At 45.7% G+C, this 72,089-nt stretch overlaps 1 protein-coding gene across 1 annotated transcript; it reads left to right on the top strand.

Moving 5' to 3' along the window:
- The first annotated feature begins 38,337 nt into the window (after positions 1–38,337).
- On the top strand, positions 38,338–46,997 carry LOC112881429. The gene is made up of 12 exons (XM_025946108.1): positions 38,338–38,915; positions 39,942–40,071; positions 40,172–40,274; positions 40,612–40,735; positions 41,821–41,886; positions 42,089–42,127; positions 42,618–42,698; positions 42,868–42,915; positions 44,195–44,245; positions 44,337–44,405; positions 45,389–45,637; positions 46,216–46,997. Exons 1-12 carry the CDS (start codon positions 38,724–38,726, stop codon positions 46,468–46,470), a joined length of 1,407 nt encoding a protein of 468 aa, XP_025801893.1. The 5' UTR covers positions 38,338–38,723; the 3' UTR covers positions 46,471–46,997.
- Positions 46,998–72,089: the final 25,092 nt, after the last annotated feature.

The following is a 72,089-nucleotide window of genomic DNA, read 5'->3' as shown; positions in this document are numbered from 1 at the left end:
TTCTGCATTGGCGACCATATAAGTCTTCAAAAGGAGCCATTTTGATACTTGATCGGTAACTGTTATTGTAAGAAAATTCTGCCAGAGCTAAGCATTTGTCCCAATGCTTGTCATACTGGATTACACAAGCTCGAAGCATATCTTCTAAAATTTGGTTGATCCTTTCTGTCTGCCCATCTGTTTGTGGATGATATGCGGAGCTTCGAATTAACTTGGTTCCAAGAGTTTGTTGAAACTGCTCCCAGAAACGAGTAACAAACTGTGCTCCACGATCAGAGATGATCGTTTTAGGTATCCCGTGGAGACAAACGATCTGGTCTAGATATATTTCCGCATACTTCCTAGCAGTATAAGTGGTATGCACTGGAATAAAATGAGCGGTCTTGGTTAACCTATCCACAATCACCCAAATAGAGTCATGCCTTTGGGAAGTATTGGGTAAACCTACGATAAAGTCCATACTGATATCTTCCCATTTCCAAGAAGGAATAGACAAAGGTTGTATCGTACCAGAAGTCTTTAAATGATTGGCCTTAACTCTCTGGCAAACATCACACTCAGAAACGTATTTTGCTATTTCTCTTCTCATACGAGTCCACCAAAAATTCCGTTTCAAATCTTGGTACATTTTCGTACTGCCAGGGTGCATAGCAAATTTAGATAGATGTGCTTCATCCATTATTTGCTTGCGAAGCTGATGGTTCTTGGGTACAACTATACGTTTCTTAAACCATAGAACTCCTTTAGAATCCTCTTGGAAACATTTATATTTCTCTTCTCCTTGGGCTAATTGTTGTTTGATCATTTTGACTCCCTTATCGTGTTGTTGTGCCGTCACAATACTATCCTGGAGTATAGGCTCAACTGCTATATGACTCAGACTGCCTTGAGGGACAATCTCTAGCCTAAGTTTTATCATCTCCCAACAAAGAGTGTCATTGAAGATTTTTACTGGTAAACAATGACAATATGATTTGCGGCTAAGAGCATCCGCAACCACGTTGGCTTTACCTGAATGATAGTGTACTTCAAGATCATAGTCCTTTATAAGCTCCAACCAACGTCTTTGCCTCATATTCAAGTCTGCTTGCGTAAAGATGTACTTTAAGCTCTTATGATCCGTATAAATGTTGCACTTGGTACCCATAAGATGGTGTCTCGAAAGTTTAAGTGCATGTATAACAGCTGCAAGCTCAAGATCATGAGTAGGATAATTCTGCTCATGTGTTTGAAGTGCTCTAGAGGCATATGGAATCACGCAATTATCTTGCATGAGTACACATCCCACTCTGGTGCCTGATGCATCACAATAAACATCAAAAGATCTGGATGGGTCTGGTTGAGCCAAAACTGGAGCAGTGGTAAGATGTGCTCTTAAGGTGTGGAAAGCTTTGTCACAATTCTCATTCCAGGAGAATTTAACTCCCTTTTTCAATAGTTCTGTCATGGGCTTGGCTATTCGGGAGAAATCTGGAATGAAACGACGGTAGTAGGCAGCAAGACCGAGAAAACTGCGAATCTGATGGACTGAAGTAGGGGGTTTCCAATCCATTACTTCCTGAACTTTGCTCGGGTCAACAGATATACCGTCCTTAGAGATGGTATGACCCAAAAATTTGACGGTATCTAGCCAGAATTCGCAATTAGAGAATTTGGCATACAGACAGTGATCTCGTAGACGTTGAAGAACAACATGAAGATGTTTAACATGATCTTCAAGAGTTTTGGAATAGATCAGAATATCGTCGATAAAAACCACGACGAATTTATCAAGTTCCGGCATGAAGACAGAGTTCATGAGATACATGAAATATGCCGGTGCATTGGTAAGACCAAAAGACATAACCAGATATTCATAGAGTCCATATCTGGTGGAAAAAGCTGTTTTTGGAATATCACTTGGCCTAATCTTTATCTGATGATAACCAGAGCGAAGGTCAATTTTGGAGAATATCTTGGCTCCGGCTAACTGGTCAAATAGGATATCAATGCGGGGAAGAGGATACTTATTCTTAATAGTAACCGCATTGAGGGGACGATAATCAACACATAGCCTGAGACTGTTATCCTTTTTCTTAACAAACAGGGTAGGGCATCCCCAAGGTGAAGCACTTGGGCGAATATAACCCTTATCCAGGAGTTCTTGAAGTTGAAGTTTTAATTCGGCCAGTTCATTGGGTGGCATACGATAAGGTCTCTTAGAGATGGGGGCCGTGCCAGGTTGTAGCTCTATAACAAACTCAACATCTCTATCTGGGGGCATTCCAGGTAACTCATCTGGAAAAACATCCAGGTATTCACATACAACAGGAATATCCTCTAGCTTGATTCTTGCTGTAGCATATACACAAGAACTGATATATTCTTGTGATGGAAGATGAAGGATGGTATGTCCATATTCTGGAGAATTTATTTCCACCTCTCGAGAAAAGATATCTAAAGATACTCGATGTCTGGTCATCCAATCCATGCCTAGGAGAATATCCATCCCTTCTAGATTTAATGCAATTAAGGCTATTCTTATTAAAGCGCTACCCATCTGGATCGGTACATCTCTACAGATTTGATTTGATGCAATTCTAACTCCTGGGGTTGTTATCATATAGGTTCCATTTGTGGGGTAGAAATCCAAAACCTATTTTGGTCCCAAACCTTGTACTGATAAAACTATGGGTTGCACCAGAATCAAAAAGTATAATAGCAGGGTGATGGTGTAGAGTGAATGTACCCGTCAATACTGGTGCACCTTCCAGGAGTTCCGATAGATTGGTGAAATTCACCCTTCCTTGACGGACCTGCATTACTTGCTTCCTGCCTTTATTCTTAGGGTTGGAGTTGAAGTTGGAGGCCTATCCAGGGAATGTCCTCTTGGGTTGGGGGCAGTCTTTAAGAAAATGTGCCGGTCTACCGCAGTTGAAACATCGGTTGATGTTATTCCCTTGATTAAACTGTGGAGGATTCGGCCTTGGACTGACTGGTCGCTGCTGCTGCTGAGGTTGAGGCACTGGTGGCCTGTTGAATCGGGGCTGTTGAGGAGGCCTAGCTACCCACCTGCCTGTTGGGATATTTCTGGGTGGAGCTCGGGAAGCTGGGTTCTGAATTACTCGATACCTTGAAGATTGTGTATTCGAGGGTCCAGTCAATACTTTCTGCCTTTTCTCAGCTCGATGAGCTGAGATACAGTCCTTTTGGGTAATGGCCATGTTGACCAATTCGTTGAAATTGTCGACCCTGACCAGATTTAAGCGCTCTTTCAGCTTGGTGTTTAGTCCGCGATGGAATCAATCTCTTTTCTTGGTGTCCGTATCAGCATGATAGCCCGCATACTGGCACAAGTGATTGAAAGCTTGCGCGTATTGCAGTACAGTGCGGTTCCCTTGAGTTAGTGCCAAAAATTCATTGAGCTTCCGCTCAATGAGTCCTTCTAGGATATGGCGTGCCCTAAAGGCGGCCTTAAATTCTTCCCAATTGACGACATGTCCATCCGGTTGCATGGCATGGTAGTTGTCCCACCAAAGGCGAGCATTTCCACGGAGCTGTTGGGCTGCGAAGAGAGTTTTGTTTGCTTCGGAGCATGGGACGGAAAGTAATGCAAATTTGGACTCGATGGTACGGAGCCATGCATCTGCATCCAGGGGTTCTGCAGTCTTATGAAAGAGCGGGGGTGAAGCGTCCCCCCATCAGGGAAGACTTAAAAGTGATGCTTTTATCAGTCCCAGGAGGCTGATAACACTTTTATTACATCAGATGGTACATCACCGTACAACTCTACGCGGTAATGGGCAGTGAAGCGCCACTATCGCGAGGATTACAACTAAAACCCATACTACTACACTGGCTACGAAAAGAGGGTCATCAGAGTCTTGCGCCATGCGGAACTCCAGCGGTGGCCCTAGCCACAGGCAAGACTGGGTGCAGGACGAAACCCTACTCGACGTCTTCTGGGATGTAGTCTGGATCTTCTGCTGTAAGAAGTAAGAATGGGGTGAGTACAAACGTACTCAGCAAGTCCAATCACACCCGCGGGGAGGTTATAACAGAAATCCATGCACAGGACAGTCCAAGGGTAAGGTTAGGGTTCATTTACGGAAAACTCAGTTATGTGCAAGGGTTCGTTTAAAAACAATTTTCAAAACAAGCTTTTAAGTACCAAAGAGCATTTGGTATTGATCCACACAGGATCCAAGTCTTAAGCCGCTACCGGACTCCCCGTCCGCCGTAGCACACGGCACAACCGCCGGACACTTTCCAAACAACCCACACTAGCTCAACCATTCCCAGAGGGAAACACTAGTTATGTGACCACACCATAACTTGCCCAATACCGTGGGCACGGCTATTCGAATAGATTTTAACTCTGCAGAGGTGTGCAACTTTACCCACAGGTGGGGTACCACAGCACGATCACCTTAGTATCGGTGCAGATCCCAACATAGCCATTACCCACCTTAGCTAGACCTGACTAGCCACCACGGGATCCATCAAGGGGTCATTCGACCTACCTCCGAAGTTTAACCGGAGCATAAGTCACACAGAGCTTATCCCTTCTTCTTGATCACCTGTTGCTCTCAGCTCTCCCGATGGCTATCAGACTAACTAGTGGGGTTAGGCTAAGCCGTTGCCCACACAACGGTCAAGTGGTTTGCACGACAGGAAGCTAGGTGAGATGACACATCAACTCGGTCCTTAGGGGTGATAAGATGGATATCTCCCTTCCTCGCTCTACCACACAGGTACGTGCACACCCACGGCAATTCACACAGAAATGCCATCCATCCCATCTGAATCGTCTTTTCAAACCACATTTTATCCCGTCCCATACACACACATTTTATTTATAAAATCAAGTGGTCAAGGTATGGTTATCACCAATGAGGGTGGCTATCCTACCAGGTTTTTGACAAGCAAAACCATGCAATTTAATAAAACAGGCCACTGGGTTGTGTTTATAAAAACTAGGACAGAAACATGCATCAAAGGGCGGGATTGAACTTGCCATCATCAAATCCTTGCGGGAGGTCTTGACCGAAGCACTGTCCCTCGGGCTCGGGGTCGCAGAACTGGTCCTCATTCGCTTGATCACAGTTGGAACCTTCCTCGTTCACTCCGTGTCCTACGACGCAAACAAACAGGCACACAATCAAGCGAAAGAACTAAAAGCTTTTATCATTGGGCTTGAATCGGAAATAATTTAGTTATAGAGATAGGGGTCATATTTTTGGGCAATTTCTTAATGGCATGGTTAGAACTATACTAGAAAGGGCGTGGTAAAGTTTCGAGTCGATCGAAGACCGTTTGGCGCATAAAATGACGAGTTAAAGAGGGTTCGGGGGTTAAACAGGGGTCCAGGGGCTCATTTGTAAATGGTTATGAAGCAGAAAAGGGCTTGGTTATAAATTTCAAGAACATTTGGGGCATGTTAGAAAGGTGTAGGGACCTAATTAAGATTAAATATATGAGACGGGGGTCTTAGTTTCCTGAATAGCTAAAAGCAAAAGGGCCTATAAGCAAAAGTGGCACAAGGGGGTTCTTTTTAGGGAAAAAGGGAGAAAGCCAGGGGGTTTTGTGGAAAGCTGCCTCTTTCTTCCTCCTCTCCCCATGGAAACAGAGGAGGGGAGGTGCAGGGCGCCGGCGGCGGTCGATCCAACCGGTCCGGGCCCGGCATCGGCCGTGGAGGGGGGGGAAAGGAGGAGGGAGGCGAGGGGGACTGATTCCCGGCCTCACCTCGGGCCGGGGCGGCGTGAGGAAGCGGGGCGACGGCGGTTGCAGGGGCACCGCGGGGCGGCGCCGGAGCTTGGGGAGGCGAGGGGCTAGGTGGCGTTGTAGGTTGTGGGGGTGCCGGGGGTGCTCCTCGGCCCCTTTTATAGGCGCTTGAGGCGGTGAAGGCCGGGGTGCGGCGGTGGCGGTGCCCGGCGGGCATCGTGGGGCGCCATAAATGGCGCTTCGGCCGCTTGGGGTCGTCGCAGAGCGGCGCACGGGTGGCGAGGCGGACGCCAGGGGGACGGGACGTCTCGGGCGAGCGGCGAGCGGCGCGGCAGCTTGGTGTGGCCGGACGGCGGAGGATGCGACCTGCAGTGCCGCGCGTGGGCGCGCACAGAGGCGGTCGGCGGTGAAAGCGGGGCGCGTACGCGGGTCGGCGCGCTGGCGGACGCAGGCTCAGGCGCCGAGGTCGGCGGGCGGCACAGCGGGGCGGGGCGCATAGGTGGCCGGAGTCGTGTAGCAAGCGACGGGCGGCGCGGCCACGCGCGGGGGAACGCGCGCGCGTGCGCGCGCGGCACGGCGAAGCGCAGGCCAGGGGCGTGGTGCGAGCGACGGGCGGCACGGCACGGCCACGCGCTGCGCGTGCGCGTGCGTCGCGGCACGGCCGGGGCAGAGCAGGCGCACGGCCCGGGCGGCGCTCAGGCGCGCGGCAAGGGAAAGGAAGGAAAGAGAGAAGGGAGGAGGGGGAAAAGAGAAGGAAGAAAGAAAGGAAAAAGGAAAAAAGGGAAGAAAAGAAAAGGGAGAAAAGGAAATGAAAGGGGGAAAAGAAAATAGGAGGAAAATGGGAAAGAGGAGAAAAAGAAAAGAAGGAATGGTGAAAAAAAAGGAAGGGGAGAAGGAAAGGTGACGCGCGTCGGCGATTTTCGCGGCGGCGACCGCGGCTGGTCGGCCACGCGCGCGCGGCATTCGCGCGCTGCGCAAGGAGAGGGGGGGGATTGCGTCGGCGCCGATCGCGGCGGTTGGTCACGCGTGGGCGACAGGCCACCGAGCGGTGCGAAATGGGACGGCGTGCATGTTCGTGTCGGTTGTCAGGGTGGCAGGGGAAAACGGAGAGGGTTAGGGCTAGGGTTTGGATGGGCTTTGACGACGATTAGGTTTTTGATCGAAAGACTTTAGCGCGTTGTTTGGTTTGATAAATTTTCAGGGCGTCACAAACCTACCCCACTTAAATGAATCTCGTCCTCGAGATTTGGCTGGCTTTTAAACAGATGGGGAAATTCCTTCTTTAGGGCCTCTTCACGTTCCCATGTCGCTTCTTCTATTCCGTGTCTGCTCCACTGAACCCTGCATATTCGTACTTCGGAGTTTCTTGTCCTCCTAGTGACAGTGTCCAGAATTTTGACCGGTACTTCCTGGTATCGCAGATCCGGCTGCAGATCTATTGTTTCCACCGGCACATGTTCTCCCTCGGGTACTCTCAAACACCTTCTTAATTGCGAAACATGAAACACTGGGTGTATATCCGACATTTCTTCTGGTAACTCCAGTCGGTATTGTGACACCCTAGGTGTCAAATTGTACCATAATATGTAATGTATGTGTTGATTTGTATAAAGGTTGAATGTATTTGTAGAAATAAGACCCTATGTGTAATTTTATAAAAATATGAGTCCTTTTGTGCAAAATGCACGAGTTACAAAAGTAATTTTCAAAAGTTACTAGGGGCCAAATTATAAGAATGCAAGTCATCATGACTCACCTGGAAACTTGCATTTAGGCCCAAGTTGTGTGTAAAATATGTAACAAGGACAAATCTTTAAAAAAATTTAAAGTTAGTTCAAAGTTTCAAAATAAAGTTGCATGCTTTGAGTTTTTGAATTCAAACCCTAAAGTAAAGTTATAGAGCTTGAAAAGTTGTACAACTTTCATTTTGGTCATTTCTCCATTAGAGCCCTGTATTAGTGGGTAATTTTAGTTTTACTTTCAGACCCTTGAAGTTTTTGCAAATCACAAGCAGGTCCTTGGCGCTCTACTATTCTTCTTCCTCCTCTGGATAACCCTCTCTGCTCCCCTGCTTCACTGTTCCGGCGCCGCAATTCTTGAAATTCAAGCCGGCAGTGCAGCCCCCCCCTTTCCCCCTCTCTCCTAGGCGCCGCCCTAGGCCTGCCCCTTCGCCCTAGCCCGCCCCCGTGGCACATCCTCGCGTTCCCAGCACGCCCAGCGCCGCTGCCAGTACTGCTCCTCCACGCCGCCGTCGTTCCCCGGCCGTGCGCCCCTCTCTCCCCTTCCTTTTCCTATAAATAGCACCCCCGGGACCTATAGAAGCCGTTTCCCCACTCCGTTGTACCCCTCCCACGCTGCAATCCAGTTCCCCGCGCCACCGTGCCGTTGCTCCTTCTGCCTCCCGCCGGCGGCCCCTGTTCCGACCGCCTCAAGCCCGGCTAAGGCCGCAATCGGGTGTGTCTCGGTGCCCTCTCGCTTCCCACCCCCTTTCCCTTGCGGATTCACTACTGCATCGCCGGAATCGGGTTGGAACAGAGCTTGCCCCGGCCGGCAATGGCAGGAGGACCTGCCTGCGAAAATTCGATTCTTTATAAGGGTCTGAATGAAAGATTTCAGTTTCTTTCCCTTTTCTAATGTGCTGAACTTGGAAAACTCCTAGAAAATCGTAGAAAATTCAAAAAAATATGAAACCAGTTGTATTTGAATATTTATTTCAAATTCTATCACTTTTGTTTTATGACCATGCTGTGAAAATAGATAGTATGTATTGTATTTAGAATAGAAGTGAATGGGTGTTCGTTATTTCATGTGAGTGCTATTTTTGACTTGTAAATTCAATAGAGAATTGTAGAAAATTCCAAAAATTACAAAACCAGTTTTGTTTGAAATTAGGTTTTGAACTCTATAACTTCCATTAAATGAGTTTGACTTGAAACCAAATAGTTTTGAATCTATATTGAATCTAAGACATAAAAATGTAATGTCTTATCCGTAATTCCAATCTTTACCCTATAAGGTTAACTTTGTGATCATAATTTTTGATATACAAATTTCTATAGGACATATAAAGTGATATAAAATCTTCAAATCTAAACTCATAATATAATATAATTTCTTTTAAGATAACCATCTTGAATTATCTTAAGCAAAAATTTGCTAAGCATACCTTTTAAACTTTAATCAATTAAATCTCTTAATCATGAATTATAAAGTAATCTATTTATTTTAAATATTCAAAATCTTATAACATTCTTTACTCAAAAAGTTTAAATTCAAATCTAAATTTGAATTTAATTCTAATTGATGTTTTAATATTTATCTTGGATTAATTCAATTTATTTATAACACAATCAACTAAATCTTTTCAGTAAAGCTTATCTAATTAAATCTTTTGGTCAAAATCTTTAAATATGTAATTGATCTATATTTAAGTTTTCAAAACTTTATAACCCTAATTATCTAGAGTTCACATTCAATCTGAATTAAATTTAAACTTGAATGCTTAATTTTTATCTTCAATTAAACTAATGTTTTAATCATGAGTCAATGCTTATGATGCAAAACTTAGGTTTCTTATACCATAAGTGCTTGAGTGTTAGCTTTTGGATTGCAACTTTACCATGAATTAAGATGAAAGTGTGTGTATCCATTGAACTTCATCTTGCATATCATGTAGACTCATCTCTCCCGCCGACGGAAATTATCAGCTAATCCCGGAACCAGAAGGAGGTTATTCTGAAGACCCTAAGAACTTCGTCAAGGAATTCTCTGAAGGCCCGAACCAAAGTTCGGACGTTATTAACTTGACTAACCCCAGCCTCACCAGTAAAGGCAAGCCCCGGACATAACCCACTATTTTAAATTATACTGCAATCTATATCTATTTATGTATTCTATGCATTAAGTTCTTAGGAATTGCTTGAAACACTAGTTGCATTTCCCTAGAAACCAATGTGATGAATACTAGCATTTGAGTCCGACTAGCTGCTATGCTAATAGGGCCGGTAGAAGTCGGGTGATTTCCTGTCACTCGCGCGATATAGGAGTTGTAATGATTACATTCCCATTACCACTATAAGGATGCCGGACGGGAGTTTTGTGCGGTATCATGGTTGAGATGATACCCCGTCTGTGTTGATGAATCTGATAAGGTCGCAGCGTGTGGAAGTGCGGGTTAAGTGTTTGAAAGTACTAGCCACATACCGTGAGTTATGGGTAAGCGGTAAGCCTAGTAGCCAATCGGCCCGAGGAGTGGACATACCTCCCACCACATGTATTTGGTTCTTTTGGTTACTTAGTTCAACTGGGGAAATACGTGTTGCAAGGGCAACCAGGAATACGGGTTTTGTAGTCGCGCTACAGACGTATGTCCTGCACACATTGGGTGTGCGTATGTTCCTGCAGTCGCTTGTGGTGGATCTGATCCACGAGTCGGAATGAAAGGCAAACGGTTGCTTCGGAACTGTCGTTGGATGTTCCAAGCGTGTGAGTTAGGTTTACCTTGCAAGGTTAAATTCGATTCGAATCGTCCGCTTCTCACGAAGATTGAGACTGCTTGATCCCTTTTCCACATAGAGTAACAAGAGCAATATTATGGTTATCAAAGATGATGTTTGACCAAAGATTATACCATGCTTGCTTAGTTATAGGTGCTTACCTAGAATGGATAATTAACTAGAATCTGAAAGCTAAAACTTGAAGTTAAGGATCTACTCTTTGTTGCTTTTCAGCTGAAACTAAACCCAGAACCATTATAAGCTTTCATGAGTCTAGTTATGGGCTAAGTATACCCAATCCCGGGTAAGCCTTGCTGAGTATTAGTATACTCAGCCTTGCTAGTTATATGTTTTGCAGATGATGTCTTGAAGACCCTACTCTTCCCTTGCCTTGGCCCTGTGCTCTCCCAGAAGGTTGGTCCGTGGAATGGGACCCGTCCCCGGCCAGCACTGGTGATATCGAGCGATGTCGTGCTCGGGCTTAGCATGACATTCGTCTTAACGTCGTATGGTAATCATCGCGTATGTTTTCCGCTGCTAACAACCATAGTTTTTAACAATTTGTAATCTTTTCTTTGAATTTAAATTATCGTACCTCTTTTGGAAACCCTTGTAATGTAATTCCCTGTGATGTAAAATGTGATGGTGAATGTATCTCTGGACTCACCTTCGTGTGAGGTAGCCTTATTTGATCCTGTGTATCGGTGGTTTATCGGGACGTTACCCGACAGGCCAAAGGATTATACCGTTTGAAGCACGTTGGAGCCCTCAGGATTGGACTCGCGTACTTGAGCCAGTATAATTCAGGTTGGTTCTGCCACAGCTGGTATCAGAGCTATAAGGTTACCCTGGAGATATATTTTACCTTAAAAATGATTTCAGTATAAAAATTTGACCACCAAAGGTTTGGCAAACTACGTTGGATTCGTTAAGGATCGTGCTTAGTACGTAAAGCCCTAGGGTAATGTTTATAAGGGAAATAGAGGTGGCTATATATGTATATAACCCTAACTACCAGCATTACTTTTCTGTCAAAACTTAAATTCATGCACAACCCAACCTTACTTTCTGTAACGACATCTTCGATCGTGAGGTAAGAAGGTAAGGATCCTCAGCCAACTGAGGGAGTTTGGCCTTCCCGTCGGTGATGCGAACCGAACGCTGTTTCTCAAGCAGTGGCCTACTTGAGATGCTGCCAATGTACCAACCTCGGTTGACTACATTGGGAGTATATGGTTCGGCGCAGGATATGGCGATCGCTGTTCATATCCCCGCATTTTGCGGTACCCCCGTGAATACGTTGTTTCGATGACGTATGCTAACGTTGTCTGTACGGCGGTAATAGTACAGATGCTGTTTTTATAGTAAACAGTAATGATTGGGGACGCTTTCATGACATGCTGGCATGAAAGGTTCATTGGATATATATTGTGGTTTTCTGCAGGTACACTAACCACGAATACGAAACTAGGACGGATAGGGTTTATCGACTAGTTAATAGTGAGAGACGTATGTATTATGCCACCGAAACTAACCACGTAAGTCCGAAGATATTCGGCAGTTGTTTTTGGTTTGTGAGGACGAGTAGAACGTGCATGCATAATTCATCATCATACAATATGTGTTTTGATTCTTTTAAGGATGTGTGGTAGAATGTTGATCTTTGGTACGGTTAGTGGGATTCTTGTAGCAGTATTGATTAAGCCTCTTAGGTATCTTCCTGCTTTCCAATCCTTGCTATATCAAAAATCAATTGTCTCATCCTATTTACCTTGTAAGCCTTCAGCAGGGTAAATAAATTTTATCATCTAAATTCTTGTTTCAGATGGTTGGGGCCACACGTGGAACCCCGGAAGGTTTCCGGGCAGATCAATCCAGCAATTCCCAACCACCATCCCCATCACTTTCACATCTAGCCGAGGCTATGGCTCGGCAAACTGAACTTCTCAATCTGTTGGTTCAAGCACAGCAGAAGCAACAAAACCAGCAGTCACAAAGTCGTGACGAACCTCTGGCAGCAACCTATCAAGATTTCCTCAGTACTCAGCCCCCGCTGTTCAGCAAAGCGGAGGAGCCCTTGGATGCCGATGTTTGGCTCCGCACCATTGAATCTAAGTTTGCTCTTCTTACGATTCCATGTGCGGATTCCAACAAGGCTCGGTTTGCTGCCCAACAATTGCACGGAGCTGCCCGTATCTGGTGGGATAATTATTGTGCTATGCAAACTGACGGCCATGTTATCTCCTGGGAAGAGTTCCGTAATGCCTTCAGGGCACATCATATACCTGAAGGGCTGGTGGAGCGGAAACTGAATGAGTTCTTGGCACTTACTCAAGGCACCCGCACCGTACTGCAGTATGCACAGGCTTTTAATCACCTGTGCCAGTATGTGGGCTATCATGCTGATAGTGAGGCCAAGAAGCAAGATCGTTTTCGTCGAGGTTTGAATACAAAGCTCAAAGAACATCTGAATCTTGTCAAGGCGAAGACTTTCAGTGAGTTGGTCAACATGGCACTAACTCAGGAGGATTGCATTACGGCACACCGTGCTGAAAAGAAGCGTAAGGTATCCGCTGGATCCACGAGCATTCAACCCTCGTGGTATCAGTTTAATCAGAACGTATTGCCTGAAGCACCACCACGAAAAGTTCCGATTGGCAGACTGGTTCTTAGGCCGCCTCAACAACAAGAAGAGTGTCAACCTCCTGTACTTCAACAACCACAACAATTTGGCCCGCGGCTGAATATTCAACAAGCTCGACAAAAAAGCAACCCTCATTGTTGTTTAAAGTGCGGAAGTGCGGATCACCTCCTTAGAAATTGTCCGCAACTCAAGAAACCTAATCAAGGGCAGAGTTCCAGTCAGAATGATCAGAATAAGGGTAAGAGGCCGATGATGCAAGTTCGGCAAGGACAAATCAATTTCACTACCCTTGCAGAACTTCCGGATGGAGCTCCTATTATGTCGGGTACATTCTTTATACATCATAAACCAGTTGTCACATTATTCGATTCTGGAGCAACTCATAGTTTCATCAGTAACAACTGCGGTACCCGAATAGGACTTGATCTTTGCTCTATTAAGGGGTCATATATGATTTCTACCCCTGGAGGAAAGATTACTTCTAACCAAATGGTTAAAAGTGTGCCAATTCAGTTCGGCAGTAAACTAATCAAGACTGATTTAGTACTGCTAAAACTAGAGGGTATTGATGTGATACTCGGGACAAATTGGATGACAGAACATGGAGTGCTGTTAGACATCTCATCCCGAGTTATTGAGATTAACTCACCACATCAAGAAGCTATTATCCTCTATCTGCCTCAGCAAGAGTATTTGCACTCTTGCACTTATGCCATCACAGACGTCAAAGTAAAAGATATCCCAATAGTCTGTGAGTATCCCGATGTCTTTCCAGACGACTTGCCTGGAATGCCACCTGACAGAGATATTGAGTTTATTATTGAACTCCAACCAGGCACAGCTCCTATCTCGAAGAGGCCGTATCGCATGCCTCCAAATGAATTGGCTGAATTAAAAATCCAACTCCAAGATCTCCTTGATAAAGGTTTCATACGCCCAAGTGCGTCACCTTGGGGTTGTCCTGCTCTCTTTGTAAAGAAGAAAGACAATAGCCTAAGGCTATGTGTCGATTATCGTCCACTCAATGCGGTCACCATCAAAAATAAGTACCCTCTTCCCCGCATTGACATATTATTTGATCAGTTAGCTGGAGCTAAGGTCTTCTCAAAAATTGACTTACGCTCTGGTTATCATCAGATCAAGATTAGGCCTTGCGACATTCCAAAAACGGCCTTCTCAACCAGATATGGACTTTATGAATATCTGGTTATGTCATTTGGGCTTACCAATGCACCGGCATATTTCATGTATCTTATGAATTCAGTCTTTATGCCGGAACTTGACAAATTCGTCATGGTCTTCATCGACGATATTCTGATATATTCCAAGACTAAAGAAGACCATGTTAATCATCTACGTGTCGTGCTTCAACGACTACGTGATCATCGCCTTTATGCCAAATTTTCGAAATGTGAATTTTGGCTAGATAGTGTGAAATTTTTGGGACACACTATCTCTAGTGAAGGCATATCGGTTGATCCTACTAAAGTCCAGGAAGTTATGGATTGGAAGCCCCCAACTTCAGTCCATCAGATTCGGAGTTTCCTTGGATTGGCAGGATATTATCGCCGATTCATTCCAGATTTCTCCAAGATAGCTAAACCAATGACTGAGCTACTGAAGAAAGAAGTTAAGTTCTGCTGGGATACTAAGTGTGATGAAGCATTCCACACTTTGAGAAGACTTTTGACAACTGCTCCAGTATTAGCTCAGCCGGATAATACTCAGCCTTTTGATGTCTATTGCGATGCCTCTGGAACTGGCCTTGGTTGTGTTCTTATGCAAAACAACCGAGTCATCGCTTACGCATCTAGAGCACTTCGAAATCATGAGCAAAATTATCCAACTCATGATCTTGAATTAGCAGCGGTTATTCATGCTCTCAAGATCTGGAGACATCATCTTATGGGTGCTAAGTGTAACATCTACACTGACCATAAGAGCCTCAAGTATATTTTCACTCAAGCTGATCTGAATATGAGGCAAAGGCGTTGGTTAGAATTGATTAAAGACTACGATCTTGAGGTACATTATCATCCTGGCAAGGCCAACGTGGTTGCAGATGCCCTTAGCCGCAAGGCACGTTGTCACTGTTTGTCCATAACAACCATCAGTGACACTCTCTGCAATCAGATGAGAAAACTCAATTTAGAAATCATTCCTCAAGGTAGTCTGAATCATTTATCCATCGAGAATACTCTTCGAGATAAAATTATCAAGTCTCAACTACATAATGAGGGTATCAATAATATTAAACTAAAGCTATCACAGGGAGAAGCTAAATATAAGTGTTTTCACACTGATCATCAAGGAACTTTATGGTTCAACAATCGAATTGTTGTACCTAAAGATCATCAGCTTCGCAAGCAAATCCTTGATGAAGCACATCTGTCCAGGTTCTCTATTCATCCTGGTGGTACCAAAATGTATCAAGATCTACGACAGAATTTTTGGTGGACCAGAATGAAAAGAGAAATTGCTAAATATGTATCCGAGTGTGATACATGCCAGAGAGTCAAAGCTAATCATCTCAAAGCATCTGGTACACTTCAGCCACTACCCATTCCGTCATGGAAATGGGAAGACATCAGTATGGATTTCATTGTTGGTCTTCCCAATACATCTCAAAAGCATGACTCCATATGGGTAATCATTGATAGACTTACCAAAACAGCTCATTTTCTTCCCGTGCATACCACTTACTTAGCTAAGAAGTATGCCGAAGTCTATCTGGATCAAATTGTTCGGTTGCATGGTGTCCCTAAAACCATTATTTCTGATCGAGGGCCCCAATTCATTGCACGCTTCTGGGAACAGTTACAGTTTGCTCTTGGAACTAAACTAATTCGAAGCTCTGCATATCATCCCCAAACTGATGGACAGACTGAGCGAGTCAACCAAATACTGGAGGACATGCTCCGAGCTTGTGTTATACATTATGGTACAAGCTGGGACAAATGTCTTGCCTTGGCCGAATTCTCTTACAACAACAGCTATCAATCTAGTCTTCAGATGGCTCCATTTGAGGCGTTATACGGTCGAAGATGCCGAACTCCTTTGAATTGGTCTCAGACCGGTGAACGCCACATCTTCGGACCCGATCTGGTTGTAGAAGCCGAAGATAAGGTCAAGGTTATTCAAGCCAATCTCAGAACAGCTCAGTCCAGACAGAAAAGCTATGCAGATAAAAGAAGGAAACCTTTGCAGTTCCAAGTAGGAGATTTTGTCTATCTCCGAGTATCTCCTACCAAAGGTGTCCAACGTTTCGGCATAAAAGGAAAGTTAGCACCCCGGTATGTTGGACCCTTTGAGATCCTTAAAGTCTGTGGCCCTGTGGCTTACAAAATTCGCCTTCCATCTCAATTGGCTGCCATTCACAATGTCTTCCATGTCTCTCAACTCAAGAAATGCATTAAAGTACCTACGGAGATCATTGAAACCACCGCCATTGAGATTGTGCCTGATCTGTCTTACACCGAGCAACCTATTCAAATTTTGGATACCAAAGAAAGAGCCACCAGAAGAAAGACAGTTAAGATGTACAAGATTTTATGGGATCACCACACCGAAGAAGAAGCAACTTGGGAAACAGAATCTTATCTTCAACAAAATTTCCCAAACTTCCTTCAAAGCCAATCCCCAGACCTAATCGTCTGATTCTTTCTGCCTTCGAATCTCGGGACGAGATTCTTTTTAGGGGGGAGGGCTGTGACACCCTAGGTGTCAAATTGTACCATAATATGTAATGTATGTGTTGATTTGTATAAAGGTTGAATGTATTTGTAGAAATAAGACCCTATGTGTAATTTTATAAAAATATGAGTCCTTTTGTGCAAAATGCACGAGTTACAAAAGTAATTTTCAAAAGTTACTAGGGGCCAAATTATAAGAATGCAAGTCATCATGACTCACCTGGAAACTTGCATTTAGGCCCAAGTTGTGTGTAAAATATGTAACAAGGACAAATCTTTAAAAAAATTTAAAGTTAGTTCAAAGTTTCAAAATAAAGTTGCATGCTTTGAGTTTTTGAATTCAAACCCTAAAGTAAAGTTATAGAGCTTGAAAAGTTGTACAACTTTCATTTTGGTCATTTCTCCATTAGAGCCCTGTATCAGTGGGTAATTTTAGTTTTACTTTCAGACCCTTGAAGTTTTTGCAAATCACAAGCAGGTCCTTGGCGCTCTACTATTCTTCTTCCTCCTCTGGATAACCCTCTCTGCTCCCCTGCTTCACTGTTCCGGCGCCGCAATTCTTGAAATTCAAGCCGGCAGTGCAGCCCCCCCTTTCCCCCTCTCTCCTAGGCGCCGCCCTAGGCCTGCCCCTTCGCCCTAGCCCGCCCCCGTGGCACATCCTCGCGTTCCCAGCACGCCCAGCGCTGCTGCCAGTACTGCTCCTCCACGCCGCCGTCGTTCCCCGGCCGTGCGCCCCTCTCTCCCCTTCCTTTTCCTATAAATAGCACCCCCGGGACCTATAGAAGCCGTTTCCCCACTCCGTTGTACCCCTCCCACGCTGCAATCCAGTTCCCCGCGCCACCGTGCCGTTGCTCCTTCTGCCTCCCGCCGGCGGCCCCTGTTCCGACCGCCTCAAGCCCGGCTAAGGCCGCAATCGGGTGTGTCTCGGTGCCCTCTCGCTTCCCACCCCCTTTCCCTTGCGGATTCACTACTGCATCGCCGGAATCGGGTTGGAACAGAGCTTGCCCCGGCCGGCAATGGCAGGAGGACCTGCCTGCGAAAATTCGATTCTTTATAAGGGTCTGAATGAAAGATTTCAGTTTCTTTCCCTTTTCTAATGTGCTGAACTTGGAAAACTCCTAGAAAATCGTAGAAAATTCAAAAAAATATGAAACCAGTTGTATTTGAATATTTATTTCAAATTCTATCACTTTTGTTTTATGACCATGCTGTGAAAATAGATAGTATGTATTGTATTTAGAATAGAAGTGAATGGGTGTTCGTTATTTCATGTGAGTGCTATTTTTGACTTGTAAATTCAATAGAGAATTGTAGAAAATTCCAAAAATTACAAAACCAGTTTTGTTTGAAATTAGGTTTTGAACTCTATAACTTCCATTAAATGAGTTTGACTTGAAACCAAATAGTTTTGAATCTATATTGAATCTAAGACATAAAAATGTAATGTCTTATCCGTAATTCCAATCTTTACCCTATAAGGTTAACTTTGTGATCATAATTTTTGATATACAAATTTCTATAGGACATATAAAGTGATATAAAATCTTCAAATCTAAACTCATAATATAATATAATTTCTTTTAAGATAACCATCTTGAATTATCTTAAGCAAAAATTTGCTAAGCATACCTTTTAAACTTTAATCAATTAAATCTCTTAATCATGAATTATAAAGTAATCTATTTATTTTAAATATTCAAAATCTTATAACATTCTTTACTCAAAAAGTTTAAATTCAAATCTAAATTTGAATTTAATTCTAATTGATGTTTTAATATTTATCTTGGATTAATTCAATTTATTTATAACACAATCAACTAAATCTTTTCAGTAAAGCTTATCTAATTAAATCTTTTGGTCAAAATCTTTAAATATGTAATTGATCTATATTTAAGTTTTCAAAACTTTATAACCCTAATTATCTAGAGTTCACATTCAATCTGAATTAAATTTAAACTTGAATGCTTAATTTTTATCTTCAATTAAACTAATGTTTTAATCATGAGTCAATGCTTATGATGCAAAACTTAGGTTTCTTATACCATAAGTGCTTGAGTGTTAGCTTTTGGATTGCAACTTTACCATGAATTAAGATGAAAGTGTGTGTATCCATTGAACTTCATCTTGCATATCATGTAGACTCATCTCTCCCGCCGACGGAAATTATCAGCTAATCCCGGAACCAGAAGGAGGTTATTCTGAAGACCCTAAGAACTTCGTCAAGGAATTCTCTGAAGGCCCGAACCAAAGTTCGGACGTTATTAACTTGACTAACCCCAGCCTCACCAGTAAAGGCAAGCCCCGGACATAACCCACTATTTTAAATTATACTGCAATCTATATCTATTTATGTATTCTATGCATTAAGTTCTTAGGAATTGCTTGAAACACTAGTTGCATTTCCCTAGAAACCAATGTGATGAATACTAGCATTTGAGTCCGACTAGCTGCTATGCTAATAGGGCCGGTAGAAGTCGGGTGATTTCCTGTCACTCGCGCGATATAGGAGTTGTAATGATTACATTCCCATTACCACTATAAGGATGCCGGACGGGAGTTTTGTGCGGTATCATGGTTGAGATGATACCCCGTCTGTGTTGATGAATCTGATAAGGTCGCAGCGTGTGGAAGTGCGGGTTAAGTGTTTGAAAGTACTAGCCACATACCGTGAGTTATGGGTAAGCGGTAAGCCTAGTAGCCAATCGGCCCGAGGAGTGGACATACCTCCCACCACATGTATTTGGTTCTTTTGGTTACTTAGTTCAACTGGGGAAATACGTGTTGCAAGGGCAACCAGGAATACGGGTTTTGTAGTCGCGCTACAGACGTATGTCCTGCACACATTGGGTGTGCGTATGTTCCTGCAGTCGCTTGTGGTGGATCTGATCCACGAGTCGGAATGAAAGGCAAACGGTTGCTTCGGAACTGTCGTTGGATGTTCCAAGCGTGTGAGTTAGGTTTACCTTGCAAGGTTAAATTCGATTCGAATCGTCCGCTTCTCACGAAGATTGAGACTGCTTGATCCCTTTTCCACATAGAGTAACAAGAGCAATATTATGGTTATCAAAGATGATGTTTGACCAAAGATTATACCATGCTTGCTTAGTTATAGGTGCTTACCTAGAATGGATAATTAACTAGAATCTGAAAGCTAAAACTTGAAGTTAAGGATCTACTCTTTGTTGCTTTTCAGCTGAAACTAAACCCAGAACCATTATAAGCTTTCATGAGTCTAGTTATGGGCTAAGTATACCCAATCCCGGGTAAGCCTTGCTGAGTATTAGTATACTCAGCCTTGCTAGTTATATGTTTTGCAGATGATGTCTTGAAGACCCTACTCTTCCCTTGCCTTGGCCCTGTGCTCTCCCAGAAGGTTGGTCCGTGGAATGGGACCCGTCCCCGGCCAGCACTGGTGATATCGAGCGATGTCGTGCTCGGGCTTAGCATGACATTCGTCTTAACGTCGTATGGTAATCATCGCGTATGTTTTCCGCTGCTAACAACCATAGTTTTTAACAATTTGTAATCTTTTCTTTGAATTTAAATTATCGTACCTCTTTTGGAAACCCTTGTAATGTAATTCCCTGTGATGTAAAATGTGATGGTGAATGTATCTCTGGACTCACCTTCGTGTGAGGTAGCCTTATTTGATCCTGTGTATCGGTGGTTTATCGGGACGTTACCCGACAGGCCAAAGGATTATACCGTTTGAAGCACGTTGGAGCCCTCAGGATTGGACTCGCGTACTTGAGCCGGTATAATTCAGGTTGGTTCTGCCACAGGTATGCCACTGCTCCGACTCTCTTCAGAACCTGATACGGTCCAATGTATCGAGGGGCCAATTTACCTTGTACCTGAAACCTCCGCGTTCCTCGAATAGGTGAGACCTTGAGATAAACAAAATCTCCTGGGTTGAAACTTATTTCTCGCCTTTTCTTGTCTGCGTAGTTCTTTTGTCGGGATTGAGCTGCTTTCAATTTCTCGCGGATTTCCGCTACTTTTTCTTCTGCTTCTTTATGAGTGCGGGTCCAACTAAGGCACGTTCTCCAACTTCCGACCACATTTGGGGAGTTTTGCACTTTCTTCCATAGAGAGCTTCGAATGGCGACATGCCCAAGCTGGCTTGGTAACTATTGTTGTACGAGAATTTTGCATAAGGCAGACTCTGCTCCCAATCCTTTCCATAAGTCAGGACGCATGCTCTCAGCATATCTTCCATGACCTGATTTACCCTTTCGGTTTGACCATCCGTCTGTGGGTGATATGCGGAGCTGAAATCCAACTTGGTGCCCATGGCTTGATGCAAGCTTTTCCAAAACCTAGAGGTGAATTGGGTTTCTTTATCTGAGACAATTCTGCTAGCCACTCCATGTAACTTTATTATATTTTCCACATAAAACTTTGCCAGTTTTTCTCCACCGTAATTAGTTCGCACGGGTATGAAATGAGCCGATTTGGTGAGTCGGTCCACTATTACCCATATGGAATCGTGTCCCTTCTGTGTTCTAGGTAGACCCACTACAAAGTCCATCCCTATCTCATCCCATTTCCAAACCGGAATTGGTAGGGGTTGGAGTAACCCTGCTGGCTTTTGGTGTTCAGCCTTGATTCTTTGACAAGTATCACAATGGGCCACAAATCGTGCAATATCCGCCTTCATTCCATTCCACCAATATTTTTGCCTTATGTCCATATACATTTTGGTGGATTCTGGGTGGATGGAGTAGGCCGAGTTATGGGCTTCGTCCATGATTATCTGCCGGAAGTCTCCATTCTGGGGTACACAAATCCTATTCTCGTACCACAACGTTCCCTTATCGTCTACTCTGAAACCCGGTGCTTGGTTTTCTCCAGTTTGTTTGCAGATCTTTACTAACTCTTGATCCGAGCTTTGAGCCTCTCTAATTCTATCTTCTAGTGTCGATTGGACGTTCAGCACATGGCTGGAACCTCGAGGAACAATGTGCACATTTAATCGTGCCATTTCCTCGCGCAGATGGTCATCTTTGGGTCCATAGGATTTCCGACTTAAGGCATCGGCTACCACGTTTGCTTTTCCGGGGTGATAATGAATTTCCAAATTGTAGTCCTTGACCAACTCCAACCATCTTCTTTGTCTTAGGTTCAAATCCGGCTGGGTGAAGATATACTTCAGACTCTTATGGTCGGTGTAAATCTCACACTTATTTCCAATCAGGTAATGTCTCCAAATTTTAAGAGCATGCACCACGGCTGCAAACTCCAAATCGTGGGTCGGATAGTTTTGCTCATGAGTCCTGAGTTGGCGGGAAGCATATGCAACGACTTTCCCGTCTTGCATTAGCACACACCCTAATCCTTGTCGGGATGCGTCACAATATATGACAAAGTCCCGATGAATGTCCGGTAGGGTTAGCACTGGGGCGGTTGTTAACCTTTGCTTCAGTTCCTGAAAACTTCTTTCACAAGATTCTGTCCAGGCGAACTTCTTCTCCTTCTTAAGAAGCTCTGTCATGGGTCGGGCTATCTTGGAGAATCCCTCAATAAATCTCCAATAGTACCCAGCTAATCCAAGAAAGCTTCTGATTTCACTAACATTAGTCGGTCGCTGCCAGTTGAAAACTGCTTCGACCTTTTCTGGGTCCACAGCTATGCCTTCCGCGGTCAGAATGTGACCAAGGAAAGCTACTCTCTCCAGCCAGAATTCACACTTACTAAACTTGGCATATAGCCTATGTATTCTCAGCTTTTCCAATACTACCCGCAGGTGTTGGTCATGTTCCTGAATACTCTTGGAGTAGACAAGTATGTCATCGATAAAGACTACGACAAACTTATCTAGCTCATCCATGAATACCTTATTCATGAGGTTCATAAAATAGGCAGGGGCATTAGTTAGTCCGAAGGACATTACGGTGAACTCAAACTGCCCGTAAGGGTGACAAAAGATGTCTTAGGGATGTCACTTTCTCTAATCTTAAGCTGAAAATACCCTAACCTTAGATCGATCTTGGAAAAGTACTTGGCTCCTTTTAGCTGATCGAAAAGGTCATCAATCCTGGGGAGGGGGTACTTATTCTTGATGGTAACCTCATTCAGTGCTCGGTAATCTACACACAACCTCATACTCCCATCTTTCTTTTTAACAAACAGGACTGGGGCTCCCCAAGGCGACGAGCTTGGTCTGATGAAGCCAATCCGTTGCAGTTCTTCTAGTTGCTTCTTTAATTCCGTCAACTCAGAGGCCGCCATCCTATAGGGTCTCTTGGCTATAGGGGAGGTCCCAGGGATAAGGTCAATGACGAACTCTATATCCCTGTCCGGCGGCATACCGGGAAGCTCTTCGGGGAATACATCTGGGTATTCGTTTACTACCGGGACTCCCTCTAAGGGCTTGGCTTCCATGCTAAACACCATCGGGTCAAACTCACTTTCCCGGGTATGGCAGATTACTCGTACTCCTTCGGGGTTTGTTAGGTGTACCACTTTGTCAGTACAGCCTATGAGACCATCGTGTCGGCTTAACCAGTCCATCCCGAGGATCACATCTATTCCCCCAGACTTAAGTACTACCAAGTCTGCTAGGAATTCTACCCCACTTAAATTGATCCTTACCCGTGGACAACCTAAATGACAATTGATGTCGCCTCCAGGCGTCCGGGTTAATAGGGGTGTTTTTAGTAGTACTGTAGGTATTTTGTGTTTTTCCACAAAGCTTGAGGATATGAACGAGTGCGATGCTCCAGAATCAAATAGTACTGTTGCCAGAGCTGAGTTGACTAGGTACTCACCGAGCACTACGCCCTGAGCTTCTTGAGCTTCCTGCGCGTCGATGTGATTGACGCGGGCTCGTCCAAACGATTGCTGGGGCTGCTTCATCTGTTGGCTGTTGTCGTTGTTGCGGAGGGGCACTCGGTTGCCACCGGTCAGGGCTGGTCTGGGTCCATTCACCGTGTTGGAGAAGGCTGACGTAGCCGGCTTATTCTTGGCATAAGGGCAATTGGCGATGAAATGCCCTGTCTCACGGCAGTTAAAACAGGCCTTGACACTGTTGTTATCGGAGGCGACCAGGCTTGTAGTGCTCTGCGGGGCCCTCATGGTACTCTGGCTCCTAGGCTGTGTGTCGGGGGCCCGTGGTCCTGTCACTTGAGACTGAGTCCTATACTGCATTGGGGCCTGAGATCTTGGTGCAGTGTAGCTGAAGTTCCTCGGCTTTTGGAAGCGGTCCTGTTGGCGGGCCTTACTTTCCAAGAATTTGCGTTTGTTATTCTTCCTCTCTTCGGCTTTGGCCCTTTCCGTAAGGATAGCCTTGTTCATCAGGGTATTGAAGTCCGGATAGATCTGAGGGGTAAGCAGGGTCCGGAGTTCTGGGTTTAGTCCCTTCTTGAACATGTCTTGTTTCTTGTCATCGTCATTTACTTCTTTCGGTGCATATCGGGCTAACTCCATGAACCGGTGGGTGTACTCTTCCACCGTCATGCTTCCTTGCTGCAGGGCGCGGAACTCATCCGCCTTGTGCTTCATGGTGGCCGAAGGGATGTGATAATGGCGGAACTCTCTCACGAATTCCTCCCAAGTGATGGTAGAGGCATCCTCGGCTGCGGCACAGTAGTTTTCCCACCAGGCTAATGCGGTTCCGGTGAGTTGGTGGGCAGCCAGAAGGACTTTGTCTCGGCCCTGGCATTCGAACGGTTCGAGTTTCCTCTGGATTACTCGTAACCAGTCATCTGCATCCAAAGGGTTGCAGGATCCGGCAAAGGTGGGCGGCTTGGTCCTCAGAAAGGCCGTCAGCTTGTCATTCATATTATGCCCTCGTGGCTGCCGGTTAATGAGGGCATTGGCCAGTGTCTCCAGTATAAGGGTCTGATTGTGGATTATCTGTGCCAAGTCTCCGAGGGGTGGGGGTGGTGGTAGTTGCTCTCCTCCTTGATTTTCCCCTCGGTTCTGGCTTACTTCCTATTCTCCCTGGGGAAGATCTTGTTCAACGGGCTGCGCTCCGGCACCAGTGGCTGCGGGGTTCCGGCTACGGGAGGCCCTCGCGACGTTCCGGGGAGTCACCTGTTGATTGGGTAGATTGGGGTTACGATTATGTGATGTTTAAGTTGTTTAATTCGTATATAAGGCAGAATCTACCTCCTGCCGGTAATCACATAAACAGCACACAACAAACCAGCACACATCATCACAACAAGCACAAACAACTTCATTACTGCAAGGGGGGTACAGCTTGGGGTAACGCTAGGTCTCGTACTACTCGTCCGGGGTTGTGCTTAAGGGCACGTCTTAAGCAAAAGAGGCTGGGGGGTACATTGCTAGGGAGGCGTCGGTTATTTTACTCGCGAGGCGTGCCTTCTTCCGGGACGGGGAGTGTGAGCAATCCTTGCTCGCCGTCCTCTGGGTTCCCATCTGTCAAGGGTTGCGCGGCAGCATCCCTTTCGACGGCGGCAGCAGAACTTTCAGGGTTCTCGCGTGGGGCTTGTGTGTTTCCAAAGAGTGGTCCCCATCCTATGACGGGTGTCCCGAGTAAAACATGGTCTTCTCCGATTGCCGGGACTGGTGTTCCACTTTGGGTCCACTCTTGCATACGCCGGTCTCGGGCCTGCCTGAGGCTTTCTTGGCCGACTGCCTCGCTGCTGACCGCGGCTGCGGCCCTTGCCTCGGCTTGGGCAGCTCGGATCTGCTGCAGTCTCACTGTGAGCTCTGCTCGCTCAGCTCGCTGGGTCTGCTCTCTCAGAAGGTTGGCTTGCTCATCAAAGAGTTGGTCCAAGGTGGCTAGATAAGTAGCCACTTGGTACAGAGGGCTTTCTTCATGACGACGTCGTTCCAGACTTCTCATGCGTGCTTCCCATACTGGGGTTCTGATGGCCGGCGGGAAGAACCTCACTGGTGTGGCTGTGAGGTGTCCTTCAAAAATCCGGCATAAATAACGGAGTGCTTTTCTGACGGCCAAGGGGTAAGTGTCTTGATGCCTAAACCCTGTGGTAGTCACTCGCCATGGCTGGATGTCGGGGTAGCGGTTGCTCCTAGCGATGACCAGGATCACCCTGCAGCGGAGGGTACCATGGTGTTCGTACTCTCTGCTGTAGTACCTTGGGCGTTCCGTAACGCCAAGGCTTTCCAGGGCGTCGATAAAAAGGCTGGGAAAGCCAGGTGCAACTTGGCAATTGCCCTGGGTCCATCCTTCCTCAGCCATCTGAAACAAGGACAGGGTAAATAAATTTTTTGCACGGGTACAAAGGGGTAAATAAAATTTATTACTGCAACATGGAGGAGGGTACAGTCCCATAGGTACGCGGTTGCTAGGGTAGGGTTCTAGCTTGGGGTGCTACTCCTATCATGGGGATTCTTCCCCGATTCTGACAGGCTGCTTCTTTATTGGGAGGCACCGATCCATCACCTCGTCTTCGGTCTGAGTACCTCTATCCCAATGGGTTTCCTCGGGTTCCTCTTCTTCCTCTATCCATCCCCCTATTCCTCTATGGTTTTCGTACTCTTGCATCTGGGCTTGGAGGGCGGCTAAGTAATACTCGGCGCGTGCGGCTCTTATCTGTTGCTTTTCCAGTTCCTGGGTTGCTTTTTCTGCCCTATGGATTAGCTGCTTCAGCTGTGCCGCCTGTTCGCAGTAGAGTGCATCCAAGCCAGTAAGGTAGATGGATAGGTGGGAGACCGTGTCTTCTAGATCTTCTTCTTCTCTTCAGAGTCCTCTCATCCGGGCAATCCAAGTACGTCCTCTTCCTTCAGTAGGTGGGAAAAATCCCATAGGAGTCCGCTGAAGGTGGTGCTTGTAGATCACACGCAGTCGTCGCAGGGCTTTACGGGCGGCCTTACGGTAGGTGTCAGGGAAGCGAAAGCCAGAGGTGGAGATGAACCAGGGGTCCACATCAGGGTAGCGGGTGCTTTTTCCCACAAAGACCATCATGTCGCACCGAAGGGTGCCCATGGAGGTGTATTCTCGGTAGGCATACTCTGGTGGTTCCATAACTCCGATGCGTTCCAGGCTGAGTATTAATAGCTTAGGAAGGCCGGGCTCTGCGTGGCAGATTCCGTCAACCCATCCATTGTCAGCCATCTGGAACAGGGCAAGAACCAGAGGTGAGTGTTTGTGCAGGAAAGAATTAAGCTAGAACATGTCCTAGGGCCTGGAAAAAGGGTCCCGTGTCTAGGGTCACGTCCTACGGCCAGCATACGGCTCTGATACCACCTGAAGCATCCCCCCATCAGGGAAGACTTAAAAGTGATGCTTTATCAGTCCCAGGAGGCTGATAACACTTTTATTACATCAGATGGTACATCACCGTACAACTCTACGCGGTAATGGGCAGTGAAGCGCCACTATCGCGAGGATTACAACTAAAACCCATACTACTACACTGGCTACGAAAAGAGGGTCATCAGAGTCTTGCGCCATGCGGAACTCCAGCGGTGGCCCTAGCCACAGGCAAGACTGGGTGCAGGACGAAACCCTACTCGACGTCTTCTGGGATGTAGTCTGGATCTTCTGCTGTAAGAAGTAAGAATGGGGTGAGTACAAACGTTCTCAGCAAGTCCAATCACACCCGCGGGAAGGTTATAACAGAAATCCATGCACAGGACAGTCCAAGGGTAAGGTTAGGGTTCATTTACGGAGAACTTAGTTATGTGCAAGGGTTCGTTTAAAAACAATTTTCAAAACAAGCTTTTAAGTACCAAAGAGCATTTGGTGTTGATCCACACAGGATCCAAGTCTTAAGCCGCTACCGGACTCCCCGTCCGCCGTAGCACACGGCACAACCGCCGGACACTTTCCAAACAACCCACACTAGCTCAACCATTCCCAGAGGGAAACACTAGTTATGTGACCACACCATAACTTGCCCAATACCGTGGGCACGGCTATTCGTATAGATTTTAACTCTGCAGAGGTGTGCAACTTTACCCACAGGTGGGGTACCACAGCACGATCACCTTAGTATCGGTGCAGATCCCAACATAGCCATTACCCACCTTAGCTAGACCTGACTAGCCACCACGGGATCCATCAAGGGGTCATTCGACCTACCTCCGAAGTTTAACCGGGGCATAAGTCACACAGAGCTTATCCCTTCTCCTTGATCACCCGTTGCTCTCAGCTCTCCCGATGGCTATCAGACTAACTAGTGGGGTTAGGCTAAGCCGTTGCCCACACAACGATCAAGTGGTTTGCACGATAGGAAGCTAGGTGAGATGACACATCAACTCGGTCCTTAGGGGTGAGAAGATGGATATCTCCCTTCCTCGCTCTACCACACAGGTACGAGCACACCCACGGCAATTCACACAGAAATGCCATCCATCCTGTCTGAATCGTCTTTTCAAACCACATTTTATCCCGTCCCATACACACACATTTTCTTTATAAAATCAAGTGGCCAAGGTATGGTTATCACCAATGAGGGTGGCTATCCTACTAGGTTTTTGACAAGCAAAACCATGCAATTTAATAAAACAGGCCACTGGGTTGTGTTTATAAAAACTAGGACAGAAACATGCATCAAAGGGCGGGATTGAACTTGCCATCATCAAATCCTTGCGGGAGGTCTTGACCAAAGCACTGTCCCTCGGGCTCGGGGTCGCAGAACTGGTCCTCGTTCGCTTGATCATAGTCGGAACCTTCCTCGTTCACTCCGTGTCCTACGACGCAAACAAACAGGCACACAATCAAGCGAAAGAACTAAAAGCTTTTATCGTTGGGCTTGAATCGGAAATAATTTAGTTATAGAGATAGGGGTAATATTTTTGGGCGGTTTCTTAATGGCATGGTTAGAACCATACTAGAAAGGGCGTGGTAAAGTTTCGAATAGATCGGAGACCGTTTGGCGCATAAAATGACGAGTTAAAGAGGGTTCGGGGGTTAAACAGGGGTCCAGGGGCTCATTTGTAAATGGTTATGAAGCGGAAAAGGGCTTGGTTATAAATTTCAGGAACATTTGGGGTATGTTAGAAAGGTGTAGGGACCTAATTAAGATTAAATATATGAGACGGGGGTCTTAGTTTCCTGAATAGCTAAAAGCAGAAGGGCCTATAAGAAAAAGTGGCACAAGGGGGTTCTTTTTAGGGAAAAAGGGAGAAAGCCAGGGGGTTTTGTGGAAAGCTGCCTCTTTCTTCCTCCTCTCCCCATGGAAACAGAGGAGGGGAGGTGCAGGGCGCCGGCGGCGATCGATCCGACCGGTCCGGGCCCGGCATCGGCCGTGGAGGGGGGGGAAAGGAGGAGGGAGGCGAGGGGGACTGATTCCCGGCCTCACCTCGGGCCGGGGCGGCGTGAGGAAGCGGGGCGACGTAAGCAGGCGGCGGCAGTTGCAGGGGCACAGCGGGGCAGCGCCGGAGCTTGGGGAGGCGAGGGGTTAGGTGGCGTTGTAGGTTGTGGGGGTGCCGGGGGTGCTCCTCGGCCCCTTTTATAGGCGCTTGAGGCGGTGAAGGCCGGGGTGCGGCGGTGGCGGTGCCCGGCGGGCATCGTGGGGTGCCATAAATGGCGCTCCGGCCGCTTGTGGTCGTCGCAGAGCGGCGCACGGGTGGCGAGGCGGACGCCAGGGGGACGGGACGTCCCGGGCGAGCGGCGAGCGGCGCGGCAGCTTGGTGTGGCCGGACGGCGGAGGGTGCGGCCTGCAGTGCCGCGCGTGGGCGCGCACAGAGGCGGTCGGTGGTGAAAGCGGGGTGCGTACGCGGGTCTGCGTGCTGGCGGACGCGGGCTCGGGCGCCGATGTAGGCGGGCGGCCCAGCGGCACAGCGGGCGCTGGGCGCACAGGTGGCCGGAGTCGTGTAGCAAGCGACGGGTGGCGCGGCCACGCGCGGCGCGGTGAAGCGCGGGCCAGGGGTGTGGTGCGAGCGACGGGCGGCACGGCACGGCCACACGCTGCGCGTGTGCGTGCGTCGCGGCACGGCCGGTGCAGAGCAGGCGCACGGCCCGGGCGGCGCTCAGGCGCGCGGCAGGGGAAAGGAAGGAAAGAGAGAAGAGAGAAGGGGGAAAAGAGAAGGAAGAAAGAAAGGAAAAAGGAAAAAGGGAAGAAAAGAAAAGGGAGAAAAGGAAAAGAAAGGGGGAAAAGAAAATAGGAGGAAAATGGGAAAGAGGAGAAAAAGAAAAGAAGGAATGGTGAAAAAAAAAAGGAAGGGGAGAAGGAAAGGTGACATGCGTCGGCGATTTTCGCGGCGGCGACCGCGGCTGGTCGGCCACGCGCGCGCGGCATTCGTGCGCTGCGCGAGGAGAGGGGGGGATTGCGTCGGCGCCGATCGCGGCGGTTGGTCACGCGTGGGCGATAGGCCACCGAGCGGTGCGGAATGGGACGGCGGTCATGTTCGTGTCGGTTGTCAGGGTGGCAGGGGAAAACGGAGAGGGTTAGGGCTAGGGTTTGGATGGGCTTTGACGACGATTAGGTTTTTGATCGAAAGATTTTAGCGTGTAGTTTGGTTTGATAAATTTTCAGAGCGTCACAGGGGGCTGCGTACTGAAGAAATCCTGATAACCAGCCGAGGGATGCTCTTCGCGTCCACGTTGAGGAGAACGGAACTGTTGTTGCTGGGCTTGCACCAGCATGTTCAGGAGTTCGGTCTGACGGGCCATCACTTCCACTAGATTTGGTGGCGGCGGAGGTGGTTGTTGTGAACCACTAGCTTGATCTGGGGTTCCGCGCGTAGCGCCAACCATCTGAAATATAGAAGTTATCCATAAGCATTTACCCATACTTGATTCTAATTTCAGAAATCATGTAGTACCAATATAGCTTTATTTGAACAATGCAAGGTAATAAATCCAAGTCACAAGTGTTAACTTAACCATCCAAACAGCAACTCAGATTTACATAACCAACAGAAACTTGTCCCATATTACATCACATTGTTCCAAACCAAACCATGCATAGGTTTGCCACATATTCTACAACAAGTGGCTCGCAAGTCATCTAACTACTCACTCCCATGTCACACTATGTCACACTATCTACATCTAGGATGCCATCAACTCAAACGAGACTAAAAGTCATCAAAGTTGCCCACAGATGACTGACTACCAGATGAGGAATGATAAGGACTAAGAACAGGATCTCCATGCTCAGAATCGATCCCAGAAACCCCTTCGACTTCTTCAGGGTCTTCTTCTTCATCACCCTTAGGCTCATTATCAACAGGCTGCTCTGGTTGCTCATGAAACATGTTGATGTGGTCAATAGCTTGGCCAAGGTTAAGATTGAGCTCATGAACTTGCTCCTGAAGAAAGTCAATGATAGTGTCACGCTGGGTAATGAGAGTATCGCTTTCAACAATCTGCTCCTCTCGATGCTGAATGGTTTCTTCCCGCTGAGTAATAACCTCTTCCCTAGCAATGACAGTGGCTTGAAGTTCCTCAATCCGTGTATTCTACCGGCCAACTTGGTTACGATACCTTTGGGCTATGTTGGTCAAGCGATAAATACCGTGCTGCTGAAGCGTCTGGTAACGGTATTGTGCATTCATAAATCTGACTGCGGTGAGTAAAGTCTCTCCGGCTAGGGTTCCCAGTAAGTGGTCACAGTATGTCACTCTGAAAGTCCATTCTGGGTCACGAGAATCCATTGCAGGAAATAAGCCGATAGGATATCCTGCAACTTCCTCAGAATGCTGATCGCAAAAGATGTGAATAGCTTCTATAGCTGTTGTTTCAAAAGTATCGGCAAGGCGATGACCAACCACATTTACTTCAATAGGCTGCCACAGAGATAAGGTAGGATGTGGAGGAACAGCCATTTTCACCCTACAACGGGGAACACCTTCTTCTTCATACTCTACTCCATCATAAGGTGGAGGCTCGGTGTAGCCAAACACCTGGAGAGATTCCCACAAAAGATGAGGAAAACCCTCCCAAGGCAAGGCAATTGGTATGGGCGTGTCCTGCGGAATCCCAAAAGAACCTTGGAAGCTCGGCCATCTGAAACAAGGATTCAAATGGTGAGATTACAAATTTTCAACCATACACCTTGAGAAGACTACGGAACAAACATGAGTTAGTTTGATAGATTGATTGGAATGCAGCTATCCTCATAGGGTAAAAGAAACAAGATAACCTACCCTGATAACAGCAGAATTTGAAAATCAAAAGATTGTTCTAGATCTTGAGAATGAAATGATAAGGTAGAAACATTAACCTCAAAACTATCCAATTAACCTTTTCAAATTATACTGGTTACTAACATACCCTCTAGATATCATTGAAGCAACAAACCATGCCATTTATACAATCAAATCAAGGAATATGCATGCACGTGCTACGCGTCCTCACAACTCAAAAAAATTGCCAAATATGTTTGGACTTACGTGATTAGTTTTGGTGGCACAATATATCCGTCTCTCCCTATAATAGCTAGTCGATTATCCTTATTCGTCTTAACCTTTTTAACCGTGGTTAGTGTACCTGTAGAAAATACAGTATATCTGAACCTTCCATGCCAGCACTCATGAAAGCATTCACAAACATTACTGTTCACTATAGAAACAGCATCTGCACAATTACCACCGTACAGACGACGTAAGCATACGTTATTGAAACAACGTATTCACGGAGATACCGCAAAATGCGGGGATATGAACAGCAATCGCCATATCCTGCACCGAACCATATACTCCCAATATAATCAACCGAAGTTGATATATTGGCAGCATCTCAAGTAGGCCACTGCTTAAGAAACAGCGTTCGGTTCGCATCACCGACGGGAAGGCTAACTCCCCAGTTAACTGAGGATTCTTACCTTCTTACCTTATCGTCGAAGGTGTCGTTACAGAATGTAAAGTTGATTGTGCATAAATTTAAGGTTTAACAGAAAGTAGTGCTGAAAGTCAGAGCCATATACATATACTATAGCCACCTTTAATTCCCTTGAATATCACCCTAGGGCTTTACGTACTAAGTACAATCCTTAACGAAACCAACATAGTTTTGCAAAATAGTTTGTTGGTAAAATTTTATACCAAAAACATTTTTAAGGTCAACTATAACTCCAAGGTATCCTTGTTAGCTCTGATACCAGCTGTGGCAGAACCAATCTGAATTACACCGGCTCAAGTACGCAAGTCCTTTCTCTCAAGGGCTCCAACGTGCTTCAAACGGTGTAATCCCTTGGCCCGTCGGGTAACGTCCCGATAAACCACCGAAAGCAGAAGCAGGATCCACAAGGTACCTCGCACGAAGGCGAGTTTAGAGATACAATTGCCATCATATTTTACATCACAAGCACTTATATTACAAGAGTTTATAAAATAGCATAAGTCTTAGACTAATAAAAGTTATTACAAACCAGATTTAACTTCAAGTTCACAGCAGCGGAATTCAAAGTACGATAACTGTACACATCGCCAGTATGGACATCATGCTAAGCCATGGCATGACCTCATTGGTTACGGTCGGTGTTGGCCGGGGACGGGTCCCACTCCACAGACCAACCATCAGGCAAAGCATATGGCCAAGGCATAGGAAGACTAGGGTCTTCAGAGACATTACCTGAAATAAAATCATAAGGCAAGGCTGAGTACTCTAATACTCAGCAAGGCTTACCCGGTATTGGGTATACTTAGCCCATAACTAGATCATGAAGGCTTTAATAGGGTTTTGGGTCTTGTCTCAGCTGAAAAGCAACAAAGAGTATATCCTTAATTTTCATATTTTAACTTTCAGTTTCTAGTTCTTTTAATCATTCTAGGTAAGCACCTACAGCTACTCAAGCAAGGTGGAGCTTCTTTAAAACATATCTCAGTATTACTCCTCATAAGGTTTCTCTTGTTACTCTATGTGGCAAAAGAGTTAAGCAGCCTCAATCTTCGTGAGAAACGGACGATTCTGAATCAAATTTCAACCCTTGCAAGGTAAACCTAACTCACACGCTTGGAACATCCAACAATAGTTCCGAAGCAACCGTTTGCCTTTCATTCCGGGTCGTGGAACAAAGCCACCACAAGCGACTGCTGGACCATACGCACATTCAATGTGCAGGACATACGTCTGTAGTGCGACTACATGACCGTATTCCCGTCTGCTCTGCAGAACGTGCTCCCACAGTCGGTGCGTGTAAACATAAAATAAAAGTCAAGTGGTGGGGGACGAGTCCACTTGCCAGGCTGATTGGTTACTAGGCTTACCGCTTACCATATTTCGCGGCATGTGGCTAGTACTTTCAAACGCTTAACTGCCACTACCACACACTGCGATCTTAACCAAAATTATCAACACAGATGGGGTATCCTTTCTTTCCAAGATACTACACATAACCCCGTCCGTCATCCTTATAGTGATTGCAGAATTGTAATCAATCAATTCCTATATCGCGCGAGTGACAGGAAATCACTCGACTTCTACCGGTCCTATTAGCATAGCACTAACTGGACTCAGTTTCTAATATCCAGTACATGGGTTCCTAGGAAGATGCATCTACGGTTTCCAGACAACTCCTAAGAACTTAATGCACATATATACATAAATATATAAAAGTAAATTGTAGTGTAAATAAGATACTGGGTTTATGTCCGGGGCTTGCCTTCACTGGCGGGGCTGGGGTTAGAGATGTTAATAAATCCTTCTAAACTCGGGTTCGGAGTTTCGGTTAATTCTCCAACGATATTCCCAGCTTCTTCAGAGACTTCCACTTCGGGCTCCGGAAGGATCTGATAGTCTTCGTCGGCGAGAAATGTCGAGTCTACATGTCATGGAAAAGATGCAGTTTAGAGAATGCATAGATTGTTACTTTACTTCATAATAAAGTTGCAATCCAACAAACTGAACATTACATACTAGCAAACAACACAAATTTCCCTTACTGGGCAGTCATTTATTGGGTATTAAACGATTTACTTAATTACATTAAGTAGCATGGGTGGTAATCCTAAATATTTCACTAACTGCATAAAGTAACCTGTCTGGTTATTTTTAACAACTAAGTTAATTGTATTTAACATCTTTATTTAATTGACCTAGCTAATTATCATTATTAACCTTAGGTTATTATTTAATATAGATCTACTTAACAAGTTTTATTTATTTTAGTTGTTCTACACCTGATCATGGGTTGAGAATTTTGGGAATGTATTACACTACTCAAAAACAATACTTCAAAATATTTTCTTAATTTTTCGTGAATAAAAACTAGCATAAATGAATTATCTTTGGGAACAAGCAAAAAAATTCATAACTTGATGTATAGTCTACTAATAATCCTAACATTTTTACTATGGTTTACATATGCAAAAAGGAAGTTATGGTATAAATTTCAATTACAAAAACTAACAGAAACAACCTTAATTAAAAATTTAAGCATTTCATCAACATATAACAAAAGTACTCGAAATCTAAGTAAATGAACAGTAAAGAAGTCGAGATTTTTACACAGAGCTATACATAACACATGCAATCTAAGTTACAAATTTCAGCTATAACACATGCCTACAATATGAGATACAAATAAAACACTTATTTTCTAGTATTTAATCTACAACAAAAAATATACATATATAGCTCAAGTTTACTATACAAAAGTAGTCGAATTTAACTTAAGGATTCCAACAAAACTGGTTTGGCATTTTTCTGAATTTGCTACAAATTTCTACACATTTTTGAAGTTCACGGCTTTGGAATTGGGGGGAGGGGGGCTCTGGAAATTTACAAGGATACCCTTAACACTTTTGAAATCTTTGCACAAATGCCCTTGGCTCGTCGGGGAAGAAGGGCAGGGGTGGTGCCGGCCAAATTCCGGCGAGGGGACGGCAGGGGGTGGAGGAAGGGGTGGTCAGCAAGCACCAGGAGGTCAAGGCGCACCTTCTGGAGGTCTTAAGAAGGGGAGGGGATGACCGGAAGGGGCGTTCCCACGGCGGCCGAGGCGGCGGCGGGAGGTTGCTCGTCGGCGAGGGAATTCCCGGTGAGGAGGAGGACCAAGCTTGGGCTTAAGAGCTGCAGTAGGGCAAGAGGAAGCTAATGGAGTAGTCGAATTGAGCGGAGGAGGTGCGGAGGCAAGAGCTCGACGGCGGTAGAAGCTTACCGAAGAAAGGAGAACGGCGGCGAGGTAGTTCCTGTGGAGGTCCGGCCACGGGGAGTGGCTGGTGAGCGTCGGTGGGGTACGGGGAAGCTTTCTAAGGGGTTGGTGTGGGCAATGGGATGCTCGACGTGGGGACTCCGCGGCGACCAGTAGTTCGCCGGCGAAGAGGAAGGAGACGGCAGTGGGTTCCGAGTTCTGGGCAATTGAAGAACGCGCGAGCAAGTGGAAAAGAAGGAGAAGGAGCTAGTGCTACTCTTGAACTGGAGCAGAGAGGGCGAGGGGGCGTGCACGGCAGTGCCACGACGGTGGCGAGGTGGCGGCGGCAGAGCCGCGGGACGGCGTGGCGCGCGCGCGAGAAGGCCAGGAAGGGGAAGCTAGAGCGGCGTTCGGGTTGGGGGCGACGCGTGGGGTAGCTAGGAACTGGAGGTGGCGCCGGGGAGCGGCCGAGGCTGAGCACATGGCGGGGAAGCGGCGCTGACACCGGCAGCAGGAGTGCAGCGGGCGAAGCAGAGGAATTGCCATAGGAGGAAGAAAAGAGAAGGGGGTCCAAGGGGCCTTGTTGGAAAAAATAAAAACCTTAGGGACTTCACTGTAAATAGAAATTTCCACTGATCCAAAACTCTAATGAGAGAAAGGTCAAAATAGAAGTTGTAGAACTTTTCAAATCCTATAACTTTGCTTTAGGGCTCAAGTTCAGAAAACTAAAGCACATTATTTTATTTTACCATTTTGCACTCAAATTAATCTTTACATAAGTTTTGTCCTAGTAGTGTAAATCTTATGAACTTTTGGGGCTTATCTGCAAGCATTTAAGGTTGGTCATGATGACATTCACCTTTTTCACTTTGACCCTTGGTAATTTTTGAAAAGTTACTTTATACTTCAACTAAGTTACATAAAAGGACCTGTACTTTCATAAATTTACACAATTACCCTTATTTTCACAACTTTGCTAGATTTCCACACAAATTAAATTCACACCAAACACTATTTCTATTGGTTGGTTCTATTTGACACCTAGGGTGTCACACATAGGTACTATACTTTTCCCCCGTTCCTCCTCTATTCCAAATGGGGTCTTAAATTTAGTGGTTGAGGATAGTTATTGGGTTAGCATTAGCTAGTTTTTTCGAGTCACTTTAAAATCAAAGGAATAAGTTCAGACATATATTTTTAAATACCATTCAACTCTTAGATCTTAGTATTATTTTACCCTATCTAATTTGAAGGTGTGGTTGGAAACTGAAGTGCTAGTTATTTCACTATATAGGATTGTGGGGCTCACATGTGAGTCCTATCTTCTTCTCTCCTCCTCTTTCTCTCTTTAGCTCGACTATGCTTCTCCTCCTCCTCCTCCTCTCTCTCTCTCCTTTTGTCCTTCCACCGCTAGGCCATCACCATAAAGCCATGCCTGCCGCTGATGAAGCCGCTCGCTAGTGTATACCTACCATTTTTGCTCCGCCATCACCGCCATAGACCAAACCTAAACCTAGCCTCTTCATCCTCACTGCATAGCTTAGAGAACCTTACCATGCTCTGTTAAAATATTCCTAAGCCATTAGGTGTGAGTAAAGTACCTCCACATTACAACCATGAGTTGGCCCACATCGGGTAGCGACTCACCACCGCTCTATTTTATCGCGTTCTGCTAGCCTATTACCTTTGAAGCCCAAGTTAACGAGCCCATAAGCATCAATGTTCCTTCAACGATGTTCTCACACCCTTTTCTGTGGTCTCATGCATGGTCCAGATTGGATTCCCGTATCTCTAGTAATAATCTACCACTGCAAAATGTGACTGCTCCGTTCGGTTAGCCTTTGGTCCTTTGAGGTATGGTGGAGGCATCCCATGGGTGTTGTTTGGGCTTGTCCATGTGTCTACTTGGGACACACATGCATCGCAACATCACATTTAAGATTGAGTCTGCTCGCTTGTGCTCCGACTTTGTGTTTTAGGTGTGGTGATGTCAACATGACATCATCCTAACCTTTTCTATGTAAAAATAAAAGAAAAATGAAATACATAAGGTTAACAGGTGAGTCTAACTGCTACATGGCGAAATTGGTGCCTCCTAAGCTCTAAATCACCTTCCAAAATAGCTAAAGGGTCAAATGCCCCTTTTCACGGTTGGATGTCAATAATTTTTAATATTTGAGTCTGATGGTACAAACTAGGTCCTGGAAATGTCTCAATTATCAAAAATGGACTTATCAAAATTGAAATGGCACTAATTTTATATGGTTGTAGCTTATTCAAATTGTGGGAATTAATATTTCAAACTTTGGTACTAATGTTTTGTTTAAAACATTAAAGTTCGAAAGTGATTTGTGAAGTCCCACAATGAAATTTATTAATTATGGGAATTCACACATTTTTTTCATACGGTACTCTTTGAACATTCATAATCAAATTAGAACTTTCTTAGTTTGCTTTTATGTGAAGGATTTGGTCTTATGGTATGATATGACCTTGGCTGGCAGCGTGTGATGTCATTAATTGTTAAAATAGACAACACGTCAACTTTTGGATTACAACAACGGAACGACTACAATATCTCTCCAGTAACTGCAATTTTCTTGTAGAAAAAAGCTGCGATTTTCTCATAATAAATTCAATTTTCTGATTGCAGTTATTAATATTCCTACTCTTTTCTAGACCAGTTATTAACAGTCTTTTATGGTTTCGTCATTATTATCAGAACAACACACAGAAATGCTCAAATCCTGCCCCCAAAAGGGACCATATTTCAAACTATATGCATACGAACGGACACACGGATACGCATACAGGTACGCGGTACGGATACGTACACCTAAGCACCTGCCTCATCGAGGCCGACCTCTCCCTCCCTCTCCTCCGCGCGACGCCTCGCCCTTTCTTCCTCCTCGTCTCCTTCCCTCGCTTCCACCTCCTTTCAAACCCTAGAACTCGATTCCCCACTCAAAACCCTAACCCTAGGTCCCCCGCGCCTCCTCCCTTCCGCGTACCCCTCCGCTCCGCGGCGCCCCTCGCGGCTCCCGCGCCCACGCCCCGCCGCGCCCGGCCCTGCAGCTCGGCCCTCGCGGACCTAGGGTTTCGCCCGGTCTCGAGCTGCTCGTTCCTTCTCTGCGTTGGGCGGGCGGGCAGGTTGCTTGGTGAGAGGGTGGGCGTGCGAGGAGGTGGTGGATGGAGATGAGATGAGGCTGCAGCGGCGGGTGGGGTTGTGGGAGCTATGAGTAGGCTCTCTTTCAGACCGCGGCCGCTCGACATCCACAAGAGGCTCCCTATCCTCAAGTCCGTGCGGGAGTTCGAGGATGAGGAGCCGGGGGTCGCGCCGGTTGCCTCCGCGAGGGCCGGGGTACTGTTGCGCCACTCAGGGACGGAGCTCACTGCGTCTGCGGCGAACAATGCCACAGAGGGCGAGGTAATTTGAAGCTGCTGCTTGGGTTTGAGCTGCGGCAATGTTAAATATTGGTGCTTGGGGGCTCGCAGAGTTTGATTCTAGGTTGGAATGAGTTGAATTGAGCTGGCTTCTGTGCTTGAATTCCCATTTCACCAGCTTAGCTTTGTCATATGAGTGTCATGCGTGGGTAAAGCTACGTTTTGGTGTAGTTTTTATCATGGTGCCATTGCAAGAATGAGAAATGAAGAGGACTCGGGTTGGATTCAGATTGTAATATCATGGAATCACTCCATTTCTAGAACACTGTCAGCCTTGTAGTGTTTAGACGTGCCATATGAATACTACTATTCTAACTTATCCCATATTATTGCCACGTATTGTGGCTAAATTTACATTGGCACTGTAACAAAACATCTGTGATGTTCAAATTATCTAAGAAACAGGTGTGTTTTTTTTTTCCAGTGGAATGATGCAATCTGTGGCCTGTTATAGCTTCCATGCATTTCTGCATGAACCTGTTGTATTCGATACAGCTCATTTTAGGTATCAAGAGTCTCATAGTGAAGTTATTGCTGTTACTGCTATACTTTCATTTGTGTACAGCTCTTTTTTAAGAGAGCAAAACTTTATCAACAGATCTATTTTAAACTCATGGCCATGTTTCTATGAAGTGGATTTTGGATATACGCTGCTTGTTTTGTTGGACCATATTTTAGACATTGGACAATAATTTGCCTTTTGCATACATCTGTTCCAGCGATAATAAAAAAATTCTGTCCACTTAAATGAAACCATAGTTACTTTTACATAGTGTCTTTTTCTTAAATATCTTGTCCACAGAATTAAGAATTGTTGCTTTGCTAGGTTGATCTGTATGTATTTCTGATTAGTTTGAAATAATCGCATTGGATATTATAACAAAACATTGTCTGATGTGGGTTTCTCTAACACACTCAACTATAGTCCAACCAATATATGCTTGAGCTTGCTACTATTATATGGTTCAAAGGATGCTAGACAAATGAATTATATCACTCTACTTTGCAGGGAAATCAAGCACCCAGTAAGAAAAATATCCAAGAAATACCAACCCCGCAGTTTGATATTGTGGACACCTATGAAAGGGACTATACTCGTACCTTTGCACAACCGACATCTTATATACGTGGAAGAGGAGGTTTCTTTCTTATCGCTTCCCTGGAGTTGGCCCCTTTTTCTTTACACCTACAGTGTTGTGTTTATGAGCTCTCTTTACTAAGAGTGATCTATATCTGCAGCCAGAGCTGAGATCGGTGAATTTGTCGAGTATGACCTGGACAATGAAGATGAGGACTGGCTTGATGACTTTAATAATGAGCGGAAGAATATAAACCCTGAAAAGTAAGAAAATGCTACCGATCTAGATAAAATTAAGCAATGCTGCTGATAGATATAAGTGAAAAATGTGCTGTGACCTAGATAAATTAGTGGACTAGTTAAGGAACTGTGGTTGGAATTTTAGCTGCAGTTAGAATACGTGCCATTTGTATAGAATGTAACTCAAGAGTTAAGAATTATATGTTTTCAGGAAGTGAAGTTTTTCCTTGCCTAGACCATGCAATATCCCTACTTCAACTTCGTTTTCTCAGTTAAATTAGTTCCATTCAAACAAAAGAATAATTTCTTTGTTATTTTCATTTGAACAGTTTTTGTTGTGTTTTAATTCAAATCGTTACAGGCTGGAGGTCCTGCTATTCAAGTTAGAAATTTTGGACCACAAGGCTCGTGAAAGAGCAGGAGCCATAACACCAACTTTCATAGGACCAGTACCAGTCCTCTTGCAGCTTGATACTGCTATGGAGGTAAAGCCACACATTAAATGGAGACCATTAAGGGGATTACAGAGTTGGCATGCAGCCTATATGAATTTCATTTTCCAATAGATACTGTACTTGATATAACATATTCATATAAACCTACTGTATCCGGTCCATAGTCATCAATTCTGACTTCTGAGATTATATTTTTTTTTATTTTTGCCTTTTTAACAGCTCATGCATAGAATGCTGGCCACTGGATTTTGTATGTTGAATATCTTAGGATTCTTCATGCTAAATATAGCACATTTGGACGTTTTTTTATGTTGTGTTAAAATGTACTATGCATCAATATGACACTCAGCTTCCAGTATGTGTCAAAACACTTATGCACCAGATTCAAAAATCCCTTGCCATTTCTATGGTGTACCCTCTAATGGTAGAAATGCAAAATATTTATAACAGAAGTGACTTTTCAATATGTTCTCATCTTGCTGTTTATATTATGATGTCTAGATATGTTACGTGCTGACAGTACTGTCACTTTGTGCATTCATTATGGATTCTCAATGGAAACTGTGCAATGAATAGAATTACATGTTCAACACACTATTCACTTTCATCTTGTGGCCTCAAATAGAATAAACTTGGGGTGTTGTGGGACAGTTCGTTAGTTTGTCTGGTTCCGTGCCAGCATCAATGCATCCTCGGAAAGGATATGTGAATGTTTAGAATACATAAGGTTGCAAGAAATGCAACCTTGTGGAGCTTCTGAACAATCACTGAAAAGATCTTCCACGCACTCTTGATTTGCACATTATTGTGCTTATCTATGTCTTATTGTATAAATGTATTTGTGAAAACTGACTTATGGTTAGGTGGATTCTGCTATTGATTACTTCTTAGATATTGGTTGGGAAGGATTTCAAGGCACTGATATTGATTATCAGTAAGATTTTCAAGTGGGAGCGAGTAGAAAGTAACTTGTACATTTTTCCTGTAGTAAATCTGCAGCTGATCTGATTATTCTTCAGTTCTTTTTCCCTCTAGATTCTTGGGGAGGGTTACCTTTTTTAACCTGTATTTCTCTTCCACTCGGAACAGTTACTGACCAAGTGCTTTCTTTGTAGGCTTTGCAGTATTTGTCTGTCAGGTATGCAGTTTTCCAAGCTGTATATAACTACTGGAAAGAAAAGGTATTTTTTACTTTCAAAATGCAGCATATGGCTTCTTCAAGTACTAATGGTGCTTCTCTTTTAGTTTTTGTAACATGACTTGCTGTCTTTGATATCTTCTCTCACTATCTATTTTGTCTGAAAACCTTCAAATCCTTACTTAGCCTTTAAGTCAGAAACTTGGCTTATATTTCATGATCTTATACCTTTTGTTCTTTTATAGAGGGAGCGATGGCAAAAGCCTATTCTTCGGCGGTTGCAGGTTAGCATAATCTTTTTCTGAAGTGATAAAAATGTCGTTCATGAATAATCTGCCCAACAAACTTTTAGTTTGCTTAATGAAATCACATATTGTAACTGCATGATAGCAGGGCAGATGTTGGGTTGAATCTCTGCATCAATATCTGTAGTTTTATGGATGTCTTATGTCTTGCTCGCAAAATGCCCAATCCTGTAATTTGATGATGGTCATCTGTCCAGCCCTAATGAGTCATGCTGGCAACTTGGCCATTTTGGCACCTCAAATGAGATTCAATTGTAGAACACATTTCCTCAAAGGATTTGGGCATTATTTTCCTGTGAAATTTCTTTGTCCATGCCATAAGCAAATATTGCAGTTATGAAAATTCATGTAAACTCTGTTTTGGCCTACAAACTTTGGCTTGTTGTAAAATTAGGACGTTGTTATAATATATTCTGGCTTCTTGGCTGCATTACTTTTAATATTGGATGACTTGGCCGTTGTTTTGCAGCCTCCTCCGCCAGTGAATGATACAAACCCATACAATGTCTTCAGGCCAAGAGAAAAGGCTCATCGTCTTCATACAAGAAGGGTAGGTGTCTTGAGATCAGCGATTATTAATACATAACTTATGGCTGCAGCTATTTATAAAGAAGTTCAATTTCCTTTTTAAAATTTACTTTCTTCTATCATGTTTATCTTTTATTTGAACTTGAGTTTACTTCTCTTTTGAGTTACATCATGTTTGCTGCCTGTTCCAGATGCAAAGACGGGAAAACAATATCCAGTCATTCGAAAAACTCCGCTTGGTAAGAGTTATTTTTCTTGTGGTTATTATATTAGTTAAACATTTTGGTATATATATATTTTGTTAAGGCTTTTCTGGCATCTCATTTTGTTTTAGTTATTGCTGTTTCCTTCATCCTGTGCATCTTACTGGATATTTCTATCCAAATTTCGAATCTAAGATAATACTGTTTCTTTTAAATTAGAAACGTAATGATTCACTGATCATTATCTTTTTGCTTAAGTGGTACTCTTTTACTTTTCAAATGTCAAAAAAGTAAGTAAGTTGAATGTTTTGACACTCTTATGCCTGTTTATCCTATTGCAACGCTGAATTTGCTGAATCATATTACTTCTCAATGAATCCCATTAATTCCTTCTTTTATTTATACTTTTTGTTTCTATGTGCTCATTTAGTTGTGATCTAGTTGTCTAGCTGTCATTTTCATGTTGCTGCCACATGGAGGTTTACCTGTTCATTTTTTTAAACAGAACCGCGCAAAAGATATTAAATGAACTACGGAAAAGATGTTGAAAGAGGGAAAAATAAATCTATGTTTTTATTATAATGTTCAATTTTTGCAAACAATAATTTGATCCTGCTGTTTAATTTGTGAGAGCTTGTATTCTCATGCTTGAAGTACTCCCTCCTGTCACAAATATGTGATGTTTTGGGGTTGGTCAACCATTTATTTGTTGAAATTGCAAATTTGGAATGATATGAGTAGATTTGTCTCATGTACTTTCATAAAGTACACTTCTACTATGTTTCAAATATTTTGTAACAAAAAGTTCTTGTCAAAAGTCATGTTCTGGAGACTGTCAATGTCCAAAATGTCAATTATTTGTTGCTGGTTAATACCGTCTAGTTTAGTAACTGTGCCTGTGCATGGAAATCTCTTTTGTATACCTGCACTACCTTTTGTGTTACCTTTATCTTATGTGATGCAGCGGCAAAGTTAAGCAGTGCTTGTCTACACATTCTTTTTAAAAGCTTTAAAATCTAGTTTTTTGCGTATGTTGTGAAATCCTTGCCTTTTGCATCATGATTTTGTGCTACATGATCTTATATGGCTGTAAAAGCTTGTAAAATCTAGCTTTAAAATCATGATTTTGTGCTACATGATTTTGCATATGTTTTAAAATCTAGCTTTTTGCATATGTTCTTTTTACATGATCTTATACCTGCACTACCTTGTAAAAGCTTTAAAATCTAGGCTGTAAATTACAAGATCTTGAATGGTGCTACATGATTTTGTGCTTTTTGCTCCTTATGATACTAACATGAAAATTTTGTGTCAGGTGCGACGCAACTTGGAGCAAGCAAAAGCACTAATGGATGCTTTGATTAAGGTTAGTCTATGCATAAACTGACATTTAGTAGTTCTTTGGAAATTATAAACAGCACTTCTGTAAATATTAATTACTAATTTATGATTTACAGAGGGAGGAGACAAAGCGGGAGGTCATGGAATGCCAAGTCAACCTTCAGCGCATTCAGATGAAATATAAGGTATAAAGTCCACCTTATATGGATTTCTGATATAACCAACAGCAAAATACAATTTATTTTTCCAACAATAAGTGGTAAATTACATACAATTACTCTGTGCTACGTATATCGATTGTTGTCTGTGAAAATGAAATCACTTGACACTTTACTGCATGCCCTGTTCCACCATGCAACATGAGGTGGGCCATGAGATGGAGGAAGCACCAGCAGCATTAGGCACATCAGATACTCGTTATTTGGTTGCAATTAGTTCCCTGTTATGTTTGCTATCGGAGAATGTTACACTCCCACAAGGCCACAAGCCATAACTACCTGCCTGCTATCTTCGCAATGGCAGGACCTTGCTATCTCAGGAGCTTGACATTTACGAGTACTACGTTATTGCATGAAACAGTATTATGACTAAACATGCCAAAGTAGTATTTCAATTGATGGCACACCTTTGCCATTACTTTATTCATAGATGTCAGGAAGGTTGGTTCATCATTGGTTGATTCTTGTTCTTTGTGACATGTTTGTGCTTCATGCCTTCATGAGGACCCAAGAGGCCAAGACAACCATTTTCATAGAGAAAAAGTTATACCTTCTTATTTTATAGGAAATATCACACGTAAACCAAAATTACACAGGCAATATACCATAATCTAAAACTCCAACACATAGTAATGCGCATTTTAGTGACAGTCATTTTAAGGACTGCTGGTACTTGGTTACATGAAAGGATGGCAGGCTACCGTCACTTGGTTCTATATTTTCATGGTTTAATTTTGTGCAGATGGGAGCAGAAAATGTTCAAGTAAATCCATTAGATACTTTTACCTTATACATTATGGTTAACTCATGGTTCAGGATTTATCATTGGGTTTATGGTCCATCAAGTTCTAGTTACAGTCCACTTCTTTTTTCATGCCCGATTAACATTCTAACTCCAGATATATTTTGATTCTTGTTGCCTCATTATCATTTCCATTTTACTGTTTCAGCATGAGGCCCAGCTTGTTGAGGATGGGATTACTTTGTCTGGCTTCCAGCAAACTTCTAGCAGATTTGAGTCAAGTGATGATGATTATGCTGATTCAGATGACACCACAACTGAACAGCAATATATACGGCCAGCTGTTTTCCATCCTCGGTTCCCTGCTAACAAGCTATCTGTGATCCCTCCACTCCGTATAAAGCGTGAAAGGGAACTAAAAAGGAGACCTCAGCAGAATGGCTGGGTATTTAAAAGGGTATGGTGTCTCTCGATCTCTTCCTCTATCCTTTTTCTTATTGGTCACTAAAATGGATGCAAGTGGGTACCCAGTGGGTAGTTCTGGCTCCACCCCCTGTAATTCATTTTCATTCCATTTTTCTTGCTTTGAAATCTGGATGAGTTCATTTTGATGAGTTTTCGGTCAACCCGGTGGCCAGCCAAGAGGAAACTTGCATCACAAATCACTATAAAGAAACTGGTGTTAAACATTTGTTTCATGCTAGCCCCAGCTGTTTTAACCAGCCAAATTTAGGAAAGCTATTACCTGCTGTTTTGAATGATGTTTAGAAGCTAATGTCTTGTTCCAGAAAGCATGGGAAAATATAGAAAACACCTGACTGGAATCCAGTGAGAAAGTGCCCAGATAGAGGGTTCTTAGTGGTCACCCAGATTTTTCTTTTTGAAAATTCATCTTTTATTCCCCTGTAGGACCATGGGCATGAGGGCACCATTTTCTTGATGGGAAGTTGGTCAGCCATAGAGTACATTATACAGAAGACTCCAGTTGTTATAGTTCACTTTGTCAAGTCTATTTACCAGCTTGTTCAAATACAGGACCCCGAGGAGCCAGTATTCTTATTCACAAGACCACTTGATCCAGAGAAATTGGTCGCGGCAGGTATCAAGCCACCACCAGATCCTCCCATTGAGAATGGTGCCACAACACCACCATTTCGATGTCGAGGTAGGATTGGACGAGGTGGTCGCATCATCTTTGATCGATGGAACCCTCTTCTCCGGACACCAATTGGCCAGGAGACCTCTTATTATGTGCCATACGGTCACAGGCCTCCCTCACCTGAAGGTTGAAGATATTATTCTTTTGCACTTGGTGCTTATGCTGCTGGCACAGCTAGTGAATTGTGAAGCCCCCGAGCAATTGTTTTTCCATAGGTACCAAGTTGGTCCTTGGACACCATTTGCACCTGACTCTCAACTCTCGAGATCAATGCATCTGATGGAAAGGCAAGAAAGCTCCTGGATGAGCAGCAGCCGCAATGGAAGCTGAGAAGGTATGGGCTATATCATGGGCCTAACATTTCTCATCAGATGTGGCTTAGTCATCTTTTCGCTGCTGTTGTAAAATTATTGCAGTGTAGGTGGAAGAGTAGAGCGTTTTTGCCTAATCTTGGCTTTAGGGTCAGTATTTAATATCATGCTCTCTGATTTGATTATTCTCTAGGTTTGTTGTGCTCGTGCATTGCTACGGGTAAAACAAATTTCCTCCATAAGCATGGAATATTTGTAACAACGTAGCAATAGAGGCATACACTTTGACTTAAACAATATTTATGTTCCATGTACATATCCAAACTACTCAAATGAATTATTGGACACATCGTGCGTAAACATAATAGAACAAAAGTACAAATCTGTGCAACTTCATCTTCTTTGTCGTGCCCTCTACTTTCGATCCCGTGTGCCACCCCTGTTGTTGGACTGCTTTTGCCGTTAAATCACGGGCAAGGTAGGGTATCTCCGAAGCAAGGTAGGGTATCTCCCGGAGCTCTGCGCTAGCGTGCTGCCAGCAGCAGCAGCCTCACCGTCTCCTGCTGACATCTCATCACCGCCCAGCCCTGACCCTGCGAATTGCACCATCTACGAAAGGATAGAGATTTAGTAATTAGTATCCAACCCAGAAATTACCTCTGAACTTGTAGATACTTCTAACTGAGGATCCTCAGTGATGGGCTGAGAACTTTCAATCTTCCTCGTGTACAGTTTCTGAATGTTCCTAACGGAAGTCTTGCTGTACACCAAGTGATTCAGTGCTATATGGCTCATCACAAAACCTAGCCAGTTCTGAAGATGGTAGCGATGCTGCCAGTACGGTATCATTCCGAGTTTCATCTCCATTTGACACGTCCTCATTTTCTAAAACACTAAATACAGAACCGAGAGACTTCTTTGCGATTCAGTAGCAAAGATTCCTGTCGCAGGGTGTAAGGCGTAGATGGTGCTTGTATCTACAGCTCCATACCATGTTTTCTCAAGAAATAGGAAGCTTGTTATTAAATCTTGCAATGCAGCAATATTTTGCCAATAGTATTTATCAGTTGGGAAAGGTTCAATTTTCACTCTTGATCTAGCATGATAGTCTGATTTTCAACCTTCAGATGTAAAATCAGACAACGGATCATCCAGCTATGAAAATCGGGCAAATTTAACCCTTTGGGTGGTTTTAAAGTTGGTTTTATATTTTTTGAAGATTTAAAAATTTGTAGTTAGATTTAAAGAACTCAAGACTAATTTATTTTATATTATAAAAATATAAAATTGGTACCAATTTTTTTCTAAAAATATAACATACCTGACGGTGCTCTATTTGTCTTATTTATTATAAAAATAATAGGCTGACGGTGCTCTATTTGTCTTATTTATTATAAAAATAATAGGCATAACTGTAAGAAACAAATACTAGGAATAGGAAAAGAACTCCCATCCAAATAACTAACAAATAGAGTACCAACAACTATATTATCGGAGGATTTCTTCAGCCGGATGGCGGAGTGCACCCGTCTAATCCTATCTTAGAATGAGTTTGGGGCTATTCAAGGAATGCTCGATCTAGAGACGTATGAACACGAGTAGCACACATGGGTTTAGAGTGGTTCGGACTGCCTGAGCGTAATACCCTACGTCCACTGTGTGATGTATTGCTTATAAGTTTGGGGGAGGAACTACCTACCCTTCGTGAGTGTCGACCTCTGTGTGTGTCTTCTAACGTGCGCGCTTTCCCTTTTATAGGCTCAAGGGGAGTGCGTACACTGAGCGGGGCTCCGACAGGTGGACCCGGCGACATATTAAATAACGTACACATTGGAGCCTTAAATGCCTTAGATCTGGAGATCTTCCTCGTCAGCCTCCGTGCGTATCCTCCGTCTGGATATGGTCTTGTACCGTCTTACTAGCATAGGGTCTGCTGCCACTGACATGCGTAGAGGGAGTCGTGCTGTCGATGTAGAGTCAGCTCCCGCTGATAGGCGAAGGGGCTATATTGACCTGCTATGATGTAGCCTTTCCGCACTGTAGCTGCGCACATTGTGCCCTTCCAGCAGCAGGTCATAATAACTCTTCACCCACGCGCGCGGCGCTGTGATGTGACCATACGTCCCCATGTCCTGCGAACCTCTCGGTAACTGGCGGACCGCCTCGGTAACTGGCGGGCCGCCTCGGTAACTGGCGGGCTTACCGTGCTGTCACCCATACCTGCCCAACGTGTCAGAGGTCAGCCCATGCCCTGTCTTAGTCACGCGCACCCCAATCACCCGTATTTAATGCGGTAGTTGGGCTGGCTTCTCGCAGAAGGCTGGTATCCACCGGACACGTGGCGTGCTGGTTTAGTGGCCGCTTCCTCAGGGGCACGTGGCAGTACCGGACCCCCTCCCTGGTGGGATGGGAGGTCCAGGCCCCCTTGGCTAGCCCAAGCGCTCAGGCCCCCTAGGGGTCCGGCTTCCACACGTGGGGGCCCAAGACCATCCCGCGGTGGTCTGAGCCCGTGGTAGGTGTTCCTAAGCACTTCGTCCTTGCGGGCACGTGGAGGCACTGAACATGCTAGTACGTGGGGGAGGTCCGGAGACCATGCCCCCAGTTGTCAGGCCCAGGCCTTACGCCCTGTCGCCCAGAAGCTTAGTGTGAGGTTACGGATAACCTCGCACCTCTCGGGCTGGATACGCTAGTAGGAGGTACCCCTATCTGTATGTACCGACATGTATTTTTAGAAAAATATTAGCACCTATTTGTATTTTTCTAATTTGAAATGAATTATTTATGAATTTTTTTAATTTAAAGTTAAATATTTTAAATTTTCACAAAACGGAAAAACACCTTTGAAACCAAAAGGGGCCAAATTTACTCGGTTTCAATAGTTGGATGGCTCCACTTGTCTAGTTTTACACTTGAAAGTTCAAAGTCGGACTATCATGCTAATTTGATGGTATAAACTGAAATTTTCTATGCTCTTATCTTCTTTAGATAATCTTCGGCTGGAGAGCACATGGAGTCATGGACAATCTCTGGCATGCGGTTATAGCAAGCACAACCTCCTCGTTGGCCCACCCAGCATCCAAACCCAATGCCAATAATATCGTGCAAGTGGGTACCCAAAATGCTGGAAGACGACTTTGCCGCCATACAATGAATGTGATAAAGCTCCATGGTTTTGGACAGGTCCACTGTGTTGATGTTAAAGCAAAAATAGGCTCATAGTGGGGCGACAAGTCTTGGATAGTGTCCTCACAAGCTTCACACGAATAGCATGAAAGTATTTATAGTTCAACATAGAGAGTATCAATAAGACACTAATGGTGTGAAAGTAACCACAAACATATCACACGATAAATAGTTAATTCAAATTTTTAGTTATTGAGGGTCAGTTTGGTAGAGCCCATCCCCTTCTAATTCTCTATGAGAGCTGATTCTTAAGAAAAGTGATTCAGTTCTTGAAAGTAATTCTTTATTATTCTCTACAATGAATTTTATGAAAATAATAGATCCTATATAAGAAGTGAATTAGGAGAAGCTTCTTTTTTCAACTTTCAGCTTCCTGGTTAATTTTAGAGAATCACTTCTAAAAATCAGCATAGAATCATTTCTACCTGAAAATCGTTTGGCAGAGTTTCTTCTAAATTCAGTCTAGAAGCTGTTGTAGAAGCTTTGCCAAACAGGATCCAAATTAAACAAAGTTAGATACATCATGCTCTCCAAGTCCAACCAAGTCTATTTATATTTTTGTATGTGATGCGACTAGGATATATGCGACCGATCCTGAAATTTTAGAATTCTCCACACATAACTTACTTTTAAATATTTATGATTAAGTTGTTTTAACCATCGCACAATCCGGAATAACAAATTTTTAAGAAAAATTGCTCCAAAAGCACATATCACCACTCAAATAATATTATATCATAAATAAGAAAATTTCAATTACATGGACTAGAAATAATCAAAATTTCAATTACATGGACTAGAAATAATCAATCTCGTTGACAACTGTTGCCGCAAAAATCGGATGGTGAGTCTTGCGGAGCACGACACGCTAAGGCCTGGGAGCTCTGCTTATCTCTAGTGCAGGTCTTGCAAATCGGGTTCAGGGCGTGCCGGTCAATTTGACCTGCAATTAATAAAGAAAACAATTTAATCGGTAAAACAACAAAAAAATGTATGGGCTAGAGTTCCGAATAGTTTTAGGAAGCGCACCGGCCAAGACGTCTGATGCACATATCCACATATTGGCAGCAGAGCCGATTCTACATCGAAGCAGGATTAAGAAATAAAGACCTTGTAATTAAATGCACACGTTTAATTAGACCAAATCATTATCATCATTATTCGGATTGGACTTAACCGAGACAGCGCTCAGCAGGGTGATAAATCGAATATAACTAACTGATGCACTGAATCATGTTGGAGTTTATTCTTAGCATTAAGCCCATGATCGGCCATGAGGTCGATGGAAACCGTTAAGTCATCTCAATCATGTCATCATTGATCGAGGGACACATTGGATTGGTAGGACTTGACCTAACATCATTACTCAAGATTGGACTTAACTGAGACAGCCTGAGATAACAATGGTAGTTCAAACGAATCAGTCGATCTAACCGTTGCAACGAAGTTCATGATTGTGGGTAACTTAATGGTGGTAGCAATAACCAAAGAAGAGATCAGCTATAGGGATTCTGCAGAAAAGGTTAGGTAAAGCTGATAACCCAATAACTATCACCGGATAAATTGTGAAATTATTAAGAATCAGCAAGAGATCGAAAGTGCAGCCTTACTAGAACTTGACAGAAATTGATAACTTGATAGATTAATCTAGACGAAACGGTAATTAAAGCCTAGAAAATCTGATAAACGCGAACCTACCAGCAAGCTGGAGATTGATGCGATGTAGCCATACTTGCTGAACAATTCGGCGAGTAAGTACTCTACTCCTACTCCTAGGATTTGTGGCGAAGTGCTGAGAAAAAGAGTTGTATTGAATTGATGATTATTCTTTACAAAACCTGAGGTCTACTATTTATACCCTAGTACTAGGACTCCTGACCGAACACGATCGATTACAAACTTGACTTAAAAGTAAACACTACTATATCAACGAGATAATACAAAAGAAAACCTAACTCCCGCAAGATCTTCTACTGATGTTATCTCCTAGTCCGATTCAAATCCCCCCTAACTGCTTTCTTGATTAAACCCCGCTCTGCCTCTGACTAATGCCATGTCACCTTTGACTGCCGCTTCTGATGATTTTGACTATATCTTGGGCAGAATGGGCATCAGCCTCCTTTAAAACCCTCCATCGGCTCTAATTTCACTTTCCAAAATTATATTTGCAAAATTTTGGTGTCAACACATGCCCCCCAATTTTAGAATAATGTTCCGAAATTCCAGCAAGTCATGAAAATCTCCTGCTAAGAGCTGACTTCAAACAACTCCTCGATTTCCGCCGCACTGATCGGTCTTTTCAAATCATGCTGTTGGGTTCTCGATCTCTGAGCCATTGCTAGGCTTATCCGTCTAAAACCCACTCGCATACGCCTCATCTCCTTCCTTTTGACATCCTGCTTTGTTCCATGTCAAGAACACTTCGCCTCCGGCGATCCCTGCCCAGAGTCTTCCATACCCGCTGCCCTCGGCCACTCTCCATGCTTCCTTTCTCTGATGATTCTTAACCGCGACCTGCTACGACACCACCCTCTTTCACTACTGATGGCGGCTCCAGATTCCCGACCGATGAGGGTGACTATAGCGACAACACTGATCGTCCCAGAGGTAAGAATCTTCTCATATAGCCTTGCAGTATTCCCTTTGGTATTCTCTTCTCACCGGTACTTGATTCTTCCTTTCTCCCGTTTTGCGTAGAATTTGTGGAACAAGATCTTAATACCTAGAGAAGAAGGCTCCTCTCTGATATATCTAGGCCCAGTAGGTCACCCTGACCCGACTAAGTTCATCAACTCAGGAACCAATCGGATCCCCTAGAAACATTCGTCAATGATACTAACCGATTGGGCCCAATGCTTCAGATCTTGGCCCAACTCAATGCCTAGGTGGAGAAACTGGTACATGTGCATGGACAAATCTAAGAGAACATTCTGGGGGGAGCATAACATCGATCAGTGCATCACCCTTTCTTTTGCCGACATGGGAAAAAATGACAACCTTCTTATTGCAGCATCCCTTTTTCTGGTCCGATACCCTTAATGCCTTTCTCTTTGGCAATGGGCCGATGACTCCCACACTCTTGGATGTAGTCATGCTTACCGGCTTAATGTATTTGATACTGGCAATCCTTTTGACATAACCATCAAACCTGTTCATCGGCTACTAACCAAAGGTGCAGGAGGTTGGAAAGGTTACATCGCCGCACACACTCAATCTGGGCCTTTTGATGATAGAGAGCATGTTGCTTCTCTGAACATGTGGCTGGAGAAGTTTATCTTCTATGGATCTACCTGTGGATCCACCACCAATATGCAAGTCGTGGCCGAATGGATTGCTGCTAGCAATGATACCCTTTAGGATACACCTCTTGGGAGCCGTTTACAATCTGCTGCATCAGGTATCGGCTAAACTAGCCACTTGAAGGGATACGAGGTAGGCTACGCTAGCAATAAACAAAATTTTCCACCGCATAAATCAGGAAAACTGCTGTTATAGATCACGGAATTACCACTAGACGCACGGGTGCGGAACTTCTGTAGCGTGTCAGGGTAGTGCAGCTGGTCGCCAGCAGTGCCATCGCAAGACCTCCTCATGTGCGGCTCGTCCTCATGCAGCAGATGCAGTACCTCCAAGGTATCCACACGTACGGGGAAGAAGCGTCGCACTCCGGACTGCTAGGTCCAAGAGGGCAACCGTGGGCGCGAACATGGGAACAGGCGGCTGCCAGCAAGTGTGGAATTAGTGTTAGCCCCTCCATGCCCCCCTGCTTCTTTTATAGGCGCCCACTAATGGGCTTCCTAACCGAGGTCCATTAATGCACCTAAGCCCAGTCTAATTCGGATCATATCCTCTTTAGGCTTCCAGTCCCTTAAGTGTGCGATCCTATAGGCTCACGCGTGAACAGACCAATAGTTGACAGCGGCCTCTAGCAAGATGTGTCAATTCCTATGTGCGCGCAAAGATCATATCAGACGAGCCGTCACAATCTCATATACATGCTATTCACTTTTCCTCATGATATTTGGTCTAGCTCCAAGCTGACCTCTCTTTCTCGATGCCGTGATTCGGAATCCTTGGTTAACACTTAACCCTAGCACAGCCATGCATTTCTTGATCCGATCACTCGAGGGGCCCAGAGATATCTCTCTCAAGCAGAGAGGGGCAAATCCCATCTTAATTGACCATGTCTCACAGCATGCTTCTTGACAAATTCGAGAACCACCTTTATGACTACCCAGTTACGGAGTAGCATTTGATGACTCCTAAGTAGGTCGGTTCACATCTTGAGTACATGCGACAATCTCAGGTCTAAGGACACAGCATACACATTGTGTAATGAGAAATTACTATTTCTCAAGTTGGGTCGGTCCAGCCTCATGTCATACATGCGTCCACATTATTAGCTTGACATCTCCATATCTATGACTTGTGAAACATAGTCATCAACTAATACATGTGCTAGTCTAATATTCAGTGTGTCCATACATGAACTCCGACTAGGAACAACTTTAGAATAACCATACAAGTAAAGGGTCTCATAAACAATTCACATAATTGTCAATCAATACAAGTTGCCTTTCATGGATATTCAATGAACACATAATATATCATGGATACAATAAAATATGATCATCTCTATGATTACCTCTAGGGCATATTTCTAACACCATTAACCAATCCCTTAACAACCTTGGTGGCCCTTGGTGGTTTGTCTAACTCTGGTTGAATATGTATGTTCACAAAGCCATAAGAGAGAAGATCATTGATCGCCGCTTCCCAGCCGATCACCTATAGGAACAACAACGCAAGTATCACCGATGTAAATCCATTGGCGAAGCTGCTTCGTCCATGCCCTATGAGAAACCATCTCCAAGCAAGGTGGTTGAGTTTTTCAAGATTTTTTACAACAGCTTCACAAAAGACACCTGCATCCGATATGCATATGAAGAAGAAGCCAAACACTTCAGACAACCAACTTTCTTCAATCTATCTAAAGTATGTGAGCCTGATAATCCGGGCAAGAAAATCTTCCAGATAATGTACATGCCATGCCCACTGCTGGTCAATTTTTGTTCAGGAAGAAACTGTCAGACCCGGGGCCACGGGGCTATGTACATAACGTAGTTTAAAGAGGTTTAAGAGATTAAGTCCATCTTATCTCTTATTTATCTCGTTTATCTCTTATTTTTCCCGTTTAAGTAGGAGATAGAGCTAACCGATACAGAAGGAATCTACCCGAGACATGTTCTGGTACGATTACTTAGCTGGAGTTGGTTAGTATCTTTATAACCCTGGCCTCTCGGATATATAAGGGAGGACAGGACCCCTCTCAAAACACAATCTCTAGATCATTCTACACCTAAGGCAATACAAACCACCATACAGGACGTAGGGTATTACGCGCTTTGCGGCCCGAACCTGTCTAAGCTTTGTGTTCCTTGCACCTTCGAGTTCCTGATCTCGGCGTCTCCTCACCCAAAACTTACCACCTTGGGTATATCCCTCGGTGGGCAGCCGGTTAAACACCGACAGCTGGCGCGCTAGGTAGGGGAACGCGTCGAAGGTCCACCGGCGAGCTCGATGGCATCTTTCCGATTCTCCAGGTCAGTTCCCTCTCAGGGCACAACATTTGTTTTTGGCTCGTGGGTTTGCATCACAGACGGTGCAGGCAACTTCCGTCGATTCCTTGTTGACATGAAGCCAAAGACTTCCGCTGCGGATCCCCGCAGCGACCTTGACAAGTTCGTCGACGGGCTCGACGACTTGTCGACCCACACTTCCGCAACAAAGATCGAGGTGGAGTCTGCTCTAGGCTCGACTTCATCCAGCGTTGTGGCAACTTCCCTTGGGTTGGATTCATTCCAATCTAAGGATTCGCGTAACCGATTTCAACTCGGTTCATGCAACTTGGCCACTGATCTTCAGGGGGCCGACTTCTCCGAGTCTTTCTCTGCATTAGAGGAGGACCCGAATTTGCTCCAACTTGGAGGGCCTGAAGCCACCGCATGGCGGGGGGCCTTGGGTAGTTTTGGCGCCAGTGATCTGATGATCACCTCCACACCCGAGGGGCGCTTCGTACATTGGAGGGGGATGAAGTTCTCCGATCTACTCGAGGCCGAGGCTCGACTTGTGGCCCATCTCGAGCCTCTGCCTTTCTAGGAGGGTAGGCCGTTAGTTACCGTGGCGGAGGAGTCGGCAGAACTAGTCGATACGAGTTTCGATGAGCTCGCCTCCCGCCAGGCGCTAATGGCAGAAGAAGGCGAGGACGATGGGGATTTTCCCATCATCGAATTTGAAGCGGTCTCCGAAGATGAGGTCACAGCCAATGCCGCCGACGAGAACGACGCCGATCGTGAGGCACGAAGGGCCAGGAACAGGGCCCGCACAATCCGATGGCGAAGGGCCAACGGGCGCAGGTGATCTATGCATTGCGAGCTTGACCTTGAGTTCGCCGTTGTAAGTGAACGAGGCTTCAGGACTCCGGTGGCCAACATCGCCAGGGTTACGGCCATCCTCGAGCGCAGTAATGACCCGAATGTGTGTCAAGCACTTCTTTACGCGCAGAGGGCCTGGATCCAGCTGGATCAGCATAACCCGGCGTCCACCATTAGGGATGAGCACGTGGGCGAGAGCCGCAGCCAGGGCCACAGCCGAACGGCTGGCGGACGTCCACGACCTCAGCGCAGCCTCTACAATGACAACGCTCGTGGGAGCCAGGCCCCTGGCGGGAGGCAGCAGCTACCTCTAGGGGGTAACCCGCAACAGGTCAACCATCGGCCTCCTCCAGAGGACCTACGCCAGCACATCAATGAAGGCCGCGACGCGCGGTCCGTGATTTCCTCCAGGCGCAAGGTCCGCGAAGAAGTCGAAACTGAAGGTACTGACTGTAGCGACTGATTCCCAGCTTTCTCTGCATGTTTCAGCAGCTACAAGTATCCTGAGGGCTTCAAGCCGATCGGCATCACCAAGTACGACGGCAAGCAGGCTCCTCAGCAGTGGCTACATTGTTACTCCACGGCCATTGAGGTCGCAGGGGGCTTGAACATCACCAAGGTCGTCTACTTTCCGATGGCTTTGGACCCTGCGCCGCTTACGTGGCTGGAGAGCCTAAGCAACAACTCCATCGACTCCTGGGAACGGCTCAAGAGGGTCTTCATTGACAACTTCTAGGGATCGATTGCTCGCGCAGGTACTCGTCATAATCTTGCTCAGTGTAAACATGAACGTAACGAGCTCCTGCGGTCCTACACACGTCGCTTCTTCGACGTCCGCGCCACCATCGCGAACATCTCGGAGGACGACATCATCGACTGCTTCTACAACGGCATCACCAACCCAGGCATCTATAGGGATTTTGGGCGGAATAGGCCGAAGACTATTGCGGGCCTTCGTGATATGATGCACGATTGGTTCGAGCAGAAGGAGAAGATGCGGGAGCGGTTCCCGCGGCGCCAAGATAGCAATCTGAGGTGCCCAAACAACAACCGCAACGACAAAGGCCAGCGGGACTATTCGGGTCCACCCCGAAAACGCAAGCAGATGATCTCATCGTGGCTGTGGATCGTCCCTCGCAGGGCAAGAAGTTGACGACGCAGGAGGAGTTTGAGAAGCTCCTGCAGAAGAAGTGACCATGGCATCCAGGTGCCAACCATGCGGCCATCGACTGCTTCCATCTCCGGAGGACGTTCAGCAACTCCGGTGGTGGTAAGAAGAATAAGAAGCCTGCGGACAAAGAACCCGAGGATGATGACCAAGAGGACCAAGGGCGCAACCCGAAGTTTCAGGATGCTTTGAAGACCGTAAACGTCATCTTCGGAGGTGATGGGGATTTCGGCTCCAGTCGGGACCAGAAGCTGCTTCTTCGGGAGATCATGTCCATCGAGCCGGCGGTACCACGACCACTCCGTTGGTCGGAGGTCCCCATCTCGTTCTCCCGCGACGACCAGTGGACGAGCTTTTCGGAGCTCGGCAAGTTCCCCTTGGTTCTGGATTCTGTGGTGGCAGAGGTCAGGCTCACCAAGGTGCTCATCGATGGTGGGAGCGGTCTTAACCTCATCTTCGCCAGCACTCTGAGGAAGATGGGCCTGGACTTCAAGGACATGCTGGTTCCGAGCAAGTCCCCCTTCTACAGCATCGTCCCAGGTAACGCGGCACACCCGCTTGGTACGGTAGTTCTCCCAGTCACCTTTGGCGCGAGGGAGAACTACTGCACTGAATTCATCAAATTCGAAGTGGCTAACTTCGAATCTTCTTACCATGCAATATTGGATCGTCCGGCACTCGCTAAGTTTATAGCAGTGCCACATTACGTTTATCTACTTCTCAATATGCCAGGACTCAGTGGAGTACTCACTCTCCGGGGCGACTTGAAGAAGTCGTATGACTGCAATCAGGAGGTGATCCAATATGCTTCGACTACTCGTGTGCCAGATGCTTTGGGAGAAGTACTCGCGGCCGCGCAGCAGCTCTCTCAGTCCGGGCTGGAGATTCCTTCGAGAAAGGCCAGCAAGTCGAGCATCCAGTCGACAGATGACGTGGCCCTCAAGACGATCCAGCTCCAGGAGGGTGATCCATCTAAGACCGCCGTTATTGGCGCGGGCTTAGGTGAGAAATAGAAACTCGCGCTCGTCAGTTTTCTATGGGCTAACCGAGACATATTCGCATGGAAACCAGCGGATATGCCAGGGGTGCCTAGGGAGCTGATCGAGCATAGTCTGAATGTACACCCCAAGGCTGTGCCGAAAAAGCAACGCCTGCGAAGGTTTGCCCACGACAAGCGTGAGGCGATTAAGCGGGAAATAGCTAAACTTCTCGTGGCTGGATTCATTAAAGAAGTAATCCATCCAGAGTGGGCAGCTAATCCCGTTCTTGTAAGAAAAAAGAATAATGAATGGAGAATGTGTGCCGACTACACTGATCTCAACAAGCACTGCCCAAAAGATCACTTTGGGCTCCCGCGCATTGACCAAGTTGTCGACTCGACGGCTGGCTGTGTCCTTCTTTGTTTCCTTGATTGTTATTCAGGATATCATCAGATTGCGCTCAAGGAGGAGGACCAAATCAAGACAGCGTTCATCACCCCGTATGGGACATATGCCTACAAAACCATGTCCTTCGGGTTGAAAAATGCAGGAGCAACCTACCAGCGTGCGATCCAGATGTGCTTCGCGGATCAGCTGCATCGGAACATTGAGGCCTATGTGGATGATGTGGTCATCAAGACCAGGGATTCCGGCGATTTGATCGCAGATTTGGAAGAAACGTTCAGCAGCCTGCGTAGATTTCGGTGGAAGCTCAACCTAACCAAGTGCATTTTTGGAGTACCTTCAGGGAAATTGCTTGGGTTGATCGTCAGCAATCAGGGCATCGAAGCCAACCCTGTAAAGATTTCGGCCGTTACTGATATGGAGGCTCCGGCCACAATCAAGGATGTGCAAAAGCTAATTGGTTGTATGGCAGCCCTGAACAGGTTCATCTCCCGACTCGGGGAGAGAGGACTACCCTTCTTCAAGCTCCTGAAACACCAAGATAAGTTCCAATGGACGAAGGAGGCCGAGCGGGCTTTGCAAGATCTGAAACATCACCTTCAGTCTCCTCCGATCCTTACAGCACCATTGCTGGGGGAAGATCTACTACTTTACATCGCGGCAACAACTCATGTTGTCAGCAGTGCTATTGTAGTCGAGCGAGGCAAGGAAGGCCATGCATTTGGAGTGTAGAGGCCTGTCTACTTCGTCAGCGAGGTACTCTCCGAATCCAAGGTACGATACCCCACCGTTCAAAAGCTTTTATATGCAATTCTAATCGCATCAAGAAAGCTGCACCATTATTTCGACGAGTACAAGATCACGGTGATTACGGATTTCCCGCTGGCGGATATTCTTCATAATCAAGATGCCACGGGGTGTATATCAAAGTGGGCAGTGGAACTGGGGGCTTTGTTAATCTACTTCAAGCCACGCACTGCAATCAAGTCTCAAGCTCTAGTCGATTTCATGGCTGAATGGAGGGAGAATCAAGTCCCAACTCCAGCCGACAAGCCAGAGCACTGGACCATGTACTTTGATGGGTCCCTCAAGCTCAATGGCGGCGGTGCCGGAGTTCTGCTTATTTCTCCATGAGGTGAACAATTGAACTATGTCCTTCAGATCCTGTGGGTGGTATCCAACAATGAAGCAGAGTATGAAGCATTGCTTCATGGGCTTCGTTTAGCGATATCACTAGGGATCAAACGACTACTTGTCTATGGCGATTCTCTTCTTGTCGTTCAGCAAGTCAACAAAGAGTGGGACTGCAACAAGGAGACGATGGACGCCTATGTGCAGGAAGTGCGCAAGTTGGAAAACAAATTTTCTGGCTTGGAGGTTCATCACGTGCTACGGGAGCATATCGTTGGTGCAGATGCTTTGTCCAAGCTGGGGTCAACTCGTGCTCAGGTTCCACTGGGAGTTTTTGTCCAGGAGCTCAAGCAGCCATCCACCAAGTCTTCTCCGCTGGTAACCATCGACGCGGGTCCCCAACAACCCGATTGAGAGGTTATGGTACTGGGGGAGGACTGGCGAGAAGCTTTTATCGACTTCATCCGAGATCAAAGGCTACCGGCGGGAATTGACGCCAGGAGCGCAGAGGCGGCACGCATCATGCGCAGAAGCAAGGGTTTTGTTCTAGTCAACAGCAAGCTCTATCGACGCGGCGCTCGGTCAGGCGTCCTCATGAAGTGCGTCACAAAGGAAGATGGATACGACATACTGCGGGAGATCCACGAGGGTGTCTGCGGTAACCACGCAGCTTCAAGAACGCTGGTGGGGAAAGCATACAGGGCTGGTTTCTGGTGGCCCACCGTGGTATCCGATGCGGAGGATCTCGTGCGCAGGTGCCAAAATTGTCAATTCTTCGGCAAGCAGTCTCATGTTCCAGCCCACAGCCTCATCACCATACCGCCATCCTGGCCCTTTACTTGCTGGAGCCTTGATATGATTGGACCCTTCACAACGGCGCCAGGCGGTTTCACCCATGTGTTGGTGGCTATCGACAAGTTTACCAAGTGGATCGAGTACAAGTCGATAGCCAAGCTTACACCAGATCGGGTTCTTGATTTCATCTCTGATATCTTGCATCGCTTCGGCTTCCCAAATACCATCATCACAGACTTGGGATCAAATTTCACGGCCAACAAGTTTTGGAAATTCTGTGAGAATGCGTGCATCGAGATTAAATATGTTTCGGTTGCACACCCAAGGGCCAATGGACAAGTCGAAAGGGCGAACGGCATGATAATCGACGGCCTCAAGAAGAGACTCTATGATGAAAACAGCAAGAGGGGAGGCAAATGGATACATGAGCTATCACATGTCATCTGGAGGCTTCGGACTCAGTCGTCCAAAGCCACAGGACAAACGCCGTTCTTTCTTGTATATGGATCTGAAGCTATCTTGCCGGCCGATATTATGTGGAAATCCCCAAGGGTTGAAATGTACAATGAAGGCGAGGCGGACGAGGCATGGCAATTAGAGCTCAATTCTGTTGAGGAGGCTCGTTGCACCGCTCTTGTTCAGTCAGCCCGATACCTGCAGGGGATTCGGCGGTATCACGATCGCAACATGAAGGAACGGTCATTCAGCATAGGCGACTTGGTCCTACGTCGCATCCAAGACGAGTCCGGCCTACACAAGCTCAACTCAAGGTGGGAGGGTCCGTTCGTCGTCAAGCAGGTTACCAGACTAGGGTCATATCGACTAGAATACCCTGATGGCGAAGATGTCCCAAACTCTTGGAACATCCAGAACCTGCGCAAGTTCTACCCATGAGAAGATGTCCGGGGATAGCTGAATCTCTGAGCGCCTAGGTGGTCTCCTTTTCTTGAGTAAATTTGGAGGCTATGTGCCACAAGATTCGGGTTGTAATTTCCTTCATGAACACACGGAGGCTACGGCCACGTGCAGTATTTACATAAATCGACTCCTTGTCATGAATTATACGGAGGCTACGGCCACGTTTATATCTTATCGACTTCATGTTCCGATGGACCCCCCCGGCTCCGTTCAAATCTTCTACGAATCGACTTCCGCCGCGACCTTGGATGGTCGCACGCGACAATAGTCGCATTTTTCCCAACAAAATCGATCCGTTCGACTGGTTTATATCCAGTTTGTTGGATGGGCTCGCATGAAGAGCTACCTCGACTACATCCTGAGTCGTTGAACTCAGGGTAGTTTCGTTTTTTGCCACAAACATGGCAGACCCGTGGTGATGCCCGCATTTGCTCCCAACAAGTTTGATCCGTCCGTCCGGTTCCTACCTAACTTGTGGAGCGCAGTCGCATGAGGAGCGATTTTGACTACACCTAGAGTCGACGTACTCGGGGTAGTTTTGTTTTCTCTGCCTTAAGCACAGCAATTCCTCGATGATGCTCGCGTCCTTTCCTAACAGTTTAGACCCGCTCGATCGAGTTGTGGCTAACTTGTTAGATGAGTTCCTACTTGGAGCTATGGCCACCTTCAGGGTCGCTGCACCCAGGGCAGTGTCTACTACTTAGCCTCTAAGCCTGAATTCTGATTCAGCCAAGGCACACACACACACACAAGTAGAGACATCAAGTACAATATATATACAGGGGAATGAGTACTTGTTTCTCCACAACCTAATCTTGCAAGACACTTTGCACTATTGTTCTGCTACAGGTTGGGCTTCTTGGAGGTACCCGTCGAATCGTTCCTCGGTGCAATCCGCCGCCATTCCCTGAGCAAATATCTCTAGGTGCGCATCCGGCAAGAAAGACTTCACAAATGCGAGGGTGTTGTTGACGCACGCGACTGGAGCCTCTGAGAAGACTTTGAGCACTTTCTTGGGGGCTCCGCGGAGTCACTCTAGCAGGGGCCGTGGGTTCCCCTTGCCTTCTTCCGGTGGATCCACCATGTCCACCAGCTCCTGGGCAGCTCCCCTAAGGTCTTCCAGCTCCTTTTGTTGCCGCTCATCCTTCTCGCCCAACGTCTTGATTTGCTGAAGGCAGTCGACGAACTGTTGTTCGGTGTCGCTGATCACCTTCTGTAACCTCTCGACGTCATCTGTACGGCGATACAGTAGGTTCTTCACATCAGTAAGCAGCTCTTCTTTATACATTAAGATTTTCCTAAGTTCTGCGGTGCAGAGTTTTTTCAGAATCCTCGATAAATTGACAAATACAAGTACTCGAGGGAAGCAATGGCTTACCCTTGTGCCCCCTTTTCTGCTCTTTGAGCTGCTCTTGGTATGCTTTCTTTTGCATCTCGAGTTGTTCTCGGAGTTCGGAGTTCGCTTTCTCGAGAGAGCAGTTATTTGTTCTTTCGTCGGCGAGGCGCTGTTCCAGGGTGGCAAGTTCTTGGTGACCACTCACAACGGTTTTCAGTTTCTCCGATTTCTTCTAGGAGTGGGTGATCACATTCTGCATAAGGAAGGAGACTCAGATAAGCAACCCAACAGTGTTTACCAGCAAGAAAAGCACCCAGGTCTTACCATGGCAAAGTCACACGCCTTCTTGAAGTTCTCTATGTTGTTGACCATCAACAACGGATCGTCCACCAGGTCGGTGGCGATGATATCCTAACACCCGGACCCGGTCACCAGCAGCTCACCGGGTCTCCTCGAGGTTCCCGCGGCTTCCTCAGGGGGCGTCTGATGGGTACCTGCAACTACAAACGTTTTTAGCACAAGGCGCGTGGATTTCGGCAGCTACCCGTGGGTGGTCAGATGCTCACCTGCGCCATCCGTAGGAGCAGCAACAGGGACCCTGACTTTTTCCTCGCCACCAGCTCTGGCTTCGGCTTGTTGGAGCTCGGGAGGCGGCAAGTCGGGCAGCGTCGCGTCCGCTCCGGGGGTTGACTCCGCTAGCGTCGACCCCTCTGGGCTGACGGCTCGGGGGCTGGCGCAGCCGTGGCTGGCCCCGTGCTCGTAGACTCTTCTCGGGTTGATGACCCGGGGGCTGGGGCAGTCATGGCTGGTTTCAGCTGGAGGTTCACGGCGCCCGCGGCCCTGATAACGTCGAGTCAGTCAACGTACAAGTCTAAAAAGCAGAATGTTTATTGTGCAACCAGATGCAAACATACAGCATAGATTTCTTTTTGACAACCTTTTTCACCCGCATGGCCCTTTGCGGGGTTTCTGTCGGCGGTGGCGGGGTTTCACCAGCCGGTGGCGCGGTCTCCGCCACGGCGATGGTGACGGTCGTGGTGGCTGATGGGGGCTGCTCCCACTTCTTCGGGCTCGGTCCTGGAGGATGAGGTGGAAAGACTACAAGTGGATACTGTCAGCACGTCACAATATCAACATACAGCAATACAACAAAGCGGCAAGTCAGTACCCGGAAGATTTGATTGCTTCAGCTTTCCGCTTCCGCACCAACCGACGACCCTGCGGTACCAAAGGTAGAGTTTCGATCAACTCCACGGCTGGCTCAGAGGAGTTGTCCCTTCTCGCCTCTCCTTCGGCTTCTTTCTCCACCAGGGGGCTCTCGTCCTCCGTGGAGTCACTGCTATGCAGAGCCTGGGGTATGCGAGCCCTCTTTGCTTCGACAGCGGCGCTGGGGAGGAGGTGGTCCGGCCGGGGGATGTCGGGTCGCGGCGAGTAGCTGCGGTATAGTTCTGTGTGTCCCTGCAGAAGGTTTTCAATTAGCAGCGGCAGAACAGAGTTCATCTTCAACAAAAAGTAGTCGAATACTCACCGGTTTAGGCGGATTTCACGTGGAAAACAACTCAGGCACATAAGGCACGGCGTCCAAGTCCAGTAACACCCGCTGGACTCGGAGGAGTGCGGCTTCATCTGATAGTTCCTCTGTGCATATGCGAGAAGGATCAGCAGAGCCTGTGTACTCGACTGGACGCGGCGTTTGCAAAATGAGAACATGACGGAAGCACCGGTCACTCCCATCATCTTCTGCGCCTCTATGATGTCTAGCAGTTTCTCGACTTGATCGATGTCTCCCCTGGAAAGTTCAAGATTCCACTCCGGCCTCACTACAGGCGGATTGTTTGATTTTGCTAGGAGTTGGGGGGCATGGTTCTCGATATAGAACCAGTGATTTTTCCACCCGGAAAGGTTGGAGGAGAATTTGTATGATAGATATTTGTCGCTGGCCTGCTGACGCAGTTGGATGCCGGCGCCCCTTGCAACGGAAAGATTTTTCGAGGTGGGTTGTGGTTTGACGCGGAAGAGGAAGCGGAAAAGATCCCAGTGGGGTTCGATTCCGAGGAAAGCTTCGCAGAAATAGATAAAAATCAAAATGTGGCAGATGGAGTTCGGGTTGAGGTGATGGAGTTCAAGCCCGTAATAATATAGAAGGCTGTGGAAGAAAGAACAAGAGGGGAGGGCCAATCCCCGTTTGACAAAATGGTAAAATGTGATGATTTCATCAACATTTTCCATGGGGAAAGGTTCACGAAAAGAGGGGCGCCAGTTGATAAGATTCTTGTCTTGCAGCAACCCCTCGGAAACTAGCTTATTAAGATCATGGAGGGAACACTTACTGTATATCCACTCCCCGGTCGGTGGCTGCGCCTCCTTCTTCTTCCCTTCGAGCTCTGATCTCTTGGGCGCCATCTTCGATCCGCTCGCCACGAGTTGCTCGGGGGCTGCAGGGAGAGGGGCGGGGATATTGGGGGGGGGGAGGGGGGGGAGGATTTCGCTGGGAAGATGGCGGCAGGCGTACGGCTCAATTTGGGAATTTTTTGAGGCTCTTGGCAATTTGTAGATTGGAAGCACAGTCTTTACTTGGCAGTTACCGCGGGGTTAAATAACCAGCAGTTGGGGTAAAGCTCTACTGTTGCGAAGGTCAAGAGTCGTTTCAAGGAATATTCCGAAGATGAGGGGTCATTTGGTGGACTGTTTGGATTAAATATTTGATTAATCATTTTTTCAGGGTCAATTGGCCCGAAAAAAGGGGTTTTTCGAATTCGTGATCTAACTTCCATCATTTGTACCATCACATTGATAATTTACCATGATAACATTTCTAGCCTGCATGCCACGGTTTTTGGATCCTTATTTCCAATTCTGAGGGATTTGGATTCAAGGCTCGGGGGCTGCAGGGTACGTGGCATTGACTACTTATTTTTTCAATTTATTCGAAGTGTAAGTAAGGAAGATTTAAGCTTAATTTGACCCTCAGCCTGATTCTCCAATTCAACCTAAGGCTCGGGGGCTACTCCATATGGAGTGCAATTTTTTAATCGCACACCATATCAGAAACAAAATTCGGGGGATGAGCACTTCATAGTTTCGATGCAGCCAAGTAAGTACTCGAAGAAGGACTTCAAGATGAAGCTTTGAAAGAAGTCGAAGACTACTTCGAAAGTACTCGATAACCCTGCAGTACTCAGCTATGAAGAGCTCGGGGGCTTGTCAGACCTAGGGCCACGGGGCTGTGTACATAACGTAGTTTAAAGAGGTTTAAGAGATTAAGTCCGTCTTATCTCTTATTTATCTCGTTATCTCTTATTTATCCCGTTTAAGTAGGAAATAGAGCTAACCGATACAGAAGGAATCTACCCGAGACATGTTCTGGTACGATTTCTTAGCTGGAGTTGGTTAGTATCTTTATAACCCTGGCCTCTCGGATATATAAGGGAGGACAGGGACCCCTCTCAAAACACAATCTCTAGATCATTCTACACCTAAGGCAATACAAACCACCATACAGGACGTAGGGTATTACGCGCTTTGCGGCCCGAACCTGTCTAAGCTTTGTGTTCCTTGCACCTTCGAGTTCCTTATCTCGGCGTCTCCTCACCCAAAACTTACCACCTTGGGTATATCCCTCGGTGGGCAGCCGGTTAAACACCGACAGAAACCGTATGTACACCTACGAATTCCACCATCCATTAGTATCAGGTGGAAAACTTGATTTTGGTCAATTTCCCATTCACCTTTTCTTCCTTGAGCTGGTCCGATCTCGAGAGACCTTGAAATCAGCTCTTCAGTATAATTGGCTGAAAAATTTAACAGGAATCCCTACTGATCTCGATGTATCAAAGTGGACTCCTTCTACCTTCCGCTCATCACAATGTATGGCTTGGTGGACTGAATGGAAAATGCATCTTCAAAGCCAATCGGCATCTCAGTAATGTCTTATGATAGACCCGAGCTCCACTCCTACAGCCAAAAAGGTATACCCAAACTACTCTTTGTCTCTTTGCTGCAGTCTCTTATCCAACCCTTTTCCTTTGGACAGAGTGTCGATGCAGGACTTCTGAAGACGAGTATCAGTGGGCAACCCATTATGTACACCCTGGTGAGTCCTTTGATTGGTCAAGAAGCCCCAACATTGGATGAACTCATGAACAACAAACGACCCTGCGGTATCAAAGTAACGACTAGCAGGAAGAAACAAAAAGCAACCAATAATCCTCTACCGATTGTTGCAACTTCTTTGTCAACTCCATCGGCTATACCTACTACCTTGGCACAAACTCCCTAGGTATCTTCAAGCCGATTTAGATAATTATTAATTCCAATTATAACACATCTATAATGCTTCAGCAGGAACCAATGAATGCACCTCTTCAGCCGATCGCTATGATTGGCCCGACAAAGAGTCCCAATAAACCGATTTCAGAGGATCGCATTCCCATAGAACATCCTCACACCAATCCAACCGAACAAGCATCAGCATAGGTAACTGACAACACCCCCTTCGTTGATCAGGCTACTCCTTTGACCATAGATGATGATCACGTACCTTCGCCTGAAGCTAATCCGACCTTTGACGAGGTGGTATGTCTCCAATTTCCCGAGCCATCATTCACTTGCACAGAGCAGTTTTTATTTCACTTGTTTGGTTACTCAAATGGTCCCAAGGGTGATTGAATTATTCCCAATCCTTTCTCCAATTAGCATATTCTATTGATAATGCAGAGAAAAGAGCAAACTCCCGAGCCGTCAACTAACCTATCGGCCTCGCCGAATGTCCCTCCGCCATCAGCCACAGTGCCCACAAGCTGCCATCTCCAGTCCCCAACCTTAAGGTAAAATTTTGATGAAAATGGATACCTTTTCGATCTCCCCATGTATTGTCAAATTACCTTATAATTCACGCTATGCCCTATTTTTCCAGGAACATGACATTTCTTCTAGCAGCTTATTCTCATCAGAAGGTGACGAAACACTCAGCACAGAAGAGGCCAACTCCAAGCAACGTCAAGATATCTCTGATGACATGATGTTCAAACTCAAAAGTATGCTCCAAATCCTCGAACAAAACATAGACATCCTAGTGCAGGATTCTAAACCGATCCGATCCATACTTGACGAGGTGAGGGACTCATTGGCTTCCGACCTAGCAATGGCCTTGATTCCAACGGCTTTTATCAACTATTTCCGACCCCTTGCCTTGGAGGCCAAACAGCGAATAGCCGATCGTACCGCCTGCCACAGTCAGAAGGAAGAAGATAGGGTCCATGCCAAGAAGATTAAGAAAAAGATTTTGACCTAAAAGCTTCATCAGCCCTGATCCCATAAAGCTTGATCAGTTGAAGGCTGAAGAAGAGGAGCTTTTAAGCGAGCTCCGAAAGATCCAGGAAGTGATCCAAACAGAAACGACCAAGTTGGAATGCGTCTCGACTCTCATCCGCCAAGTTGAGGAAGAATATTCCATCTTCACGCGTGAGGCCCCTTCCAAGTCAGTCCCTGGTTCCGACGCAGAGGATCAACAGGTAATTAACAATGTTGATGGCATACACTTGTGAGCAGTTGAAGTGATCCAGAATTCTCTAGGGCATTGTGAACATCTAGCTGTTCATCAGCTTTAAACATTCTAGTGTTGCCATGACCTTTGTGGTAATCTGATACTTTGAGCCCTTCGCGGTCAAGAACAAACTGATGGATGTAAATATTTTTGCACTAAAGGCGATACTTGTAGTATCGACTATTTCTTAGTCGGTATTCCTCGTTTTGTACCAGCTCTTCTCTTCATGACCGTCCATCCTCTGCTAGATTGGTCGTACAATGCGAGCGATCCGAGCGTACATACTTGAAAAGTTCCCCTTGAAGCTGAGCTATTAGTTAGGCCAATGTACAACTTCCTAGTTTTATCGGCCGAATTTGCCTTGTGCCTCAGCTCAGCTCAGCCGTTCGATCTACAATTCATTCAGATGAAACATTCCGAGCCGACTACTTGGGTTGTCTTCAACCCATGATCGGACATCTGCAGGAACTCTCCTTCCCACACTTTTCCTGATAGACAGTCTACACCTTTGAACTCCCATGACAGCGCGTCAGCCGATGCCACACTGACAGAGGTATCGGCCGATACTACTTTGAAGTCGTCTCCTTGCCACTGAATAAGACATTGGTGCATCATAGATGGGACACAACAATTGGCATGGATCCAGTCACACCCTAGAAGCAATCTTTAGGATCCTTTTCCCATCGATAATGAAGAAGGTCGTGGGCAAGGTCTTGCTCCCGATGGTCAAGTCCACGTTCAAAACTTCTCTAGACTGGGAGCCGTTTCCTGCGAAGTCCTTGAGAGTCAGCCTTGATCAGGTCTTCTAGCCCTTTGCTGAGTTTCTAATAAGTCATGTATGACACTAGATTAACAGCAGCACTGCCATCCACCAACATCTTTGTCATCAGCTTCCCATCGACAAAACCACTCAAGTAGAGAGCCTTAAGTTGTCGATGTTTTTCTCCCTCCAGTTTGTCAAAATGGGCTTGCTGAGGATGTAACACAAGATGTGCAGAAGCCTCTTCCTGATCTTCCTCATGGCTTGGCTTTGATACTCCGCGGGCAAGAAGAAAACCATGTTGACATCAGGCGATAGTTTACCTCATTAGCCTTCTTCTTTAGATGCCATATCTTGGCGGCCCCCGCTTCTAATTCAAGCTGCTTGCATTGCCTTAAGCGTTGTACTCTTCTCTTCTAGGACCTGGTCAAACTCCCGGGAAACCATTGAGGGTCTGACTCTAGGATAAACTCTCATCGGTATGAGGGTTCATCCAATTCCTCAGCTCCGCTTCGCCCAGCCTATTGCTCTTGTGGAAAGCTCAGCCTCTCGTGTACCAAGATCCATTTTTGCGGCCGATCACGATGATCATATTCTTTTGGTCGCCTGTCGCGTATCGGCCTTCCTCCTTCCAGAGACCGGTAATTGATCCGATCATGGACGAAGCTACGTTGCCTCTTGTAATCACGGTTGTATTCCTGGCGTCCACCTCACTCTGGACAATCTCGAACCAAGGGCAGCCTTAGTCCTTCATTCCAACAGTAAGCAAAGAATGGACAACACCAGTGTGACTCTTGATCGTGCGGTTCCGCCTATCGGCGCCTTCTGTCCTTCTCCTGTTGACACCTGTATTTGTTCAACAACATCTATGATGTCACTCTTGGACGGCGCACAATGATCATCTTCTTTGATCTTATTGGCTAGGGTCTGGGCCTTAGGATAGGTCGACCCAGACTCTCTTGCCATTTGTGATGTCAATACCTTGATCTTACCAGCACCAAGCTCCACCATGTTGACATTTGATGCGGGGAACAGTGTTGGTTGATCTTCATCAGCTTCTTACTTTCTTCTATCTGACTTCTTCCCTGCTCAATAACAGATTGGATTTGCTGACGGAACACCTTGCATTTGTTAGTATTGTGAGAGTTGAGTTATGCCACTTGTAGTACTTTTTATTCTTTAATTCATCGGCAGACATGATATTATGATTTGGGGAAAGCTGGATTTGCTTTTCCCTTAGCAGGAAGGTGAATATCTGATCGGCCTTGTTTATATCAAAGTTGTACTTCTCCATGTCGGTCTTGACCCACGGGCACAAGACTGGCTTCTTGTTCCTGGTCCACTCAGCTAACCCGACTTCATTGTCTTCTTCGGAGTTCGATCCTGAGGTGCCAAGATGGGCCATCTTCTTTTGGTACTTGCCCCCTTTGGAATCCTAATAACAACTTTCATGAGCCGATACCCTCTGGATAATGTGCCCTAGTGAAAGCATTTAGTCCCCTAATTTGAGTTTTGGTAATTAGTGACAACATTAGTGGACTAATAATTTCTTTGAGAAGAATTGAGTATAGGTTGGTCCATGGATGAATGCGCATATGGTGACATCATAAAAGACTTGGAGATGATGTAGAATGGATTTTCTCAAGGCAAAGGTATACGATAGGGCTTTTCTATTTTTGCTGGTCATAAGGTGATTAGTGGATGAGAAATGACCGGATTAATAGGATAAACAGTTGTACTATCAAGAGGGGTCGTTGTGCCTTTGCTTGATGGTTCTATAGTGCCATATTGCCCAAACAATTGGATTGCATGCATAAGAGTTGACTTTATTTGAGTTTTGGTAACTTAGTTTTCAAAATGAGGGCTAACACACTGAGGCGGACAGTCCGGCCTAAATAGGGCGGACGGTCCGCCACCTTTGCTAAAGCCTTGGATAGAAACTTGATGTTTCTCGTGGGAGCCAAAAAGATAATGGCGGATGGTCCGCCCAGGGGGAGCGGACGGTCCACCATCTAATAGTTTTTTTCCAGGGCCACCGATTGATTCGGCCTGTACCTTGGAGGTTTGACCGAATGGGTCGGTCTAAGTTTGGTGCGCTAAATTGTTGAAGGGCGGACGGTGCGGCCCTACGAGATGGACGGTCCCCTGGCTTTTGAAAAGTTTGTCCAGAAACGTTGTTGATTCTTGTTGTGCTGCAAAGATGAACGGCGGATGGTCCGCCTCTGGGAGCGGATGGTCCGCCGGCTAACTTTTGAAATCGGATAGAACAAGGAGTGTTCTGTGTGCTTGGGGTCTTTGTACCGTGGACGGTCCGCATGTTGTGAGGCGAACAGTCCATCAGGGCTCTAACGGTTGACTCTGACATGCAGTTATTGCTTTTGTAGATGTTGGGTTTGAATGGCGGACGGTCCGCGTTAACTCTATTTTCACGATTTAGAGTGTAGTGGCTAGATTTCAAGGAGTTGGCTATATGTACCTCATACTCGGCTGTGGGTGAGGTCTCTTGGCACTTTGAAAAGCTTCCTTGACATAGTAGAGCAAGCTCCCTCCTCTCTCTCACTCACTTTGCTTAGGGATTGCATTCTTGAGAGTGTGAGAGCATCCTAGTGCATTGCATCAAGAGTTTGAGCTTTGTGGCACTAGGGAGTCTTTGAGAAAACGTCATCGGCTTGTTACTCTTAGAGGTTGCCGCCTCCTAGACGGCTTAGAGAAGGTTAAACCTTTGAGCCCCCCCAAGAAGATTGTGGAGGAGCCCCGGTTTGGATGTGAGAGGTCCTTGTGCTC

Source organism: Panicum hallii, chromosome 2 (genome assembly GCF_002211085.1).
Source record: "Panicum hallii strain FIL2 chromosome 2, PHallii_v3.1, whole genome shotgun sequence".
Lineage (NCBI taxonomy): Eukaryota > Viridiplantae > Streptophyta > Magnoliopsida > Poales > Poaceae > Panicum > Panicum hallii.
This window is presented reverse-complemented; position numbering and strand designations above follow the sequence as displayed.

What these genes read in the sequence shown, in the direction of transcription:
- LOC112881429 (XM_025946108.1), top strand. Translation starts at nt 38,724, where the DNA reads ATGAGTAGGCTCTCTTTCAGACCGCGGCCGCTCGACATCCACAAGAGG. An exon ending in AGCTTGATACTGCTATGGAG is followed by an intron (nt 40,736 to 41,820) that starts GTAAAGCCACAC and finishes CTTTCTTTGTAG; the next exon opens with GCTTTGCAGTATTTGTCTGT. An exon ending in GCATTCAGATGAAATATAAG is followed by an intron (nt 44,406 to 45,388) that starts GTATAAAGTCCA and finishes TTACTGTTTCAG; the next exon opens with CATGAGGCCCAGCTTGTTGA.